Source organism: Nomascus leucogenys, chromosome 22a (genome assembly GCF_006542625.1).
Source record: "Nomascus leucogenys isolate Asia chromosome 22a, Asia_NLE_v1, whole genome shotgun sequence".
NCBI lineage: Eukaryota > Metazoa > Chordata > Mammalia > Primates > Hylobatidae > Nomascus > Nomascus leucogenys.
This window is the reverse complement of record NC_044402.1, coordinates 104,100,912-104,162,489: the sequence shown is the minus strand read 5'-3', so window position 1 is coordinate 104,162,489 and position 61,578 is coordinate 104,100,912. Positions and strand designations below refer to the sequence as shown.

The 61,578-nt window shown below is 42.0% G+C and overlaps 1 protein-coding gene and 2 pseudogenes across 1 annotated transcript; 2 read left to right on the top strand and 1 right to left on the bottom strand.

Moving 5' to 3' along the window:
* Positions 1 to 9,389: 9,389 nt before the first annotated feature.
* LOC115832482 lies at positions 9,390 to 9,638 on the top strand (annotated as a pseudogene).
* A 7,289-nt stretch (positions 9,639 to 16,927) lies between these two features.
* Positions 16,928 to 27,719, bottom strand: LOC105738642 (putative uncharacterized protein encoded by LINC00269; the record flags this gene model as incomplete). Its single annotated transcript, XM_012501557.1, has 3 exons — positions 16,928 to 17,098; positions 17,985 to 18,024; positions 27,640 to 27,719. Coding segments are annotated over 3 exons (291 nt in total), but the record flags the coding sequence as incomplete, so codon positions are not given.
* Positions 27,720 to 44,765: 17,046 nt separating this feature from the next.
* LOC100588423 lies at positions 44,766 to 46,014 on the top strand (annotated as a pseudogene).
* Positions 46,015 to 61,578: the final 15,564 nt, after the last annotated feature.

The window sequence follows — 61,578 nt, the reverse complement described above, 5'->3', positions numbered from 1 at the left end:
ACCTAACCTGACCAATCACAAACATGGTATTTTGGCTTTCATCTGCCAGTCATTTGGATAATTCCCCAGTATGTTCTATTTCTTGGGCCCTTTCCAAAACACTAACAGTGGCTTAATAACAAGAAGTATTTTTCAAGATTTTTAATTTTTCAGAATTTTAATACAGGGCTGCTCCTGGGAGAAACTGAAAGTACCCAGATTTCTGGAGGACTTAACAGTCAAAAAAACAGGGTACTGGCATTAGCTGGGCGCAATGGCTCACGCCTGTAATCCTAGCACTTTGGGAGGCTGAGGCAGGTGGATCACAAGGTCAGGAGATCGAGACCATCCTGGCCAACATGGTGAAACCCCGTCTCTACTAAAAATACAAAAATTAGCTGGGTGTGGTGGTGTGCACCTGTAATCCCAGCTACACGGGAGGCTGAGGTAGGAGAATCGCTTGAACCCAGGAGGCAGAGGTTGCAGGGAGCCGAGATTGCACCACTGAACTCCAGCCTGGTGAACAGAGCAAGATGCCGTCTCAAAAAAAAAAAAAAAAAATAGGGTGCTGGTTGTTCTCTTTTTGCCTGTCCAGATCTATTTTTAGCTCTTCTCTTCTTTGCTGCCTCTCAGGAGTTGACCACCTTGGACCGCATCATCTAGGCTTTCTTGCCTTCTGGCTTCCAGCTGGGCTCCACCAATTGCAGGAGATTCAAGGGTGAAAAGAGAGATAGACCAGAGTATTTGCTCTGTCCACTCTTTCCCTAAGTGGTTGCATTCCTCTACTTATGTCCACAGCTCCTCTTAGATGCCCCTGTCCCAGGGCTACTGTTCTTTCTGGGTCTCTAACACCACTCACTCTCCTTGTCCCTGCAGGCCTAGGAGCAGAAGTAACAGCTTCCCAACATTGCTAGTCCCCTAGGTGCTTCATCATCTTTGTTAGTCCCCTTAATCCTGCCTGCAGCCCTACAAGGAGTCCCTTTGTTGAAGTCTCTTTCTCTTCAAGGAAACTTTTGACTGTGCCTTCTCTTTCCCACTTGGACCATGATTGAAATAACAGATGAAGAATGATAGGCAGACCCTTTTGGGGATGGACACATAGGTCATGCAAAGCCCATTGTCAATTCACATTTGTCTCATCCAGAAAAATCCTTATTTTGATTACACCTCATCTAGTAGCCTTCTGATAGTTTGACCTTCCATGTTGTTCTAGCTAAAGACATAGAAGACTTTGGTCAAATCATCCCTATACACAGAGTCTTGTGAGAGTTCAGTATCTCTTCTCAAATCAATAGATACTAAATGGAAAGTCAAAAGGAAGTGGTTGTGACAGAATTAACTCCATTTACTTTTAGTTCTCCAGAAAAAAAAAAAAAAAAAAAAATCAGCTGGGCGCAGTGGCTCATGCCTGTAACCCCAGCACTTTGGGAGGCCAAGGCGGGCGGATCACGAGGTCAGGAGATCGAGACCATCCTGGCTAACACGGTGAAATCCCATCTCTACTAAAAATACCAAAAATTAGCCAGGCGCAGTGGCTGGCGCCTGTAGTCCCAGCTACTCGGGAGGCTGAGGCAGGAGAATGGCGTGAACCCAGGAGGCAGAGCTTGCAGGGAGCCGAGATAGCGCCACTGCACTCTGGTCTGGGCGAAAGAGCGAGACTCCGTCTCAAAAAAAAAAAAAGAAAATTAGCCGGGCGTGGTGGTGCATGCCTGTAATCCCAGCTACTCGGGAGGCTGAGGCAGGAGAATCGCTTGAACCCGGGAGGCAGAGGTTGCAGTGAGCTGAGATCGTGCCATTGCACTCCAGCCTGGGCAAGAAGAGCAAAACTCCATCTCAGAGAAAAAAAAAAATCACAAATTTGAAGGGGTGGCATTGTAAGATGAAGAGCTCTAAGATCTGGGTTCAAAGATAAAGAAGCTGAAGTTTAACAGGCACAAGCTTCTGAGAATACAGTCACTAAGTGAGCTTGGATACAGACTCAATTTTCACAGTCTAACTTTCTGATCTATTTCCATCTGCCCCTTTATATTTTAATATGCATGAAAATTGACCTGTGTTTACAAATGAAGGCAATTTCTCACAACCTAAAATTTTAATAAAAGAATAAATTCTCACTCAAAGGATAACATCAGTAAAGATTAGTTCATTGAGGCTGGGTATGATGGCTCATGCCTGTAATGCCAGCACTTTGGGAGTCTGAGGCAGGAAGATCACTTGAGGCCAGGAGTTCAAGAACAGCTTGGGCAACAGAGCAAGGCCCTGACTCTAAAAAATAATTTTTCTTTAATTAGCCAAGCATGGTGGTGCACACCTGTAGTCCTAGCTACTTGGGAGGTTGGGGTGAGAGGATCACTTGAGCCCAGGTTACAGTAAGCTATGATGGAGCCACTGCACTCAGCCTGGGTGACAGTGCAAGACCCTGTCTCTCTAAGGCACAAACAAACAAAAAAGATTACCCCATTGAGAGAATTCTAAAAGGCAGCAGCCAAACAATAATTACTCTTCTATAGAAAAAGTGGAAAAAAAAAAAAACCCAACCACCTTGGTCTAGCATTCCAAACCTTTTACAATCCAAAGCCATCATACCTCCTAAACTCACTGACATCAAAAACACACCATGCTCCTTCCTGCCATTTGGCCTTTGCTCACTCTGTGACTCACAACCTGAAACACCTTCCCCGTCCTCTCCATCTATCCCGCCTGATTGTTCAGCCGTCAGCCCTCACACGCAATCCCCATTCCTCCACGATGCTTTTCCAACCATGGCAACACATGATGTTTTCTGCCCTCTGAGTATCTCTGGCACTTACCAACATCATTTACTGAATTACATGACACTCTATTATTTGACCATTTCATTGTCTCCCTCCAATTATATTCCTGGGGTAATTCTTGGTGATTTCAGTATCCTTCCAATAACCTGGCCTCTGCTGTCTTTTTATTGACACCTATTTAGTTGTCTTTTACAGCACTTCACCACCTAATCCCTTCTTGTCATTACCATTATTACCTTTAACTGAACCCCCTTCATAATCTTAATTTCAAGCATTTCATCCTCTAATCACAACCTGCAATAGTTCAGATGACTCTGACTATAACCCAATGCCCTCCAGTTGACAAAGCCTACCATCTTATCATCACCTCTCAAGACCTTCATGTTCTTGTTTTTCTCCTTAACCAGCTTAAAGTCCAATATTTATCATGATATTCATTAACCTATTAGATACACCTTTAATTCCCTGTACCTTCTCTACCTCCTTCATGCTCTGCCTATTCTGTACCTGTATTTGAACATGGCTGGGAACAAGCATAGAATCACTTTGTTCTTAATTTAAATTGTGACTTTTCTTGTTGACTCTTTCTTAAAGCATTCAATTTGGGTTTTGTAGAAACAATAATCCTCTTTCCTTTTGCATTCATATGCTTACCTCTTATTTCATTAAATAATAACTAAGTATAGTAACAAATGCAACTGGCATAAACAAGTTTGGGAATAAACCAAGTTTAAGTAAGCATAAAACTGAAGAGAACAGAAGTGTAGGGTATAACAGTGAGTAGCCTACTAACATAGAGTGTGCAGAGTACCATGGACCTCAGCGGGATGTATTACAGAGGATGTGGAGAACCTCTTAATCTGGCAAGTCAATTAAGTGACAGTCAGTTATGAAAAATATCTACTGTACATGTATCCCTGAAACTATAGATTCTGTAAATTAAAATCTGCAGGCCAGGCGCGGTGGCTAATGGCCTGTAATCCCAGCCCTTTGAGAGGCCGAGGTGGGCAGATCACGAGGTCAGGAGGTCAAGACCAGCCTGGCCAACATGGTGAAACCCTGTGTCTACCAAAAATACAAAAAAAAAAAAAAAAAAAAAAATTAGCCGGGCATGGTGGTGTGCACCTGTAATCCCAGCTACTCAGGAGGCTGAGCCCAGAGAATTGCTTAAACCTGGGAGGCAGAGGTTGCAGTGAGCCAAGACTGTGCCACTGCACTCCAGCCTGGGCAACAGTGCAAGACTGTCTCAGGGAAAAAAAAATCTGCAAATAAGCAAAAAATGATTTACCTCTTACCATTTATTTATTTCCAATACAAATAGTCAATCTGGGGCTATATTTGTTGGGTTTATAGTAAGGCTATTGAGAAGCCTATCAATTTGCCTCAAGCTTCTCCACCATTTGGTAGTCACGGTACCATTTTGGCTTCATTCAATAATGATCATTTCCTAGTTGGTGTTGCAGTATAAATATCAAGCTCTTTAAGATAAAGTAGCTTCACCCAGAAGTAAATTACCTCCTCTACAAAGCATGAAGATACAATTAAGGCCAGTGTCTCTCAATCATTTGTTTTCATTATTGTTGTCCCCCTAAAAAACATTTTCAGACATTTTTTAATTGCCCCCCACAAAATTTTAATATCATATAAACTATGTATCTATGTGTTTTTTATATATATTATATATATATGTATCTTTAGACATTAAAAAAGATTACATATACTCACAACCAATTTTCACTTCCTTGGGGGTGACGTAGCCCCTGTTGAGGATGCGTGACTCATGGCATATGAAGTGCAACCTGTGTAAGGTTATTTGGCTGTCCTCCATGGTTGACAAGGTAAACACAAATGTGAGGCTCATTTGGGGAGATGGAGGTAGTCTACTTTAATGGTGAAGCTGTGAGTAGTGACCCATACTTCTATTTTTTTCTTCATTTCTTTTGTTTTTTTGAGATGGAGTCTCGCTCTGTCGCCCAGGCTGGAGTACAGGGGTGCGATCTTGGCTCACTGCAACCTCCGCCTCCTGGGTTCAAGCAATTCTCCTGCCTCAGCCTCCCATGTAGCCGGGATTAGAGGCATCCGCCACCATGCCCAGCTAATTTTTATATTTTTAGTAAAGACAGGGTTTCTCCATGTTGGCCAGGCTGGTCTCGAACTCCTGACCTCAGGTGATCCACCCACCTCAGCCTCCCAGAGTGCTGGGGATTACCAGTGTGAGCCACTGTGTCCAGCTCACTTCTTTTATTCTATCTTTCTTTCTATCTCTCTTGCTGTCTTTATTCTTACCAACTCAGCTCTCATATTTTTATTAAAATGGTAAACAATTCAACACCAGATTAGGAATAAAGAAGACAGTATTTTCAAACATTTTATAATATTAAACAACAGTAGCAAATATGCCTTTCCTTTTCAAATTATTAGCAGTTTCTTTTACCTGAGAAGTAAAATATCTGTGAATACTATTATCCAGTGTCATCACACTATTTCATGTGCCCTCTCACCTTCATACTTGTTTATTGTCGGTAGCATATATATCATGTGTGTTAGCAGCACAGTTCAGAGACCCACATGATAGCATGCAGAAAAAGAAAAGAAAAAACAATCAAAAATGAGAAAAATATGGAAAGAAAGGGAAAGAACATTGGGTGGGGAAGAGGAATCCTGATTTATATCCAAAAATGTCAAAGGGAACTATGAAATATCAACTTAATAGTAGTTTATTGTCCTACTATATTAAGGAGGTCAGTTTGTTCCTTCAATGTTCATCTTCTAATACTGAAGAGTTATTTTCTTAGATCTGGAGCCAAAAAAAAATGTGTATCCTGTTCTGTGCATAGTTATTTCATAAGCTTCTAAGAGTAGTCTTTCTGACATTTGGAGAGCAGTGCAAATTTTTGTTACTCTTATTTTCTATCTCTATTGTCATCTCATTTGCTTTTTTGGTTTGTTTGTTTGTTTGTTTTCATTCTTCCATTTCCCTTTCCTGGTATATCCTCTCATACTCTTAATGTGCAGGAATAACACCCCTGATTATAGACGATGGTAATTTTTTAGAGCTCTAAAACTTCCATGCAAAATTGGATTCTGACTTGCGTGATAGTTATCAGGATGACAAGAAAACAACTTTGGGGAAAATCAAAGTACCACTAATGATTAGCTGGTGTTTGCCCAAAAAATGGGTTTTGCTATTAACGGCTGGGCCAACCTAGGCAGCTAAAATACCTAGAATGAATGCAATTTATTTGCTTTTCCCTGTAGAAATTATACGTCTTCATTTTACAAATTCAATTACTGCAAGAGGCTAGAAGGGAAAAGAGGAAGCAAATATAAGACACATTTCTAACAGGCATCCAAAAACTTGGCAAAACTTTAAATTTTCCTGCCATTTTCAACTCAAATTTTTTATTTCAATATTTTTACCTACATTGTTTCTTTTGATAGAATTAGGAATTAAGTATTTGAGTGATTATTTATATGAAGTTTGTCTTCCTCCACCAGACTGTACACTCCACAAGAGCCAATGCCTTGTCTATTTTGCTCACCATTACATCCCCGTGACAAACATGTGGCCTGTACATGGTAGACGCTCAATGCATTAGTGTTATTGAATAGACTGGATGGGAGATTCGGTTAGTTGTGCAATTAAATAGATTGAATGGGAAGAATAGTTTGATATGACACTTTTCTCGATGCAAAATGATGCTGAGAAAACAACTGTTATTTTTATTCATTCATCTTGATTCCTTTATTTATTCATCCTAGAGCTATGTGGTGCCAGAACAAAGATTATTAAGACAGTCCTTGGCTTTTAGTGACTCATAGTCTATAGAGAGAGACAGACACAAACCAATAAATCATAACACAGTGAGAGATGAGAAATAATAAATATCAAGTCAAAGGAGAGAGAAAAATAGTAATCCAATTGTCTGTTGTTGAAATCAGAGTTGTATCTCAGGCAGGCAACCGTCTAAAGTAGAAAAAAATAAAGGATTTAGAACTGAATTTTTGTTTTGTTTTGCTTTGTAGGGATCATTGAAAATGAAGCCAAACTAAACTGGGGGCTTTGTCCATCTAACCCTATTCAGGTCTTGGTTTAAATATCACTCCTTCAGACAAATCTCCTCTGATTCCTTGCTGCACACACCCACTGGGTTAGGTCGCCTCCATGCCCTTTCATTTGACTGAGAAGTCCATAAGGCCAAAGAACATGTTTGTCTAGTCCACTAACTATTATATCTCCAGAGACTAGAACTATCTCTGGCATTTAGTAGGTGCTCAATAAATGTTTAATGAATAAAGTTTCCCTTGCAATGTATTTACTTTTCTCTTTTCAAACCAATTTATCTCACTTTTCCACTCTACAAACAGAAAAAAACTCCTCCTCTCCAAATAATTTTCTTTGCCTTTTCCTTCAAGATGACTATTTTTCTAATGTTTCAAGACATTATCATTCAATAACTGGAAGTAAATTACATTTTGTATATCTACATCCAGTAGGGAATTGGACCTGAAGAGATACCTGAGGCTTCTTCCTCCACCCCTGCCGAGCATCCTCAAAGACTAAGCCTGTTTGTAGACTCCCAGTTTTCCCATGGGGTTTCTCCACACCTCGTATGCACAGTTTCCACAAGATTTGGGCTGAAGAAGGGAGACTTTCTTTTGGAGAGTGAAGTGTTCTCAAGGGAACAATGAAAAGTCAGCATTTACTATCTGTGCCCGAAATTAATTCTTACCCTTTGCTTTCAGTAAAGCGAGGAGAAGCAGCACAAAATCCCAGTTTAAGGCTTGATGTGCTTCAGACATTTAGAAACAGAAGCTTAAGAAAGACTCTGAAAGAGCTTCCAGTCCTAAAGCAACAAGTTCTGAGGTCAATAGATCCTGTGTTTGGTGCTTCCCCAGGCCATCTGGCAGCCAGAGAGAGATATTTTAAGTCATGGCAAGGCATGTGGCAACCTCAAAAACCACACCCTTTGAATGTCAGCCTCCTCCACCAACATGGGCAAGTCTGACATGAGGCAAGAAATAAAGGCCAGGCCATGAGGATATCAGCCCCACTGAAATGCTGTTAACTTTTTTAAAAAAATATGATTAGTACAAGTTTCTTATTCTTTTATTTACTAAATGTTCTGCTGAAAACTGGAAAAGTCAGTCAAATTTGGATGTTTCCAGATGTCCAGATGTGTCCTAGATACAGCCTAGATGTCAAGAAGAAACTTGAATTGATTTAAATATGGGGTATTTTTTTTCACTGTAGAAATATCTCTTCTGAATTATACACAGTCTTTCACATGACCTGGGAGGAAACAATAAAATATAATTACTGAGGAGGGATATGGTTGATGCTCACAAATATTGGCTAAAAGTAGACATACGACTAGAAAAGTTTAAAAGTTTCTTTTAATAGTGTCCTTTTCTCACACACACACATTAAAATGATTACTAAAAGAAAATATGGGGACTTTTCAGCTGGGATGTCCTGTTTAGAGTGGGGATTGAGAGGTGAAGCCAGCAGGACTTCCTTGCTCGAGTGGGGACTTGGAGAAATTTTCTGTCTTACAAGAGGATTGTAAAACTCACCAATCAGCAATCTGTAGCTAGGATTGTAAAACGTACCAATCGGCACTCTGTAGCTAGCAAGAGGATTGTAAAATGCACCAATCAGCACTCTGCAAAACGCACCAATCAGCGGTCTGTAAAATGCATCAATCAGCAGGATCCTAAAAGTAGCCAATCGCAGGGAGGATTGGAAAAAGGGCATTCTGATAGGACAAAAACAGAACATGGGAGGGGCAATAAGGGAATGAAAGCTGGCCACTCCAGCCAGCAGCTGTAACCCACTTGGGTACCATTCCACGCTGTGGAAGCTTTGTTCTTTCGCTCTTCACAATAAACCTTGCTACCCTCAAAAAAGGAAAAGAAAAAAGAAAAGAAGGGGACTTTGTAAAAGTGTATTAAATACATACTTGCTGCTTTCATTGTAACAGATGTTATCATTATATACCAACTGTAACAACTGATGTAACTGAAATCTCCTGGAATTTCCTGTTGATTCTTATTTCATCTAGAAATAAGGATTTCTCTTTTTTTAGTTAAAATAATTCACCTTTAGGGGAAGAGTACCACTTTCTGAGGTCCTGAGTTGATGGCAGCAGACAGAACATCTCTGGATGACCTGGTTCTGGTACCAGTCCTGCTACATATTATTCACCAGAAAAATAGACCAAAGTTCTCACCATAAAAAAAAAAAAAAAGATAAGTGTGTGAGGTAATTTGTATGTCAATTATCCTGCTTTTGCCATTCCACAATGTATACATATATCAAAACATCATGTTGTACACCATCAATGTATACAATTTTTGTCAATTAACTGATTAATTAATTGAACTAGATCAAAGAATAGCTCTAAGATTCTTCTTCTTGCCAGTGTCCCACAATTCTTCAGTGCCCCCACAATTATTTTGAAGACAAATCAGGGAAGGACTGGGTCAAGGGTCTGCCTAAATACACTGTGCAGCTAACTGTTCACTGGAGTTTTAGAGCTTGCTCTCAAAACTTATGAGCCAGATACTACTTAGCCCAGGGCCTGGTGGCTAGGCTGGTTCCCTCATTTCCAATCGAGGGCCTCTGCCGCAAATATGCTCTGCTAGATCCTCAATTATACCAAGAAGCAGCCAAGCTTGATGCCCCTCTTTGTATTTATTGGAGCTGGAGGTCCTGGAGCAGCAGTGTATCTCTTGTGTCTGGCATTGCTCAATCCAGATGTTAGTTGGGACAGAAAGAATAACCCAGGGCCCTGGAACAAACTGGGTCCCAAGGATCAATACAAGTTCTACTCAGTGCATGTGGATTACAGCAAACTGAAGAAAGAAGGTCCAGATTTCTAAGTGAAATGTTTCACTGTAAAGCTGCTTTAGAATGAAGGTTTTCCAGAAGCCATCCACATAGTTTTCCACTTAACCAGGAAGCATTTCTCCTCTAAATATATGAAATCATGTTGATATAATGTGTCGAAGATTACATTGATTAATAAATAACTGAAACTTGAAAAAAACTCATGAGCCTAGAAAAACCTGCTGCTTTGTATTTTTTGTTTCTACTTTTGTTTTGCAGGGATGACAACAGTTAATGCTTCAAAAATGACAACAAACTTGGGAGTCATCAGCTCATAAAATATACCTGAAGCCATAAATTGGAATGAAATCACCCTGGGAAGATATATAGAGTGAGAAAAGAAATAAAACTGAGATCTGGGCCGGGCGCGGTGGCTCATGCCTGTAATCCCAGCACTTTGGGGGGCCGAGGCAGGCAGATCACAAGGTCAGGAGTTCAAGGTCAGCCTGACCAACATGGTGAAACCACATCTCTACTAAAAATGCAAAAATTAGCTGGGCATGGTGGCGCACACCTGTAATCCCAGCTACTCAGGAGGCTCAGGCAGGAGAATCACTTGAACCCAGAAGGCAGAGGCTGTAGTGAACCAAGATGGCACCATTGCACTCCAGCCTGGGGCAACAGAGCAAGACTGTCTCACAAAAAAAAAAAAAAAAGAAAACAAAAACTGAGATCTGATTCCCCATTGATAATGGGGGTAGAGGGGGTGTGAGCATAATAAGTCCTAGAAGAAGCCTGGAAAGGAGAATCAATATAAGTAGAAAGAAAACTGGTACTATGAAAGAAGCCAAGGGAAAGACTGCTTTAAGGAAGTAATGGTCAACAAAGCCAAAGCTTTCTACAAGTCATGTAGGATAGGATTAAGAAGGAGCCATTAAATACAGTGCTGTGGAGCTGCTATTAGCAATGGAAGTCTCCATGGGCAATAGTAGCAGAAGAACAATGGCAAGTGGCTTGAGAAGCACACAAGAGCTGGAGCTGTGGATTGAGCTGATATTTATCCTTCCTCTCCAGTATGAATACTCAAGCACAATGTTGCAAAATATGCACTACATAGCTGAGCTTAGTCACAGAAGGAAAGTAAAGCCAACTCCAGTTGACTATATGGTGGCTTGAGGGTATAGAGCCTAGACAGATGCTGGTGCTAGGGTCAAGAGTATTAGGACAAGAGACATGGCATAGACCCTGCACAAAGAAAGGAAGTAGAACTAAGTCTACCATGTATATCCAAGATCCTCAATGGGCTGCCCAGTCTATTAAAATTGATCTAGAACTGTGCTATACAGCATGGTAGCTACTACCCATATATGACTATTGAAATTTAAATTAATTAACATTCATGCTGGGTGCAGTGGCTCGTGCCTGTAATCCCAGCACTTTGGAAGGCTGGTGAATCACTTGAGGTCAAGAGTTCAAGACCAGCCTGATCAATATGGTGAAACCCCGTCTCTACTAAAATTACAAAAAATTAGCCAGGCGCAGTGGTGAGCACCTGTAGTCCCAGCTACTCAGGAGACTGAGGCAGGAGAATTGCTTGAACCCGGGAGATGGAGGTTGCAGTGAGCCAAGATCGCACCACTGCACTCCTGCCTGGGCAACAGAGCGAGACTCTGTCCCAAAAAATAAAATAAAATAAAATAAAATTCAACAAAATGTAAAATTCAATTCTTCAGTCACACATTTCAAGTATTCAATAACCACATGTGGGTTGCTGAGTACCAGTGGCTACCATGTTGGACAGCATACATACAGCTATGTATATCAGCACAGAAAGTTCTACTGGACAGTACTAATCTAGAAAATCTCTGGCCACCATCACAAAGAAGCAGCAAGAAGATGTGCTATCTGCCTCAATCTTTGGATGAAGGTGGAAAACTCTCCCAGTGAGAAATTGATACATTAAGCATGTGTCCCTTCCAGGTGTGAGGTACAAATTTGTACCACCCTTATGTGCTAGAATCCCAAGCCAAAAATTTTACATTTAGAGTCCCAGCAGAAGTAAGTGCAGAACTCAATACACACCCACAAAACACTCCAGAGTATATATTCACAACCCCAGACACATAGGATTCCACAGTAAAAAGTAATCTTATCTAAAAATGAGCTAATGATAAACAAGTACAACCCACAGAAAGAATTTGAACAGGCACTTCACAAAACTCTCGTACACTATTGGTGAGAATGTAAATTGTGTGTCTAATGACTCAGCAATTCCATTCCTAGATATACACAACAGAAATGGGTACATAGAAAATATACCTAAGAGCATGTGCCCAGAAACAGTACAAAAGACAAGAAAGTCATAGTAGACTATTCATAACAGACAAACTAAAACCAACTTAACTGTCCATCAATAGAAGAATGAATAAATAAATTATATATTCATACAATGGAATATTTTATAGCAATGGGAATAGACAAATGACTGCTACATCTAAGGGCATAGATGTATCTCTCAAAAACAATGTTAAGGGAAAGAAGCCAGACAAAAGAGTCCATATAAAGTTCAAAACAGGCAAAACTAATCAATGATCACAGACATTAGGATCAAGATTATTTTTGAGAGGGGTGGTGACTGAGAACCTCTTTGTGGGGCTTCTGGGGTGCTAGTAATATTCTCTTTCTTGATCTGGGTGGTTGTTACCTGGGTTATATTTCCTTTTTGAAAATGTTTCAAATGAGTAGTTATGATTTGTGTACTTTTCTATATGTATATATAAAATTAAATTTTTGTTCAAATAGTAATTGGAGGGATAAAAACAAGATGAAACTAAAATTCTAGAGAGCAACAACATGGAATACCGGATAGGGATGTCAGAGCTCAACTATTCCATAGTGCTTATATTGTTCTGAGAGAGAATAGAAATATTTATTAATGTTAGTTAAATAGGCATTTTAAATAGGTATGTTTAAAAAAAAATTTTTTTTTTTTTTGAGACGGAGTTTCGCTCTTGTTGCCCAGGCTGGATTGCAATGGCACTATCTCAGCTGACTGCAACCTCCACTTCCCCAGTTCAAGCGATTCTGCTGTCTCAGCCTCCTGAGTAGCTGGGATTACAGGAGCATGACACCACGCTCAGTTAATTTTTATATTTTTAATAGAGACAGGGTTTCATCATATTGATTAGGCTCATCTCGATCTCCTGACCTCAGATGATCTGCCCACCTCGGCCTCCCAAAGCGCTGGGATTATAGGCGTGAGCCACTGCACCCGGCCAGCATGTCAAAATTTTTAAGGTAACAAATAAAGAATAAGAAAAAAATGTAAATTTTTAAAACAAAGAAAAGAAATATTTCTTTTTTAAAAGTGATGCTAAAAAAGTAAAGGAAAAGCATAAAGAAAAAACATAAAATTTCTTTCAAATGGTGATATAAATATACCCAAATCAATCAGTAATCACAATAAATATAAACAAGTTAAACTCACCAAGAAACCGTTATTCTCAGATTTGAATAAAAACCAAAACAAAATGCAGCTATAAATGTCTTACAAGGAACACACCTAAACATGGAAACACGTGTATAAAGTAAAGGGATAAAGCTGTTGTATTAGTCAGAGTTCTCTAGAGGGACAGAACTAATGGAACAGATACATATCTAAGAAGGAGTTTATTAAGTAACTCACACAATCACAAGGTTCCACAATAGGCCGTCTGCAGGCTGAGGAGCCAGGAGAGCCAATCTGAGTTCCAAAACTGAAGAACTTGGAGTCTGATGTTGGTGGGCAGGAAGCATCCAGCACGGGAGAAAGGTGTAGGCCGAGAGGCTAGGCCAGTCTCTCTTTTCACATTTTTCTGCCTGTTTATATTCTAGTCGCCGAGCTGGCAGCTAATTAGATTGTGCCCACCCACATTAAGGGTGGGTCTGCCTTTCCCAGCCCACTGACTCACATGTTAACCTCTTTTGGCAACACCCTCACAGACACACTCAGGATCAATACCTTGTATCCTTCAATCCAATCAAGTTGACACTTGGTATTAGCCATCACAGCTGTCTAGTCAGGAGTTGGATTGATCTAGGGTTAAGGACTTGGTGGGTGAGTGCAATGGATGGAAAACAAAATAAAATGGTGAGAGAGTGGTCAAAGGGATAGGTTACAAGTCTAGGTTGGCTTGTAAGGAAATGACACGAGAAAACTGCTGATAGTGGGGAAACAGAACAGTTGAGGAAATGGGACAGTCAAGTAAATGACAATCTAGTGGGTCCCAAAGCAGATAACACAGAGCAAAGGAGCAAGTTTGGGTTCCGTCAAATTTAAATTTAGATCTAAAAAGGCAATTCAGTCTTTTCTGTATCTTATCCAACTTTCTTATTGTAAATAATCTATAGGGCTCTACAGGATGTAAAGAAGATAATTCACAGCAATGTCCTCTAAAGTTGAAGTAATCAGTCTTTAAACTATAGATAGCCTTGAATTCCATTTTAGAATTGTGCAGACAGGGCCAACAGAAAAACCAGGCATCTGGTCAACAACCAAAATCTCACTGGATCTTGAGGCAATCAGGGCACAGAAATTTTTAAAAATATCTGAGCAAACATTGACCTTTCATGTAACAAAATCTAACACACATTTCCTTTGGTAAAGTTCATTTCTATTTTTCTGCATTACACACCACTTACTTGAGGGGAAATAACCCTTACAATGTATGTGAGGTCCACCACATGGAAACTTTAGTTCTAGGTTCAATATAGTAAGTACATTACATCGCTATAAACTCCTTAACAGGCTTCCATCTACTGAAACCCCTTTTTTTTTTTTTTTATGAGACGGAGTCTTGCTCTGTCGCCCAGGCTGGAGTGCAGTGGCGCAATCTCTGCTCACTACAAGCTCCGCCTCCTGGGTTCACGCCATTCTCCTGCTTCAGCCTCCCGAGTAGCTGGGACTATAGGCGCCTGCCACCATGCCCAGCTAATTTTTTTGTACTTTTTTAGTAGAGACGGGGTTTCACTGTGTTAGCCAAGATGGTCTCTATCTCCTGACCTCGTGATCTGCCCACCTCGGCCTCCCAAAGTGCTGGGATTACAGGCGTGAGCCACTGCACCCGGCCTTTTTTTTTTTTTTTTTTTTTTTTTTTTTTTTTAAGAGATGAGGTCTCACTCTATTGCCCAAGCTGCAGTACAGTGGTGTGATCATAACTCACTGCAGCCTCGAATTCCAGGGCTCAAGCAATCCTTCCGCCTCAGCCTCCCAGGTAGCTAAGACTACAGGTGCACACCATTATGCCTGGCTAATTTTTTTTTAATTTTTTTAGAGTCGTGGGGGTAGGAGGGGGAGTCTTGTGACGCTCCCTAGGCTGGTCTTGAATTCCTGCTGTCAGGCAATGCCCTCACTTCAGCCTCCTGAGTAACTGAGATTACAGGTGTGGGCCACCATGCCCAGCTCTGAAATCTTCTTAATTTTAAAGTCTCAGCCCACATGCCACAGCCTCCTTAAGCCATCTCCAACTTCCTCAAGAAGAATGTATTATTGTTTCCTCTGCATGTCTTCTTCACATTGGTAGTGTGGTTGATATATCAATTCTTCTATTCTGCCTTTTGTATAATTATTTACATAAATCCTCATCTCTCTTAAAATGATAAATATCCTGAGGACAAGAACCACTCTTGAACTTACTCCAGAATATAGCACACCACCCTATAGTGAAGAAGGGGCCATAAACTGGACATAGACAGTTGATCCACTTCCCAGATAGGGAAGTAGGATTTTGTTTCATGGTATTTTCCTTTTCGCCTTTAAACTGAAGAGTCTGCTTGGACTAAGAGTACCAGGCTGACACAGGAGAGCAACTGATCTTCCAGAAAGTGCTGCCAACATCTCTCCACTCCAAAGAGCTAGAATACCAATAAACCTAGGAAGATCTAGTTCTAAATATATATCTATTTAGACGGAGTCTCGCTCTGTTGCCCAGGCTAGAGAGAAATGTCATGATCTCAGCTCACTGCAACCTCTGCCTCCCGGGTTCAAGCAATTCTCCTGCCTCAGCCTCCCAAGTAGCTGGGATTACAGGTGCCCACCACCACGCCCGGCTGATTTTTTTGTATTTTTATTAGAGACGGGGTTTCACTATGTTGGCCAGGCTGGTCTTGAACTCCTGACCTCGTGATCTGCCTGCTTCAGCCCCTCAAAGTGCTGGGATTACAGACGTAAGCCACCGTGCCTGGCCCAGTTCAGTATATCTTGATATTGCATCTTCCTAATGTTTGTTTCAATTAGGGACAACTTTGAACCACACACACACTTTTTTTTAATGATTTTCTGTGAGTAAACCCTTGAGGAGTCATATAACCCAGGCCTGTCTTTCAAGTGTGTCTGTACCAACCTTCCCGTTAAGTCTATGAAGAGAATCCATTATGTTAATATATCATTTCTTATGGCAAAGGCTATCAATACATGGGCCACTGTTCACTATGCCTGATGAGAACCTTACTAAAATATTTTCCTCTCTTTTCTACCTTCATCTTAAGGGAGAAGGGAGATGTCTAGTCAAGAAATAAAATCTCATTGGCTCAGCCAAGTGCAGTGGCTCACGTCTGTTATCCCAGCACTTTGGGAGGCCAAGGCAGGTGGATTACCTGAGGTCAGGAGTTCAAGACCAGCCTGGCCAATATGGTGAAACCTCGTCTCTACTAAAAATACAAAAATTAGCCAGGCATGGTGGTACATGCCTGTAATCCCAGCTACTAGGGAGGATGAGGCAGGAGAACTGCTTAAACCCAGGAAATGGAGGTTGCAGTGAGCCAAGATTGTGCCACTGCACTCCAGCCTGGCCGACAGAGCAAGACTCTGTCTCAAAAATAAACAAACAATAAATAAATTAAATCTCATTGGTTCTCAGAGTAATCTTTATAGGGGTCCCAGGATAGGGTTAAATTGTTACTACAGTTGTGGCAGACCTCGACAATGCAAAGCCCATAGAAACACATTAGTGCCCATCATTGTTAAAAAACAGTATTAAATGTGCTTAGGCACCAGAACTATAATCTAAGAGGCAGAATCCAAGTCTTAAGTCCCAATTACTGTTTTCTGAAGCATAGCAAAGTAATTTACTCTCCGAGTAAAACAATCTTTCTAGATCTGTGGTTCTCAAAGGATGAGATTTCTAGATCAGCAGCATTAGCATCACATGAGAGCTTGTTAGAAATGCAGATTCTCAACTGTGCAGCCATAAAAAGGAAGGAGATCATGTCCTTTGCAGGGACATGGATGAAGCTGGAAGCCATCATCCTTGGCAAACTAACACAGGAACAGAAAACCATGAGGCTGGGTGTGGTGGCTCACACCTGTAATCCCAGCACTTTGGGAGGCAGAGGCAGGCAGATCACTTGAGGTCAGGAGTCTGAGACCAGCCTGGCCAACATGGCGAAACCCCATCTCTACTAAAAATACAAAAATTAGCTGGGTGTAGTGGCAGGCGCCTGTAGTCCCAGCTACTTGGGAGGCTGAGGCAGACGAATCACTTGAACCTGGGAGGCAGAGGTTGCAGTCAGCCAAGATCATACCACTGCACTCCAGCCTGGGCGACAGAGCGAGACTCTGTCTAAAAAACAAAACAAAACAAAACCAACACTGCATATTCTCACTCATAAGCGGGAGCTGAACATTGAGAACACATGGACACAGAGAGGGAAACAACACACACCAGGGCCTGCTCGGGGATGGGGGATGAGGGGAGGGAACTTCGAGGATGGGTCAATAGGTGCAGGAAACCACCATGGCACAGTATACCTTTGTAACAACCTGCACGTTCTGCACATGTATTATGGTTTTTTTTTTTAGAAGAAGTAAAGAAAAAAAGGGTAAAGAAAAAGAGGAAAAAGAAAAAAGAAATGCAAATTCTCAGCCTCATCCTCCACCTGCTGAAGCAGAAACTTCAGGTGAGAGGCCCAGCAATCATGTTTAAACAAGCTCTCCAGGAGAAGCTGATGCACAGTATGATTTGAAAACCATGACTCTAGGCCAGACCAAATAGTGCCCTGTGGAGCACAGCATTAGCATTTCCTGGGAGCTCATTAGAAATGCAGAATCTCAGGCCCCACCTCAGACCTACTAAATCAAAAACTGCAGCTAAACCAGATCCTCAGGTGATTTGTATATACATTAAAGTTTGAGGAGCAGGATCAAGGATCAAACTGAGAAAGTTAAAAACCTAAATAAACAGGCAGAGCACAGTGGCTCACGCTGTAATCCCAGCACTTTGGGAGGCTGAAGGGGGCAGATGACCTGAGGTCAGGAGCTCAAGACCAGCCTGGTCAACATGGTGAAACCCCGTCTTTACTAAAAATATGAAAATTAGCTGAGTTTGGTGGCACATGCCTGTAGTCCCAGCTACTCGGGAGGCTGAGGCAGGAGAATCACTTGAACCCAGGAGGTGGAGGTTGCAATGAGCAGAGATCACGCCACTGCATTCCAGCCTGGGCAACAGAGCGAGACTCTGTCTCAAAAAAGAAAACCAAAAAACCCTGATTTTATAAATATGTCACTGCAAAATTTACAACACACTCTCTTCCTCATATAATTCTCTTAATAACCTTGTAGATTAGGTATTGTCATGACCTCCATCTTACGTATGAGACAGAAGGAGAGTGGATAATTTGCTGGATGACACAAAGCCAGCAAACAGAAGAGCCAGGATTTCAATCTAGGTATTTTGACTGTGAAAGGTAGGCGCTTAGCCAGCACCTATAACAAGTTATTTTGATTGTAACTCCAATAAGGTCTTTTTTTCTCTCTCTTTCACATTACACTGCCTCTCTAACAGCAACTACATTCATCGCAACCAATTAAGCCTTTCCCCTAAAACTAAAAATAATATATATCTATTTTAGTTGAACAAATATTTATGGAGGTCTATTTTTTAGCAGAGAAGCCTGACCTGGTGGAGCTTATAGTGCTAGGTTAATAAGTGTAGGTGCTCAATAAATATTTGCTGAACCAATGAATCAGTGAATAATTTTATTATAATATGATTCAGGAGGAGAGATGAGAGCCCCGTATACGTTCTGGGGCCTCAGACATTTGCTGTAAATGATGAATGCTGGGCTGAACCCATAAAGAGAGGAAGTGTCAGCCAGACAAAGAATAAGGGAAAGAGGATTCCAGGCATGCTAAAGTGCTGGGGCTTTATCTGAAGATGACAATCACTAGGTACTTAAGGAACCATATGGTCACTCAAATAGGTATGTGTGAACACATATACATAAACAGTTATACCAAAAAAAAAAATCAAAATACTAAGAATCCACTCCCCAAAGCCATTAGAACTTCCAGTGTGAAATAAACCACTAGGATTTAGATTATTAGCAACCATACTCTGTGAGAATATATGAATGTGTGGTTTGTAATTAAGGTCTTACTTCCCTGTACACGGGAATGGAGAGAAAGGGCTTAGTGGTCTGAGTTGCCTGCAGGATTCAGAGGGCCAAAAAGAGATAGAGGAAACAGAGCCCAGGCCTTGGAATCTTCAGAAAATAATGGGAAGCCCTCTGCTCCTGACTTAGTTTCAGTATCAACTCTTATAGAAAATAGGAATAAGAGGGACAAATTTGAGTGACACCATTTTTCTTTTTGACACATAAATGACACACCACTAAGATGTCTGCTCTTGAGAATTCCTCAGAAAGTGAAATTCTCCTCCTCCTTAGCTTCATGGTTTTTTTGTTTTGTTTTGTTGGTTTTTTGTTTGTTTGTTTGTTTTGAGACGAGTCTCACTCCGTCACCCAGGCTGGAGTGTAGTGCCGCGATCTCGGCTCACTACAACCTCCACCTCCTGGATTCAAGCGATTTTCCTGCCTCAGCCTCCCCAGTAGCTGGTATTACAGGCATGCACCACCATGCCTGGCTAATTTTTTTGTATTTTTAATACAGACAAAGTTTCACAATGTTGACCAGGCTGGTCTCGAACTCCTGACTTCAGGCGATCCACCCACCTTGGCCTCCCAAAGTGCTGGGATTACAGGCATGAGCCACCACGCGCAGTCATATATGCTATTTTTTTTACATAGATTTCCTGGAATTTTTATTAATAATTATAGATGCCCAAGCAACAATTTCCATATCTTACTGTCTGTAAACCATAAAGCAAATATATGTATTTTTTCTCTCTCCTACTTTTGCTTACATTTTGCTTTATCTCCAAATAATTCAAAATTATTAAATAAATAACAATATTTAGGGAGGGAGGGTTACTTGTATCCTCTGTTTTAGACATCAAGGTATTTCCTCATCAAAAAAATCAAATTTTCTTAAGTTTATTAGGGCTCCAATATTAAAAGTATTTTTCTTGAGGTGTTTTGTAAAAAGGGCAAATGTTTCACAAAAAAAAAAAAAAAAAATCTTTGATTCTTAGTTGCCTAAACCAAAGTTCAGACTTGTAAGGCTTCCTCTTCAGTAGGGCGTGTTGGAATCTTGATGGATTGGGCCATGCAGCCAAGGCCCCCACAGTTAGGAGTGCAGGGACAGCATTTCTTCCTTGTCCAAACACCAATATGAACTGGAGATCCTCAAAGAGAGACATGACCCAAGAGATCAGGGTCACTTGTCCGTCCAGCAGAGATCAAAGCAGCCTTCCTTCTGAGAAGCACCCTCAACTCCCCAGCCTGTCCTTAGAGAACATCATCAACAGTCTGCACAGGGGCAGAAGGAAAAGAGGCAAAGGATGTGTGGGGAATGGCGGTTCACTTCCTGCCAAGACATGAAAGCAACTCAAGAATATGCAACCACCTGCCACAGCCTTGTTTGCCCTTAGACTTTTTTCATCCACATCTTGGCATCCTCAGTCAAAAATATAATAGGTCACCCAAACGTTTTAATAAAACATTTTCTAGGGCAGACTCAAGAGTATTAAAACTACCTTAAACCAAGCAAGCATAGCAATGAGAAACCTAATTTCAACTGCTCCTTATATAAAGACTTGGTTCAAAGATCAATTCTTGAGATTCTTTTTTTGTCATAAAAGCATGAACTGCATTTAGCAGAATTTTGATGAATAATTTTTTTAATTATTTATAAATTTCTACCAATTTAATACAAATATTTTCATGGGCATGTATTTGCTGCAGCCTTAATTATATGAGCAAGTACATATTTATATACACAGTTATGGGTCTATTTTTGAAACTGCTTGTGAAATGTTCTTCTATTTTACAAAGTCCTTATTCCAAATAAAAAGGACATATAGAAGCCAGGCATGGTGGCCCATACCTGTGATCCCAGCACGGTGGCTCATACCTGTGATCCCAGCACTTTGGGAAGCCATGGTGGGAGAATCGCAGGAAGACAGGAGTTCAAGACCAGCCTGAGCAACCTAACAAGACCCCATCTCTACAAAAAATTTAAAAATTAACTGGGCATAGTGGCATGCACCTGTAGCCGCAGCTACTCTGGAGGCTGAGGCAGGAGGATTGCTTGAGCCCAGAAGGTAAAGACTGTAGTGAGCCATGATTATACCACTGCACTCCAGCCTAGGTGACAGAGTGAAACCATCATCTAAAATAAAATAAAGGGCATATACAGGTTGTGCCTACATTGTAGTGAAATTACTGTTCATTTCCATTACCCCCAATGTTTGCAGACATTAAAAAACTGGTTGTTAATAGATAAGCAAGCATTTGATAAATATCATCTGCTTGATTTCCCACTCTTTAGAAAACCATGAACAAACATTTTATTTTTACCACTTAGCAGTTTAAGATTTCTTGGTCATATAGACAAGTAGGTTATTGAAGAGACTAATATACTCTCATTTCCTCTTTTAAATATGACCTCTAAAACAGGCAGTTTGAAAATTATAATTGCCATACTATGTCAAGTGGCTGATCATCTAGTGTGATATTTTGTCTCTGAGTACAGCCCAAACATAGCCTGTGTGAAGCTATCGTTGTTCCCCATAATGGCAAAAGATAAATATCCCTCCTCTATTTCCCTTCTCAGAAAAAAGAAGTGCAGTTCCCCCTACTAAAGGCAAACCCCTCCTTATATGCTCTCAACCCTACCTTCTCCCATCTCCTCTGAGAGCTTTTGAGTCATCCCTTATCTCAACCCCATTCCCACCCCACTCCCACCCATTTATCTACACAAATCCCAAATCATATAAATGTCTTATCTCAACTCTCGGCTACTATTTCATCTCTCTTCTCCGCCCACCTCTGCCTCCCAAAGTGCTGGGATTACAGGCATGAGCCACCACACCCAGCTTCTATATGTTCTTTTTACACGCTCTCACTTTCACTATTGCCTTCTGTCTGGATTGTTCCAAAAGTCAAGAGATGGTTCTACATATCCGGTCTCCTTCTTTCCTGACCCCCAATATACCCTATACACTGCTTCCAAAGTAACCCTTGAAAATATGGTTCTTTATGGTGTCACTGCCCTGCAGAATGAAGACCCAATACCTTAAGATGCTATTCAAGCCCCTACAAAATGGCCTGCCTCTGACTGCACCTGCTCATGAATCCTTCACTGCAATAATACTGGATGCTTCAACTACCAGAATACCACATTGCCACTGTCTATGGGTGTTACTTCTACCCAAAATGTTCTTCTCCACCTCTGAAACCCTTTCCACCCATTAAAACTAAGGAACATTTCAAATTCTGCCTCTTCTGTGAAAACTTCCCTGTTCTCTTAGAAATTTCTCCCTTCTCTATGAGACTTAGAACTCAGTGACATTAAGGTAAAGAAATGTCTTTGCAAACTTGCAAACGTGTGTGGAGAGTCTATGTTGTGCCAAACCTTGTATTCAGGATGTAGAGAATACACAGTCCCTGTTTTTCGGGAACTTCTCCTTCTTGGGGATACGGAATGCTTAGCATACTAAGTTATAACCGTGGCTAGGTGCAGTGGCTCATGCCTGCAATCCCAGCACTTTGGAGGCTGAGGCGGGCGGATCACCTGAGGTCAGGAGTTCAAGACCAGCCTGGCCAACATGGCAAAACCCTGCCTCTACTAAAAATACAAAAATTAGTCGGGCATGGTGGCAGGCACCTGTAATCCCAGCTACTTGGTAGGCTGCAGCAGGAGAATCACTTGAACCTGGGAGGCAGAGGTTGCAGTAAGCCAAGACATGCCACTGCACTCCAGCCTGGGTGACAGAGCAAGACTCCGTCTCAAAAAAAAAAAAAAAAATTGTAACCATGTGTGCATTCTGTGCTACAGATGCTCACAGAAGCACAGGGAAGGGGCACTGAACTCAGCCTGGGGTGTCAGGATGACTTTCCAGAGGAGCAGCACTGGAATTGAAGAAAGGACAGTTGTCCAGACAGAGATAGGCGTGAAGAACATTTCAGAAGTAAAACATCACATATGGAAAGGCATGAGAAACCATGTTCCATTTCAGGAATTCAGGTAACTCAGTTGCCTGAAGTATAAAGTACATGGGGGGCCAGGCGCTGTGGCTCATGCCTATAATCCCAACACTTTGGGAGGCTGAGATGGGTGCATCACCTGAGGTCTGGAGTTCGAGACCAGCCTGGACAACATGGTGAAACCCCATCTCTACTAAAAATACAAAAAAATTAGCCAGCCATGGTGGTGGGTGCTTGTAATCCCAGCTACTCAGGAGGCTGAGGCAAGAGAATCACTTGAACCCGGGAGGCAGAGGTTACAGTGAGCCAAGATCGTGCTGCTGCACTCCAGCCTGGGCAACAGAGGAGAACCCTGTCTCAATAAAATAAAATAAAAGGCATAGGGGAGGTGGGACAAGAAGCTGGAAAGGCAGGGACAAGTTGCAAAGAGGCTCGAGTGCCTGTATCAGTTATCTACTGCAATGATCCTGCATAAAAATCATCCCAAAACTGTGGCTTCAAACAATAGCCATGCCTAGTGTGGTGGCACGCACCTATAATCCCAGCTACTCCAGAGGCTGAGGCAGGAGGATCACTTGAGACCAGGAGATCAAGGCTACGGTGAGCCATGATTGCACCACTGCACTCCAGCATGGGTGACAGAGCAAGACCCTATCTCGAAAGGCCATTTATTCTTGCTTATAAATCTGTGGGTCAGCAGAGTGATTCCTCTGGCTTGAACTGGGGTCATGTAGGCATATGCAGTCAGAATGTACATTGAGAAACACTCCTGCTAATCTTGGCAGAGCTGTCTCACGTGTTTGTGAGTCAGGGGCTACGAGGGGTTTAGGATGGCCTTGAGTCTTCGCCACATGTGTCTCACATTGGCAGTACGTTAGCCTAGGCATGTCATGTCCTCATGACAAGGAAGAAGTGAAAAGAGAACACACCCAATCATGCAAGAGGGCAAGAGGAAACGCATATGCTTTTCAAGCCTCTGCTTGCATCATGTTTGCTAACATTCCAGTGCCAAAGCAAGTCACATCAATGAGCCCAGAGTCAGAATGGGAGGGAACACAAAGGTTCAGGGCAAAGGCTGTGAAAACTGGGAGGGGCCATTAATGCAATCAATCTACCATAGTGTAGAGGAGTCTGAATTTTTATACTTAGAGGCATGTTGTCATTCCTATTGATTAGAAACTCTTGAGCACCAGGACTGTGTTTTATTCATTACTATATCTGCCATAGCAGTTAGCATAATAATATACCCAAAATACACATTCAATAAATTTTGGTAGAGTATAACTGAATCCCTAGTTTACATAATAATTTATTATATATACTAGCGGCAAGTTTTCTTAACACTTATCAAGTACATTTATATTTTCAATCTTTATCATCCTTAGAGTACAGGGTTCTATCTATTTATTACCTGCTGTGTAAAACAGTAATGCCTGTTCGCTGCCTAAACACCACCTCCTTTAAGCTTAGCTGGGCTAATTCTAATGTTGAAAGGGAAGGCGAACAAATATGTGGGTTTTTTTCCCCAGTCTTTCCTAATTTTGCAAATTACAAACTGGCCCTTCCTCTTCCATAAAAAAGACTTCAAGCTTCTCGGCCCACCCTCCAATTGTTGAAACAAAGATTTTTCTTCTCTCTACTGGAGCAATTAAAACGGCCCCCATGATGGCAGAGGAAATGCTTTGGTTTGGTTTGAGGCTTCCCAAACATCATTACAGACTAAGGGCACCAAATATGTAGCTGACAGCAAAACAGTGTATAATTATGCTCCAAGAAACAACCCACCAAAATCCCCATTCTATGCATAGCCTGTCTCCCTGTGCCCTCATTCCTATCTCCACAATCCCACCCACAGTTCTCATCTAGAAAGGCCCAGGGAAATGGCCTTTCTCTGGCCACCAAGTGGTAAATACATTGGAGTCATCTTTGACTCCTCTTTTTTTTTTTTTTTGAGACAGAGTCTCGCTCTGTCACCCAGGCTGGAGTGCAGCGGTGCAATCTTGGCTCACTACAACCTCCACCTCCCCAGTTCAAGCAATTCTCATGCCTCGGCCTCCAGAGAAGCTGGGACTACAGGCACGCACCACCACGCCTGGCTAATTTTTGTATTTTTAGTAGAGACAGGGTTTCACCATGTTACCCAGGCTGATCTCGAGCTCCTGACCTCAAGTGATCCACCTGCCTTGGTCTCCCAAAGTGCTGGGATTACAGGTGTGAGCCACTGCCTCGGCCTGACTCCTCTCTTTCTTTCACGCTCCACATTCAGTCCAGCAGCAAAGCAAGTCAACTCTGTCTTCAAAATACATCCAGAGTCTGACCACCTCTCATCACTGTCACTGCTATTATCCTGGTGCAGACCACCACAAGCTCTCACTTGAATGATCAAAATAGCCTCCTACCCACTTTCCCACCCACCATGTCTTCCACACGGTAGCCAAAAACATAAGCCTGATCATGTTATTCCTCTGCTCAAAATCCTCCAGTAGATTCATTCCTCTTACTCAGAATAAGAGCCAAATTCCCACCTCAGTCTGTAAGGACCCACATGATTTCCCTGCACCCTCATCTTATCACCTTCCAGTGCTTTCTTGGCTCACTTTAATCTAGCCAGGAAGACAATGGTCTTCCTGCTGCTCTTGAATGTGCCCACTGTGCTGCCTCCTCAGGGTCTTTGCCTGTGATGTTCTTCAGCCTGCAGTACAGTTGCCACATACACCCACATGGCTCACCAGTTCCCTGTTCAAATGTTGCCTTGTCAGAAATCTTTCCCTACCTACCAGTTATGAATTAGCACTTGTGGCTCCCTCCCCACTTCATCACTCTCGATTCCCTCCTTATTTGACATGTTATATATTCATTTGTATATTGTTTATCATTTGCCCTTCCCACTAAAATTTAAGATCAGCGACAGCAGAAACTGATCTGTCTTGTTCACTGTTATATCCCCAATTCACTGTTTTATCCCCTAGAATATAGATTAGGTAGATGGTAGACCTTCAACAAATAATTTGAATAAGGTAGCTATGCCCTACCCACACTGCACATAAGCATTAGGCACAGGCTTATTCTGAATGAAATTTGTTGGGTTTTATTTATTCCTTCTTTTTGATCATTTCTCCAAACTACCCAGGATTTACATTTGCCTATGATACTAAGAAACTTGAGGAAAATGAATGCGATAGTATTTTAAAAGGATCAACTTTAGATATTTGCTTTAAGAAAAAGGGAAATAAAGTTTCCAGCCAACTTCCTAAATTAATGTGCATGATAATAAAATAAACTTGCCTAATCTTCCTGGAATCACTTGGGTAATTCCGAACACGGAGTGATAATACCACAAGCTTCTCTAAATGCAAGGCAGACACTTGCAAACCTGAGCTTTTAATACCAAACAAGTGCTAACTTTTTTTTTTTTTTTTTGATATGGAGTCTCACTGTGTTGCCCAGGCTGGAGTGCAGTGGCGTAATCTCGGCTCACTGAGTGCTCTGCCTCCCGGGTTCACGCCATTCTCCCACCTCAGCCTCCTGAGCAGCTGGGACCACAGGCGCCTGCCATCACGTCCGGCTAATTTTTTGCATTTTTAGTAGAGACAGGATTTCACCGCGCTAGGAAGGATGGTCTTGACCTCCTGACCTCGTGATCCGCCCGCCTTGGCCTCCCAAAGTGCTGGGATTACAGGCATGAGCCACTGCACCCTGCCCTACAAGTGCTAACTTTTAAGTATATATATAATGTTATTCTCCACATATCCACACCTCTACATCATCAAACTGTAAGAACCCACTGACATTCTGGGACATTATCCAGGCTTCACCAAGCAACCTCATGTCCATATGTCTCCCAGAGCAGCCAACTCTAAGTGGCACTAACTGGAAAAGCAGCCTCGCATTGTCATCCCACAAGGAGAAGGGCAAAGCTCTGCTTTCAGATACCAGTGTAGGGCCATTGGGCAAGGACTCTCCAATGCTGTTCCAATTTTTTCATTCTGTTCTTTTTTTTTTTTTAGACAATGTCTCACTCTGTTGCTCAGGCTGGAATGCAGTGGTGTGATCTCAGCTAGCTGCAACCTCTGCCTCCCCAGTTCAAGAGATTCTCCTGCCTCAGCCTCCTGAGTAGCTGGGACTACAGGCCAATGCCCTGCTAATTTTTGTAATTTTAGTAGAGATGAGGTTTCACCGTATTGGTCAGGCTAGTCTCGAACTCCTGACCTCAAGTGATCCACCCGCCTCGGTCTCCCAAAGTGCTGGGATTACAGGCATGAGCCACTGCGCCCAGCCTCATTCTGCTCTTCCTTTTATTATGATTTACTCTTCAGGTATATAAGGCAGTGGTTTTCCAGCAGTATGCTATGGCACCCCATTTGTTTGGTAAAATAAATTTTGTAAATTCTGTTTTTGCTGCAACTCAGTATACATATGGTTACACTGAGGTCTATCAAGATGCATTCTGCAAAAAGTAAAGGTTGTGGCGTAATGACAGATTGCAACAAAGAACAATTACATGTTCCAAAACATGGAAACGCTGTTCCCCAAACATATAAGAAGACATCTTGGGAGGCCGAGGCAAACACATCACAAGGTCAGGAGATCGAGACCATCCTGGCTAACATGGTGAAACTCTCTCTACTAAAAATACAAAAAATTAGCCAGGCGTGGTGGTGGGCACCTGTAGTCCCAGCTACTTGGGAGGCTGAGGCAGGAGAATGGCGTGAACCTGGGAGGCAGAGCTTGCAGTGAGTTGAGATCACACCACTGCACTCCAGCCTGGGCAACAGCGAGACTCTGTCTAAAAAAAAAAAAAAAAAAAAGAAGACATCAAGGTAAGGGCAGTAAACTGAGCAGTCCTCAAACCTAGATGTGGCATGGAAAGGGAAGCATAAGAGCTGTGCCTTTGCTGTATGTACTTGTATGGATAGCATAAGATACTGTTTAATCATATATCATACTGAACATGGTGGTGTAGTTTCAATTCCTTTAAGCCCTTATTTGTGTTGCCAATACTTACAGCACTTGAAAGTGTGCTACAAACACAGGAGATTGAGAGCCTCCAGTATAGCAGAAAGCTTTATACTTGTATGGAAGACCAGAGGAATATATACAGATTTATTCTGATTTAGGTTACCTAAGGATACTCCCTCACACAGAATATGGAATTAGGGGAAGGCTTAATTTTTTTTTTTTTTTTTGAAACAGACTCTTGCTCTATCACCCTAGGCTGGAGTGCAGTGCACAATCTTGGCTTACTGAAACCTCTGCCTCCCAGGTTCAAGCCACCACACCCAGCTAATTTTTTTGTATTTTTAGTGGAGATGGGGTTTCACCATATTGGCCAGGCTGGTTTCGAACTCCTGACCTCAAGTGATACACCCGCCTTGGCCTCCCAAAGTGCTAGGACTACAGGTGCGAGCCACCATGCCCAGCCAGGGAAAGCTTAATTTAAGGATGGACTCTGTATCCCACAGGCAATTTTCAGAAATAAGTAGTCAAAGAAAATTAGACCAACCTGAAATCTGATGTCTCTATCAGAGGACATTCAATAATCTTGGGAATTATCTTTAGTTTGTGCTTTGAGATGTAACTATCCCTCAGGATTCCAAAAATAAAAGGCAATGGCTATCACAGTGCTTGAAACTCCTAAAAGTGTTCCTCCTCCTTCTGCCTCTCTGTCTTTCAACTATGTTTCACTGGAGCATTTATTTTCCTCTGAAGGTTTGTGTCTGAACCAAAGGAAAATGCTGGGACCTCTTTTGGAGAAGTTTTGGCTTCAGTAAATTTTATAAGAGAAATAAAAGTGAGACCTTCCCATCTCTGTCAATCATATTCATTCAAAATAATAGCACTCTCCAGGACCGGGGGTTGTGGGGAGGGAAGGGGCTGGGGAGAAGGTAATGTCATGAATTGTTCCCCTGCAGCTGGTATTTCTCAGTAATAACTGTACATACAAAACAAAAGATCTCTTCAGAAAGCCAGGGACAGACACAGAGGCCAACAAGAAGAGATCATTATAATCATATTTTAGAGATCAAACAGCTTGAATTACATTTGCTTGAGCCCAGTTAGGTTTCCTGATTGTTTCAAAAAGAACATAGCAATTTAGTGTACCCTACCATAAGAATATAATATAATGGCAAACATACATAATATTATCTCCAGGCATCTACCATGTAGCAGGTTTGTTATCTTCGACTTCTTCTCTTCCACAGTGCTGGGGATAAAAGATAAAAGATATTCTAACACAGGGAGGCAGTATAGCACAGTGGTTAAGAGCATAGGCTTGGCATCGCATCAGGATAGAGTCCCAGCTTTGCCTCTTACTACTATGTTACCTTGGGCAAGTTTCTTAACCTCCCCAAAGGCTCAGTTTCCTCAACTGCTAAACAGAAGTTGGGATTTATCTACTTGGTGGTTATGGTAAGAATTGAGAGAGAGAACACACGTGAAACATTGAGCACAGTACCTGGCCTGCAGAGAGGACTTAGTAAATGTTTGCATTTAGAGTCAATAAATGTCTGAATAAACAAATACTTTGTTTTTCCCTAGACCTCTCATTTTCTATCCTCATTCTACCCCCAATCTAAGCCAAAAGGAGGGAAGTATTTGGAAGTCATTGCAGCATGTTCGTCATGTGATATTGCTAAAAAGGAATGAGATAACTAACTTGCTAGGCTTGGTTTTGCTGTTGGATCAAAGGCCTGCACACAGCTGCGCTCCTGCAAAGGACTCTTCCCCTCTCTCTTTCTAGCGTGTCCCCTTTACAGCTGCAGGACTCCAGTACACAGCAGCCACCATGACTGTTCACGGGGAGATGAGTATCACATGTAAGCAATCAGTCAGCTCCCATCCAGGAAGTAAGGCTTACAAAACGTTTATCCAGACACTAGTCTTCTGGGACAAAAGTCCACAGTGCTATCCACAGGCAGGTATTGGGAGTCGGACCAGGAGGCTTCCGGGAAAACAGTCTTGTCTTTTTTTATTAAATAGACAAAAATGTGAAATGTGCCTAGCTTTAGAGCTTGGCCAGTTCTCTAAGATGTTTCCTTAACTGTCTATAACTTCTTCAAAACAACATTAAGAATGACCACACACTGGGGCTGGGCGTGGTGGCTCACGCCTGTAATCCCAGCACTTTGGGAGGCCGAGGTGGGCAGATCATGAGGTCAGGAGTTGGAGACCATCCTGGCCAACATGGTGAAACTCCGCCTCTACTAAAAATACAAAAATTAGCTGGGTTTGGTGGCACACACCTGTAATCCCAACTACTTGGGAGGCTGAGTCAGGAGAATAGATTGAAGCCAGGAGGCAGAGACTGCAGTGAGCCGAGATCATGCCACTGCACTCCAGCCTGGCAACAGAGCAAGACTCGGTCTCAAAAAAAAAAAAAAAAAAAAAAAGGATGACCACACACCACATAACCAGAAAAAAAAAGGGAGTGGGGGGACTCTATTTCAGTCCACACGAACGATGAAATCAAGGAGGAATTTTACAATTACAGGTTTCCCTTGACAAAGGGGTTTTACGACTGCTTTGGCCTCAGAAGCGGGTGGTGCTTTCACTTGCAATGCCTTAAAAACTAAATGTTCACACCGGGGATAAGAAATCTGGTCACATGGAAAATCCAACTGCTGCTTCTAATGAGATGCTGTTAAAACCACATTTTAAAAATGCTTCCTAAAAGCATACAGAATGCATAAACATGAAGGTATTTGCCTGAGTCCGAAATTACAGAAGGGCTAAACAACACTGAGTTTCACTGGCCCAAAGCCAAATGAAGCACTTCACCCTGACAGAAATTATAGTGCCGTCATTGTGTTGTAATAAGCCCCTATAAAATGGAGCATTGTGTTTCTGCTGAGTCTTGAACAGAAAATGAATCAGGATCTGGCATCCTTAGAGGAATGGGGAGAAGTGTATTTTTGCTTACAGAGAAGAGGATATTCACTAAGTTCCACGAAGTAAATGTTTTGCTCGTCTTTTTAAAAATTCTGCCTTTCAAAAGGAGCTATCTTTGACCCATATTTGAAAATGCTTATTATGTTCAGAAGGTGTTGCCATCTTTTGCTCTATAAACTTTTAGAAAAGCACTAGCTGTTTGGTTTTGGAGTTGTGCTTGTTGTGCTTGTTGTTGTTTTTGAGATGGAGTCTCACTCTGTCACCCAGCCTGGAGCGCAATGGCACAATTTCAGCTCACTGCAACCTCCGCCTCCCAGGTTCAAGCAATTCTCCTGCCTCAGCCTCCCGAGTAGCTGGCACTGTAGGCACACGCCACCACACCCAGCTAATTTTTTTGTATTTTTGGCAAAGATGAGGTTTCTCCATATTGCCCAGGTTGGTCTGGAATTCCTGAGCTCAAGCAATTCTCCCACCTCAGTGTCTCAAAGTGTTGGGATTACAGGTGTGAGCCACTGCACCTGGCTGTTCCCACGTTTTTAAGACTCAACTGTTACATGGAAAATAAGCTCAGGTACATATGCTCAAGTGCAGAAAGGTAAGCCTGGTAAAAACTAATAATAGCCCTAGTGCAAAAAGACTCAGGTAGGCTGTCATTATGAAAAGTTGGTTGCTAGTTGGAAAAGAACAAAGGTCACTGTAGTTCAACTTTTACATTTTTATTTTTGTTTTTTGATTCCCTGGAATTGTATAATGTGGTGCTTTAGGCTAGATAGGGCCTACAGTTATTCTTTTTTTACCCTGATAAAATACTGTTATGGTTACTACTACCTAGCCCAATCCTACTCTTCCCCTATTTCAATACTCCAAGCATTTGTTTTGAAAACTTCATAAAAATCTAATTTTTATCAACTGACATGCTCCAAATTGATTTTACTGAGAGCCTAAGCCTCTAATCTCTATTAACTTTTAGGTTCTTTTTGCCTTCAACCCAGAAGTTGATGCGTCCACTAGAATGGAAGGCAAGAAATAGCCAATGACATATATACATACATACATATATATATATATATATATATATATATATATATATATATATATGGATAGCTGTACCTTTGAGGAAACAGCAATAATTATAGCTATCCTTCATCAAGTATTATAGTAGGCACCTTGCTAAAGGCTTTAAAACGTGATCTCCTTTAATCCATGCAACACTTTTTGAAGTAGAATCTATTATCTTCATTTTACAGAAGAGAAAATTAGGACTTAAGCAACTTGCCCAGGGTCATAGATCTAACAAATCAGAGAGCCAAGAGTGAAATCAGGCCAAATTAACATCCATTACACAATGCTGTCTCCCAAGCTCCAAGTCTGTTTACCCTGGGCAAATATTACACTTAGATTTCAAAAGCAAAGGGAAAAGAGGGAAGTGGATGCTTCTAAATGGGAGAGAAGCAAATGGAAAATTTTGTGGCTATTTATTCAACTACAAAGTTTATTAAGAGACAAACACACTGTATGAGATCGTTGCAGGATTGCAGTGCAGTTCCTGTCTTCACAGAGCTAACATTAACTGGAAAGACACCTAAGAATATAAGTCAAAATTTTAAAAGTGCTCCAATAGAGGTATACCCAAAGTATTGTGTGTAGGGGCATAAAGAAAAAAGAGATTTTTTCTGACTACTTGACAAACAGTTGGATAGACTTGTTTTGCCTTCTGATCATTACTATCACATTCATTTAATCTACTCATTAAGAACATTTGACACCTGTTTGCCAAAATTAATGCATAGTAATTCTGAATATTTGAAGACTTTCAAGTCAGTGAACTGAAAAATCTGCTTCTATGCTCTCAGATGTTATTAGTAGCAATGAAAGCTGGTAAAATATATATATTACATATATACATGTATATAAATATTTATATATAAAATAAGGTTTTAGAAAGCAAGCCAGTTTTGGAAAAGCAAATCAGTAACATGAATCAGACTTCTAGGAATTTATCTACTTTACTGATAAGCTCTTTGGGTAAAGTGTTAATTCAGCCCTTGCTTATTATAATAATAAACTGGAAACAACCTAATGTCCATCAGTTGGGGATTAATTAAATTCTGGCACATCCATACAATGGGTTGCTCTGCAGTTGCCAAAAAAAATTTAACACTCATTAAAGGAAAGAAAATCTCCATGGCAGATTGTTGAATAAAAGCAAACTACAAAAGAATATGATATCATTTACATTAAAAATATATATGTATACATATATACACACATACACACACACGCACACATATCGTGGATAAAATAAATGCATAGAAAGATATCAGGAAGGATGTTTTTGAACATGTCAACATTGGGAATTAGGATAACTTTATTTCTTAATACTTTTCTGCTTCTTGAATTTTATGCATCAATTTATTATTTTGGTAATCAGAAAAGAAAAACAGGAAAACCATTATTTTGGGAAGAGGAGGAAATGTAGCTCCTTTCAGAGTTAAATATTACAAAATTATATGTTCCAGAAATAATATTTCAAAATATATTTCTATTGAAGTAGTAGTAACTCACTTCGAACAAAACCTTTTATTCATCAGATAATAGATTTGAATCTACTTTGTGGATTTGTCATAATCAGAAAATCATAACCATGTTGATAGAGGCAGGAGGCAGAAAAATACCTAGGCAGAGGGGGCGAGCCCCTGGTGAAAACTCACCTTCAAGCCAAAAACAGCCTGAAGCCTGAAAGACCAGGCTGCTGGTTCCAGGTGAAACTCATGACCCAGAGTGAGAATTTCTATTCCTGTTTGCCAACACTTTCCCAATTCATTCTTTCCAAATAATGCCTTCTAATCAATTGAATGTTATCTTTTCCAATACTGCCTATGGGCCACCCCTCCCCCATCCTGTGCCAATAAAAACCCTAGACTGAGCCACACTAAGAGAGACCACCGACTTTGGGTGGTAGAACCACCCTTGCAGCTCCCCTCCCTGAGAGCGATTTCGTCACTTAATAAAACTCTTCTCCACCCTTCTCACCAGTTGATTGTCAGTCTGATCTCATTCTTCTTGGACACGGGACAAGAACTTGGGACCCCAGTGAACACCAGTACGAAGAAGGCAGTAACAGTGTAGCCCCCCACACCCCCACCAGCACCCTGTGGCCACCCCCACATGACAGGAAGCAGTGGCAGAGCAGGCCAGGCCTGGAACCGTGGACCCAGTTCATCCAGCTGCAGACTGCAGGACTACAAGAGCTGTTAGCATGCCATAACACCCTTTCTGGGGCTTTGGGATTGTGGCCTTCCTTGTTTGGGCACCACTATGTTCCCCTCATCAGGACACTGGACTCCACCACAGGAGTTTGCTTGCAAAACACCTGGTCCAGCCGCAAGCCCTACACAGAGCCTACTCCTGTGCCGGTACTTCGAGCGGCTGGCCAGGCCTGCACTCGCTTGCTCACACACCCTCCTCCCACCAGGGGCTGAGTGCACAGTTGCAGTGACCACGGGATCCATGCTGGAGTGTAAGCCAGGTACAGCCCAGTTGGTTGAGTGGGCAGGGCACCTGTTGTTGCCAGCCCAGGCCTAGCAAGGTCCAGGCAGGGGCATGGCTGGCTAGAGGTCTCCGGGTGGCAAAGTGGCTGAGAAAAATTTTGCATCAATGTCAAAATCTTATGAACATGAAGTTGGACTTGACTATCTTGCTCAATGTAGAGAAACAGTCAAAAAGAGCCAAAAGTTCCATGTAGCATAAGAAGCATATTCCAGCAGAGAAAATCATAGGTCTATTCTTTTTGAGTCTACTCTAGAGGCAACAAGGAATATCACTAACTTTAGGGGCCTGTCTAAGATGATTCTGCTAATTTGTAACCTGGCTTCAGCCAAAGAGCCCAAGTAGCTGGAAGAAAAATGCTATACTTTTGTTCTCCCTTTCTTCTTTCTTTATCAGTGATTCTATGTTTACAAATTAAATAACAAGAGAATCCAAAAAGCATTCCCAACTTTGCATGCATTATAATACACATCTCCAAAACCACTTCCACTAAGGAAGTAGGAATTATGGACTCATTTAATCAATAATATAAAGAAACATCTTTTTTTTATTTGTTTATATTTTTTTCTGAGACAGAGTCTCGCTCTGTTGCCCAGGCTGGAGTGCAGTAGCGCAATCTCGGCTCACTGCAAGCTCCGCCTCCTGGGTTCACGCCATTCTCCTACCTCAGCCTCCTCAGTAGCTGGGACTACAGGTGCACACCACCACGCCCGGCTAATTTTTTCTAATTTTTAGTAGAGATGGGGTTTCACCGTGTTAGACAGGATGGCCTCAATCTCCTGACCTCGTGGTCTGCCCACTTTGGCCTCCCAAAGTGCTGGGATTACAGGCATGAGCCACTGCGCCCGGCCAAGAAACATCATTTTCTTTAGGTTATATGAGTCAGATTGCTGACTGATGAAAGAAACCAATTTGCACAAAGATCCCTAGACTTTTTTTCCTCTGTGCAAAATTAGGCCTCTTCCATGGCTAACATTCTAAGATTCTATTATTTACAGTTCTAGAAAATGTGCAATTGAGGGCATGGTTCTCAATAGATGATATTTCAGAATAGAACTTATTCCAATTACTGGGATACGCTGATTATATTAGGAGTATGTGTTTTTGTTGCATTCTTGTCATTATTAAAAAAGAATAATTATCAATTTCTAAAAAATAATCAAGTGGATTTGATGTAAACAATCTCATGCCAAGTGCTGAGATTTAATGAAAACATATGTAACTCAGTAGTGAGAAGTATAGAAAAAAAAATTTATGGCAGAGAAGAATGAAGGAAAAAAATGTTTTTAAAAATGAAAAGTGTAGAAAGAGGAACTTAACTTTTTTTTTTTTTTTGAGACGAGGTTCACACCGTCGCTGAGGCTGGAGTCCAGTGGCACAATTCGGAGCAACCTCTGCCTCCCGGGTTCAAGCGATTCTCCTGCCTCAGCCTCCCAAATAGCTGAGATTACAAGCATCCGCCACCACACCTGGCTAATTTTGTATTTTTAGAAGAGACGGAGTTTCACTATGTTGGTCAGGCTGGTCTCGAACTCCTGACCTTGTGATCCGCCCTTCTCAGCCTCCCAAAGGGCTGGAAGGCACTACAGGTGTGAGCCAACACACTCGGCCCTTAATTATTATTATTTTTTTTTTATGAATTAAACTGAGAAGTAACCAGAAAAGGGAAAAACAGTCTCTATAACCAAAATGATATAGAGGTTTGTGCAATTCACACTTTAGTATTAAGTTCCTAAATTGCCCCCAGATACTCCTTGGTCAGTTTGAACAATTCTTACCCCCTTTCAAATAAGTGATATATCATCCACAACTTCCAAAATAAGTAAAGTCCTTAACTCTCATACACATATGTGAGGCTAAAAAACAAATCATTTTCCATGAGAGCATATAATTTTCACGTTGCCCTAGGGCCAGAATGATAAGAATGTTCTCAGGCTCTCAAATAGTTTAAGGTCTCCCTTTTACGAAGGTTAAATGTTTGATTCTTTTTTTTTTTTTTTTGAGACAGAGTCTCGCTTTTGTTGCCCAGGCTGGAGTGCAATGGCACGATCTCGGCTCAGTGCAACCTCCGCCTCCCAGGTTCAAGCAATTCTTCTGCCTCATCCTCCCAAGTAGCTGGTATTACAGGCATGCACCACCACGCCTGGTGAATTTTTTATATTTTTAGTAGAGACAGGGTTTCTCCATGTTGGTCAGGCTGGTCTCAAACTCCCTATATCAGGTGATCCACCCGTCTTGGCCTCCCAAAGTGCTGGGATTACAGGCGTGAGCCACTGTGCCCGGCCCAAATGTTTGATTCTTTGACAGTAGGAAATTTCTAGAAGTTTCTCCAACAGTAAATCCTCACTGTATTTTCATCCAGGATCTAAAAAAGAATAACATTATTGGACATTCTGAAAATTAAATGGAGAGGAAGCCGGTTGTTGCACAGAAGTGCAGTGGGGAGCTGGGCATGGTGGCACGCCTTGTAGTCCCAGATATTCAGGAGGCTCACGCAGAAGGATCACTTGAGCCCAGGAGTTCAAGACCAGCCTGGGCAACATAGTGGGACCCCATCTTTTTCAAAAACCACATTTTAACAAAGTGTGGTGGGCTAGGAGACCAGTGGATTTGACATGATCTTGGGCAATTCACTCAGCCTCTGAGCTCTACTATCTTAAACTTCAATAGCCCCTTTTCAGAATTACGTTCAGAATAGAGTTGGAATGATCTTATTTCAACACCTGGCCCTGTTATTTACCAAGCGTGTATGAATTTCAGCAAACTTACCCTTTTTTTTGAGACGGAGTCTCGCTGTGTCGCCCAGCCTGGAATGCAGTGGCGCCATCTCGGCTCACCGCAAGCTCTGCCTCCCAGGTTCACAAGATTCTCCTGCCTCAGCCTCCCGAGTAGCTGGGACTACAGGCGCCCGCCACCACGCCCAGATAATTTTTTGTATTTTCAGTAGAGACAGGATTTCACCATGTTAGCCAGGATGGTCTCGATCTTCTTGAGAAGTGACAGCATGCTGGCAGTCCTCACAGCCCTCGCTTGCTCTCGGTGCCTCCTCTGCCTGGGCTCCCACTTTGGCGACACTTGAGGAGCCCTTCAGCCTGCCGCTGCACTGTGGGAGTCCCTTTGTGGGCTGGCCAAGGCTGGAGCCGGCTCCCTCAGCTTGAGGGGAGGTGTGGAGGGAGAGGCACGGGCGGGAACCAGGGCTGCGTGCGGTGCTTGTGGGCTGGCACGAGTTCCGGGTGGGCGTGGGCTCGGTGGGCCCTGCACTTGGAGCGGTCGGCCAGCCCCGCAGGTCCCCGGCAGTGAGTGGCTTAGCACCTGGGCCAGCAGCTGCTGTGCTCAGTTTCTCGCCGGGCCTTAGCTGCCTTCTCGCTGGGCCTTAGCTGCCTTCCTGCAGGGCAGGGCTCGGGACATGCAGCCCGCCATGCCTGAGCCTCCCCCCCAGACTCCGTGGGCTCCTGTGCGGCCCCAGCCTCCCCAACCAGCGCTGCCCCCTGCTCCATGGTGCCCAGTCCCATCACCACCCAAGGGCTGAGGAGTGCGGGCACATGGCAGCGGGGGACTGGCAGGCAGCTCCACCTGCGGCCCCAGTGCAGGATCCACTGGGTGAAGGCAGCTGGGCTCCTGAGTCTGGTGGGGACTTGGAGAACCTTTATGTCTAGCTAAGGGATTGTAAATACACCAATCAGCGCTCTGTATCTAGCTCAAGGTTTGTAAACGCACCAATCAGCACCCTGTGTCTAGCTCAGGGTTTGTGAATGCACCAATCCACACTGTGTATCTAGCTACTGTGGTGGGGACTTGGAGAACCTTTGTGTCTAGCTCAGGGATTGTAAATGCACCAATCAGCGCCCTGTCAAAACAGACCACTCGGATCTCTGTAAAATGGACCAATCAGCAGGATGTGGGTGGGGCCAGATAAGAGAATAAAAGCAGGCTGCCCAAGCCCCAGTGGCAACCTGCTTGGGTTCCCTTCCACACTGTGGAAGCTTTGTTGTTTTGCTCTTTGCAATAAATCCTGCTGCTGCTCACTCTTTGGGTCCACACTGCTTTTATGAGCTGTAACACTCCCCACAAAGGTCTGCAGCTTCACTCCTGAAGCCAGCGAGACCACAAGCTCACCGGGAAGAACGAACAACTCCAGACGCCCTGCCTTAAGAGCTTTAACACTCACCGCCAAGGTCTGCAGCTTCACTCCTGAGCCAGCGAGACCACGAACCCACCAGAAGGAAGAAACACCGAACATCAGAAGGAACAAACTCCGGACATGCCGCCTTTAAGAACTGTAACACTCACCGCGAGGGTCCCCGGCTTCATTTTTGAAGTCAGTGAGACCAAGAACCCACAAATTCTGGACACATCTTGACCTCCTGATCCGCCCACGTCAGCCTCCCAAAGTGCTGGGATTACAGGCGTGAGCCACCGAGCCTGGCCACCCTTTTTAAGTCTATCTTCTCGTCTACAAAAATGGAATACGAATATCCACTCCTTCAAACTATGAAACTACTACAAGAAAAAATTAGAAAAAGCTCCAGGACATTGGTCTGGGCAAAAATTCCTTGAGCAAAATCCCACAAAAGCACAGGCAACCAAAGCAAAAAATTGTCAAACGGGATCACATCAAGTTAAAAAGCTTGTGCACAGCAAAGGAAACAATCAACAAAGTGAAGAGACAACCCACAGAATGGGAGAAAATATTTGCAAACTACCCATCTGACAAGGGATTAATAACCCTTATATATAAGAAGCTGAAACAACTCTATAGGAAAAAATCCAATAATCCAATCAAAAATAGGCAAAATATTTGAACAGACATTTTTCAAAAGAAGACATATAAATGGCAAACAGAAACAGGAAAAGGTGCAACAACACTGATCATCAGAGAAATGCAAATCAAAACTACAAGGAGATATCATCTCACCCCAGTTAAAATGGCTTATATACAAAAGACAGGCAATAACAAATGCTGGTGAAGACGTGGAGAAAACAGAGCCCTCATACACTGTGTACAACCACTATGGAGAACAGTTTGGAGGTTCCTCAAAAAACTAAAAATGAGCTACCATATGATCCAGCAATCCCACTGCTGAATATATACCCAAAAGAAAGGAAATCGGGGCCAAGCGCAGTGGCTCATGCCTGTAATCCCAGCACTTTGGGAGGCCGAGGCAGGCAGATCATGAGGTGAGGAAATCGAGACCATCCTGGCTAACATGGTGAAACCCAATCTCTACTAAAAATAAAAAAAATTAGCCAGGCGTGGTGGCAGGTGCTGGGACTCCCAAGTAGTCCCAGCTACTTGGGAGGCTGACGCAGGAGAATGGCATGAACCCGGGAGGTGGAGCTTGCAGTAAGCCGAGATCGAGTCACTGTACTCCAGCCTGGGCAACACAGCAAGACTCCTCTCAAAAAAAAAAAAAAAGGAAATCAGTGTATCAAACAGATATCTGTTTGTTGCAGCACTGTTCACAATAGCCAAGATTTAGAAATAACCTAAGTGTCCATTAACAGATGAATGGATAAAGAAAATGTGGTACTCATACACAATGGAATACTATTCAGCCATAAAAAAAAATGAGAGCCATTCATTTGCAACAACAAGGGTGGAACCAGAGATCATTATGTTAAGTGAAATAAGCCAGACAAAGAAAGACAAACATTGCATGTTCTCACTCATTTGTGGGATCGAAAAATCAAAACAATTGAACTCATGAACATACAGAGTAGAAGGATGGTTACCAGAGGCTGGGGTTGAGGGGGGAGTGGGGAGCTGAGGGGAGGTGAGGATGGTTAACGGATACCAAAAAATAGAAAGAATGAATGTGTCCTACTATTTGATAGCACAACACGGCTACTATAGTCAATAATAACTTAATTGTACATTTTAAAATAAAGAGTATAACTGGATTGCTTGTAACTCAAAGGATAAATGCTTGAGGGGATGGATACCCAATTTACTCTGATGTGCTTATTTCACATTCCATGCCTATATCAAAACATCTCAGGTACTCCACAAATACATACACCTACTATGTACCCACAAAAATTAAAAGAAAAAAAAGAAAATGGTTGGGCACAGTGGCTCACACTTGTAATTCCAGCGCTTTGGGAGGCCGAGGTGGGCAGATAACTTTAGCTCAGGTGTTCAAGACCAGCCTGGGCAACATGGTGAAACCCTATCTCTACAAAAAATGTAAAAATTAACTGGGTGTGGTCAAGCACTCCTGTAGTTCCAGCTACTCAGGAGGCTAGGGTGGGAGGATCGCTTGAGCCCAGGAGGTTGAGGCTGCAGTGAGCCATGATCCCACCACTGCACTCCAGCCTAGGCGACAGAGTGAGATCCTGTCGCAAAAAAAAAAAAATACCCACTCCACAGAGTTGTTGATAATTATATAAGAAATTATATAATACACAGATAGAAGGTGCTTAATAAATGTTAGCTCTCTTCCTCCCCACCTCTCCTTTTCTGCATCCCTGTCCTATTTCTTTAGAAATTAGATTTAACACTTTATAATATCTTTAAAATATGATGATTTTAGTTCACTTTAAAAACTTTTGTATTGAGGTATAATTTACACACAATAAAGTATGTAAAGTATAAAAATGAGAATTTTATATATGTGTATACACCCATGTAATCACCACTCAGAGCCAAATATAGAATATTTATTTATAGCATCCTCCCAGATATTCCTGCACGCCACATCCAACCAACACCCCTCCAAAGGTAACCATTATTCTGCCTTCAACATTATTACTAAAGTATTTTTAAATTATGTCAAAAATAAATAACAGTATATCCATACCAAGGAATAAAAAAGCAGTAGTTAAAGGAAGCAGAGCTATACATGCAAACATGGAAATATCCCAAGATATATTGTTCTGTATTACTAAGGCAATTGAAAATTAATAACAGAAATGCTAATGGAAAGAGGTAGATGGAAAGGAGGTAGATGGAAAGGAGAACAGAAATATGATGGGTAAAGCTCTTTTAGTCTTTTTGAAATCTTCATTAAGGCTGGGCGAGGTGGCTCACACCTGTAATCCCAGCACTTTGGGAGGCCTAGGCTAGTGGATCACTTGAGGTCAGGAGCTGGGGACCACCCTGGCCAACATGGTGAAACCTTGTCTCTACAAAAAACAAAACAAAACAAAACAAAACAAAATAGCTGGGTGTGGTGGTGCATGCCTGTAGTCCCACCTACTTGGGAGGCTGGGGCGGGAGAATTGCTTGAACCCAGGAGGCGGAGGTTGAGTGAGCCAAGATCACACCACTGCACTCCAGCCTGGGGGACAGAGTAAGACTCTGTCTCGGCCAGGCGGGATGGCTCACGCCTGTAATCCCAGCACTTTGGAAGGCTGAGGCGGGCAGATCACAAGGTCAGGAGTTCAAGACCAGCCTGACCAACATAGTGAAACCCCATCTCTACTAAAAATACAAAAATTAGCCGGGTGTGGTGGCACATGCCTGTAGTCCCAGCTACTTGGGAGGCTGAGGCAGGAGAATCACTTGAACCTGGGAGACGGAGGTTGCAGTGAGCCAAGACCATGTCACTGCACTCCAGCCTGGGTGACAGAGTAAGACTTCATCTCAAAAAAAAAAAAAAAAAAAAATTCCTTACTAAGCATGCCCTCACTTTGTGGCAGAAGTATCCAAACTGAATTCAGTCACCTAAATTGGAAGCATAGCAGGAATCATTGAGAGACCACATATTTACAGAAACAAATGTACTCCTCTCTCTCTAACTTGGACACCACCACATCCTGAGCTGAAACTCTTCATAATTCTTGTGGGGCTCCACCTTTTCTATCGCCAGCCAAAGGGCCAAAATGAAAGAGAGGCCTGCGGGTTCAGATCATTGCAGCCTTGCTGTACAATAATATAGATGCCAGCGCTGGAGTTTATCCAACTCTTCCCAAAAGTCACAACCAAATATAGTTTCTCCTGAGATGTAGTGAATAAGCCTGGCCTAAAAGATTGTGGTGGTCAAAACCAACCTAATAGGGCAAGGCCTTACCTAGAAAGTTCTGAACCGATCTAATTTGCATCTAAACCTTCAAACTAACTTTTTGTTAATGTCTGGATTTAAATAGTAAACAACTAAATGAGTTCAAATGAAGAGGAAACAACAGGTTTATTTTCAAACTTACACAAAGGGTATCTGAAACACCTTCACACTCCCTTTGCAAATCAATGTGAATGAATGGGTGGGCACACAGCAGTTGCACTTTAATCCATTTTCTTTTTCAATTGCCAGCACAGGCTTGAGAGCCTCCTTGTTAACAATTCTCACAGCCCAAACCCTTCTCCAGTGCAATGTAAGCTTCTTTCCTCTTGTCCTGTTGTTGGTGGAGATGAGAAACAACCGATGTTTTTCTGTTAATGACCCTTCAAATCAGTTGGACCTTTCCTCTCTAAGCTAACTAACCCTACAGCTTTCTGGCCTTTCCTCATAGCCTTTATTTTCCAAGCCTTAATTACATTTTTGCTCTTCTCTGGAGCTCTGCCAGTTCCCCACATCCTCCTTAAAGGGGAGACACAGAGTAGCCACAGTTGAGGTCAGACCAGTGCTGGGAAAAGCTGACAAGCCACTTCCTGCCCTTTGACTTTTATGCGTCCCACTATCTTACTGACTTTATAAATAAACAGCACTCATTGAACTAATTCTAGCACGGCTGTCATTCAAGCTGAAGCCCACCTTTCCCATCTTGCATCTCAGCATTTTGATTTTGTCCCGTAAATTTTTTGTGCTTACCACTTTTGAGCTTTTCTAATTCAAAATGTCTCACCCAACGAATTGTCTGAGCCACTTTACATGTGATCCCTCCTTTCTCTACTTCCTCACAAAAACTTTTGTAAATTCAGGAAGTGCCTTTCCAGAAGCCAAGCCAGTGATCAAAATCTACTGAGATTTCCTCTCTCCCCAACAACATCCCCAAGGCAAGTATTGCTGACACTGTGGTAATAAAAACTACCGTTTATTATGCCAGGAAGTGTGGCATACATTATTTCATTCATTCCTCACAACAACCAATCTTATTACCCCTATTTTATTGAACAATTTGAGGTTAGCTAGATTAAGTAATTTGCTGTAGCCACAGAGCAAGCAAGTGCTGGATTCAAATATGAGCCTCTCTGCCCCTGAACTCACTGTGCCACAATGTCACAAAATCAGTGCTCACTGGCATTTGGATGTAATCCACTAGGCAAATGTGACTCCACTTGTGAAGTCTATGCTCTCTCCTTTGGAGGTGGAACATCTTTCTCCTGCCCTTGAGTGTCAAAACTCCAGGTTCTCTGGGCTTTTGGACTCTAGGACTTGCACCAGCCACCTCCTAGGCACTTGGGCCTTCAACCTCAGAATGAGTTATATATAATCCAAGGCCTTCAGACTTGGATTAAGTCATTCTATTGGCTTCCCTGGTTCTTCAGCTTGCAAATGGTCTATCATTGGAATTGTAATGGAGCCAAGTTCCCCTAATAAATCCCTTATCCTATCTCTCTTTCTCTTTTTCTTTCTCTTTCTCTCTCTCTTTCTCTCTCTCTGTTTCTCTCTCTCTCTTTCTCTTTCTCTTTCTGTCTATATATATACAAATTATATATACTATACAACTGATTATATATAATATATAAAAATCATATATATTTATAACATAATTTTTATAGAAATTATATTTTAATATATAATTATATAATTTTTATATTTATATATAATCAGTTATATATAAAATGTATAATATATAAATATAGGCCAGATGCAGTGGCTCACAACTGTAATCCCAAAACTTTAGGAGGCTGAGGCGGGTGGATCACGAGGTCAGAAGTTCGAGACCAGCCTGGCCGACATGGTGAATCCATGTCTCTACTAAAAATACAAAAATTAGCTGAGCGTGGTGGCATGCGTCTGTGGTTCCAGCTACTCGGAAAGCTGAGGCAGGAGAAGTGCTGAACCTAGGAGACGGAGGTTGCAGTGAGCTGAGATCAGGCCACTGCACTCCAGCCTGTGCAACAGAGCAAGACTCCAACTCAAATAAATAAATAAATAAATAAAGTATATTTATAATATACTTACAAACACAAATATGCTTATAAGTATATATTTATAATATAATATAGCATTTTGTGTCTGCTTCCTGTGGGATGCAGTGGTAACCATTTGGTTGCGAACGTGAGTGACTTTTTGCCTTGTTTCTCCTGCTGCTTTTCTCCTCCCTTTTACTTTGTTGGTAGAGCGCAGTTATGGGGCAAGAAGAAGCAGCAGCTGAAGCCGTGGTGCTGGTATTGTAATAGAGATTTTGGTGATGAGAAGATCCTTATACAGCACCAAGAAGCAAAGCATTTTAAATGTCATATATGTCACAAGACATTGTATCCAGGACCTGGCTTAGCTATTCATTGCATGCAGGTGCATAAAGAAATAATAGATGCTGTACTAAATGCAACACCTGGGATAACAGACATAGAATTGGAAATATATGGTATGGAAGGTATTCCAGAAAAAGACATGGATGAAGGACGACGACTTCTTGAACAGACACAAGAAAGTCAAAAAAAGAAAGAACAAGATGATTCTGATGAATATGATGACAACGACTCTGCAGGCTCAACTTCATTTTAACCACAACCTATTCAATTTCAACAAGGTTATATTCCTCCAGTGGCACAGCCAGAACTGCCGCCAGTACCAGGAGCACCAGGAATGCCTCTAGGCATAACTCCATTAATGCCAGGTGTTCCTCCTCTGATGACAGGAATGCCACCAATTATGCCAGCCATGCCACCTGGATTGCATCATCAAAGAAAATGCACACAGTCATTTTGCAGTGAAAGCATAATGATGCCAATGGGTGGAATATACCACCTGGACCAGGAATACCACTTCTAATGCCTGGAATGTCACCAGGTATCCCCTCCACTCCCCTACCCCCATTCCACATCCTAGAATTCCTCCAGTGACCCAAACGCAGGCTGTTTCAGCGCCAGGTATTCTTAACAGACCACCTGCACCAACAGCAACTATACCTGCTCCACAGCCTCCAGTTACGAAGCCTCTTTTCTCCAGTGCTGGACAGGCTCAGGCAGCTGTCCAAGAACCTGTTGGTACAGATTTCAAACCCTTAAATAGTACCCCTGAAACAACTACAGCACCCCCAAAGCCTATATTCTCTGCTTATACACAGTCTACAGATTCAACCACTAGTACAACAAATAGTACTGCAGCTAAACCAGCAGCTTCAATAACAAGTAAGCCTGCTACACTTGTAACAACCAATGCAACCAGTAAGTTGATCCATCCAGATGAGGGTATATATCTGGAAGAGAGAAGGGCACAATTACCTAGAGATCAACATAATCTTCTTCTGCAAGGAGAGGCCCCCATCAGTAATCCACCAGTTGGACCAATTGGAGGTATGATGCCACCATAGCCAGGCATCCCACAGCAACAAGGAGTGAGATCCCCAGTACCGCGTCATGGTCAGTATGGTGGTCATCATCAAGGCATGCCAGGATACCTTCCTGGTGCTATCCCCCCATATGGGCAGGGACCGCCAACAGTGCCCCCTTACCAGGGTGGGCCTCCTCGACCTCCAATGGGAATGAGACCTGTAACGCTGCAAGGTGGCCGATACTGATCTTACCTCATCCAGTCTAATAGGTTTGGAGATTAAACCTTTTCTCAACTTGTGCTGTTTATTTATTTATTATTATTATTTTTTTTTTTTTTTTTTTTTTGAGATGGAGTCTTGCTCTGTCGCCCAGGCTAGAGAGCAGTGGCGCGATCTCGGCTCACTGCAAGCTCCGCCTCCCGGGTTCACGTCGTTCTCCTGCCTCAGCCTCCGGAATAGCTGGGACTACAGGCGCCCACCACCACGCCCAGCTAATTTTTTGTATATTTAGTAGAGATGGGGTTTCACCGTGTTAGCCAGGATGGTCTTGATCTCCTGACCTCGTGATCCGCCCGCCTCGGCCTCCCAAAGTGCTAGGATTACAGGCGTGAGCCACCGCACCCGGCCTAACTTGTGCTGTTTATATAGCCAAGCTTCCATCAATAAGGCTTCATTGTGACTTTAACAAATGTTATCTTCCCACATACCGGGAACTATTGGACATTGATTTTACATGGGAAAAATTATGTGGAATAATAAAGCAGGAACTTTTCCTGAAGTTGCAATTTATACTGTATGGCTTCGTTTTCATGTTTCATCTAGGTTTGTAGAAGTGAAGTATAGTAAGTTTGGTTCATTAAATTGTGAAGGTGCTGGAATAACATAAACATATCACTTTAATAAAGGCAAGTTCTGTAAGCTTACATTGCTCTTTTGTAAAGTTATGCCTTCACAGCATTTCAGATGCTGTTGGACTTCAAGTCCCCAATCTAGCTTGGTGAGGGGCATAACTGTTTCCAAGTACTTGTACTTTGGAAGTCTGAATGTGTAACAATATTTACTGTATTTAGAGTTCCTCATGTTGCAGGTTTTAGGAAATCTGACCCACCAATGTCATGTGACTTTTCTGTACCGGTAAACTTCATTGCAATAAAATGAGAGAAAAATGTATGCCTTTTTATTCATAGCCCAGCTGTGGACCACGGCCTGAAAGGTTTGTACAGACGCATGCCACAGTGGATGTCCACATAATAAAATTCATAGTTACCAATGCAAAATATATATATATATAAAAAATACAAATACGTTATATATAATGATATATAGAGGCATTATATGTAATTAAAAACATTTTATAATCATATATATATATATACACACACACATATAATTGATTCTGTCTCTCTGGAGAACCCTGACTAAAACAGATTCTGGTTTACCCCTAAAATCAACAACAATCGTGCGTTCCTAACAAACACAGGAAAAAGAAAGAGAAAAGAAAAGAGTGAAAGTAAAAGAGAAGGAGAAGAGAGGGCAAGACAGACAGGAAAGGAATGGTTGAAAGTCATCAAAATCTGTTTCAGATGACCCTCTCTGTAAGGCTCTCCAGAACCCTGCTCTTCTTGATCATAGAAGTAATAATATGGGACAGAAATAAATTGTTTATGGTCCTGACAGAGTGTAGACAGAATGCATCTCTAGATTCTCCTGGACACAAACAAAGAATTACCTGACAGTGGACAAGAGTAGTACGGCCAAATAAAAGATTCCCTAATGAGACATATTTGTTTAATCAGTTGCTTCAACAGTTTTTTTGCTTTTGTTTTTGTTTTTTTGAGACCGAGTCTTGCTCTGTCACCCAGGCTGGAGTGCAGTGGCGTGATCTCGGCTTACTGCAACCTCCGCCTCCCCGGTTCAAATGATTCTGCTACCTCAGCCTTTTGAGTAGCTGGGATTACAAGCACCTGCCACCAAACCCAGCTAATTTTTGTATTTTTTTTAATAGAGATGGGGTTTCACCCTATTGACCAGGCTGGTATCGAACTCCTGACCTCAGGTGATCCACCTGCCTTGCCCTTCCAAAGTTCTGGGATTACAGGCATGAGCCAACACGCCCAGCTGTTTCAACCAGTATTTATCATATAAAGTCTGTTACAGGTTTATCAAAAAATGAATGTTATGAAAATGAAATAGAAATGTGGGGGAGGAGGGAACTGGAAAGTAATTTGTCCACATGTTAATAGAGCTGTGTGTTTGTAAGCCCCTCAGGATGAGAGCTGAGCACAGCACTGCAGCTGGAGGTATCATGGGGATGCGAAGGTAGTGAGGGGCTCTTTCATACATTGTCATTGACTCTTTTATTACAAGATGTTTGTATACAACATAGGTCTAAAATTTTTAAGAAACAGATTGTTTTTAAGATTTCATCAGTCCAAAAACCATTTTAATGAATTTTATTGTTTAAATGGAAAAAAAACCCCTCAATTCTGTGGGTAAAAAATTAAGGAAAATACAGTAAAATAGCATAAAGTAAAATTTAATAAGAAATGTGGATTTGGGGAAGGTTGACTTTTAAAAATTGATTCTCTGAAATCAATTTTTAAAGCTCCTAAGAAGAAACAGAATTCTTAGTTCTCGATCAATATCAGTTCTACAAACTCAATATTATTAGAAAGAGTGACCTAAATGTTAAACTTTTCCTCAAGGATTTGATGAACTTTCTCTACTGTTTAAAAAAAAAAAAGTCCTACTTTTTAATACCAATTCTGACTAAAATGAGACCCATACTAAATCAAATAGGGATTACTTAAGATTTTTTAAACTAGTTTCATGAGTTTAATATCCTTGAAGTTGGCCAGGCACCTGTAATCCCAGCACTTTAGGAGGCTGAGGCAGGTGGATCACTCGAGGTCAGGATTTAGAGACCAGCCTGGCCAATGTGGTGAAACCCCATCTCTACTAAAAATAAAAAAATCAGCCCGCCATTGTGGCACACGCCTGTAATCCCAGCTGCTGAGAAGGCTGAGGCAGGAGAATCACTTGAACCCTGAAGGTGGAGGTTGTAGTGAGCTGAGATTGCACCATTGCACTCCAGCCTGGGCATTGCAGCGAGACTCCGTCTAAAAAAAAAATCATCCTTGACGTTACAGATCTCAGTAACATACTTTTATAGAAAATTGACAAGTCTACCAATGCGTATTTAAATGTTGACAACTAGAGAACTGCATGTGCACCCACTCTGATTTAGATGTTTATCTTATGAAATAAAGACATTTGTTTAACTTTCCAAACAAAATTATTTCATGATTTCTCAATAGTCCTTCTAAGGCTGCTTGCCTCTGTAATCTGCTTACTTGCAAAAATAAATCCATTTCAATCACTGCCTGGCCAAAGTTTAAACTTAAAAAAAGACTCAACAATTAATCAATAGGTTGATGTGCTGATGCAGTAGAATGTAGCTAGGCCTGACCTCTGACTAGTGCAGAGGTCATCCTACTAAAACAGTAAACAAATTATTGTTGATATAACTCAGCACAGAGAATGCAACCTAGCAATAAAACCTCACCACATGGATTTAGTTATGTGCACAACCTCAATAAATGTTTTGCTGAAATTGGTGTCAAATCAAATACGTGTGTGTTAAGCTCCTCCATTGTAGGAGATGACGACAATAATTTATAAATAGTTTAGGTCTACAATTAAAGTATTCTCTGTTTTTCTGCAATAGAATTCCTCTAACACTGCAGCATTATTAGGAAATATAAAAAGAGTAAACATAATTTAGAGTCCTAGCCAAAATTAATGTTCTCTAAGTTCATAGCTGTCTTTATACAGGAAAATTTCATAATTATAAAAATAAATAAATTATTCCATGCAACCTGTATGGAATTACCTTAATTTTTTTTTTTTTTTTTTTGAGACGGAGTCTCGCTCTGTCGCCCAGGCTGGAGTGCAGTGGCGCAATCTCGGCTCACTGCAAGCTCCACCTCCGGGGTTCACGCCATTCTCTTGCCTCAGCCTCTCCGAGTAGCTGGGACTACAGGCGCCCGCCACCACGCCCAGCTAATTTTTTGTATTTTTAGTAGAGACGGGGTTTCACTGTGGTCTCGATCTCCTGACCTTGTGATCCGCCCGCCTCGGCCTCCCAAAGTGCTGGGATTACAAGCGTGAGCCACCGCGCCCGGCCGGAATTACCTTAATTTAAACATAATCTAATTAGGTCACCTTCTGGTTGACTCTGCATCAGGCTTTTAATTTGTGAGAACAAATGTTTTTTAAAAAATTTCAATGTCAGGCCGGGTATGATGGCTCACACCTGTAATCCCAGCACTTTGGGAGGCCAAGGTGGGTAGATCACTTGAGGTCAGGGGTTTGGGACCGGCCTGGCCAACATGGTGAAACCTCATCTTTACTCAAAAATACAAAAATTAGCCGGGTGTGGTGGCACATGCCTATAGTCACAGCTACTTGGGAGGCTGAGTCACGAGAATCGCTTGAAGCTGGGGGGCAGAGGTTGCAGTGAGCCAAGATCACACCACTGCACTCCAGCCTGGGTGACAGAGCAAGACTTTGTCTCAAAATAAATAAAATAAAATAAAATAAATAAATCAATGGTAAACATCTTGGTTTTATTCTTATACGATTGTATTTGCCTGGATGATCTACGGCTCAAAATGTTTGGGATCTTTCACAGTAGCTTTGGCAAAATACATGTAGTCAGTTTGAGTTCACAATAAATCTTCTCCATCCGATGGTGACAAAAGGATGCCAGTAAAACACTGAACAATTTAAAATTACATGAGCTCCAACTGTCCCGTCTGGGAAGTAAATGCATCCTAAAACCACTGAACCAAGGCCAATGAGGCCAGGCAGGTAACATCATTAATGTCCAATGGCAAGCAACAGCGCAGAAAGACCTGAATTTCCTTCCTTCTTCTACTAGAATGTGGTGAGCAGTCATGAGGGATATTTGTACAATATTTATGTCACATCTTTTCCGCTTCTTTGCTCACAAGTTTCCTTTGAAATAGATGCAAGCCTTGGCAAGTGTTTTGAGTTTCTTGAAGTTGACACCCGGGCAAGGATGCTATCTGAGGAAGAGGTCTGTCAATGAACAAAATAGACAATGAGGCAGGGTGATAACAGTCCCAGGCTGGGTCCCAGCCTTACCGCAGTGGCAGAGGAGGGCCAGGGTCTGGGACCCTTGGCTACAAGTAGCTGAAAGGCATTGTAGAGCTTGATTGAAGGCAAAGGCCCTAAAGGCAGACTACCTGGGTTTGAATTCCAGCTCTGATACTTCTTAGCCAGTTAACAGTGAGCAAGTGTTTTCACAGCTCTAAGCCTCAGTTTCCTTATATGAAAAAGAGTGATTTTACTATCATCCACCTCTACATGTTGTTGAAAATATTAACTAGTGCATATAAAGCACTCACAACACATATGGACAGCACGCAGTTAATGTTAGCTATTCCTCACTGTAACTCAGTATCCTATTGTCACTGTAAGTCTTTAGATGATTTTATGCTTGAATTTATTATTATTATTGATTTCTAAGCCTCTAGTCTGTCCCCCTTCTGAACCATCTTGCAGATGTCTGCCTGGTTAAGCTTTCCAAAAGCCTCTTCCATCATTTCACTTCCCTGCTCAAAAACTTTCAATGGCTCCCTACCTCCAGGAAAATGTCTGAGCTCCTCAGTCTAGCTTGCAAAACTCCCTATAGTCTATCTCCAGCCCACTTTTCTAACTATTTACTCCAGCTAGTCTGATAGCCCTCTTCTTTGTATCATCCAGCTGATACATATTTCTATTTCACTTTTTATATACACAGTACTAGATATACCATAAGTGGTTGGTAACTGTTTGCTGGTGTCATTTTTGCTGTGGCAGCCTGGAGCATGGATATTTATGTCTAACTGTAGCAGAAGATCCTGAAGGCTGTGGTCCAGCCAGAGGAAAGGTTTGCACAGATGTGTGCTTAGGAATATATACTATGTATTAAAGCTATTTTTTAGTAATATCCTTATTGAGGAGTTTAGAGAGAAATTCTCAGAAATTCTCGGGTAAGGGGTCTAAAAATAAGGCTCTGGAGCCTCAGAGGATTTTAAAAGCCATAGTTCTATCCTTGTCTAAATATTACTATCCCTACTGTAAGTCATACCCATTCAAACTTCTCCCCATAGGAGCACCCACCGTAAGAGGAATTTATTTTTATTTATTTATACAAAGCAACACAGTAATCTCTCTTTCTCATCAACAAAAACTTCCGGCCTTATTCACAAAACTGACTTAAAAGTCACAGTAACGATGGCTTGCTTCCTTTATGGTGCCACTGGGATTTCGGAAGTACATAGCAGAGCTCAGTACGCCTGGGATTAAGGAGCAGTCCAGAGTGGTGTGCTGATAACCCCTGAGATTGGAGTGGGGGTGATGGAGGGGGACCCTGAGTATTTACTGATAGCTATTCATTGAGAAAGTGAAGGGCAACCCTCACCTAGCAATTTCCAAGATGAACATCTTCCTTCCAAGGACACTTCATTTAATGGCACTAGAAAAGGTATAGGAAAAATGTTTTTACCTAATTTTAGAACATGCAGAAGGTTTGGACAATCGCTTCCTCTCCTATAAAGGAATTTTGCAAGCCACTTTTAACAAATTAAGTGGAGCCCAAAAATTCAGACCTTCAATTTTGAGCTGTCACTAGATAGCAGGCACAAATTGGTAGCCCTTAAAGCAAAATACAGCTCATGGATATGTTTTGTCTGGTCAGCACAGTGTTTTTACTTTTCAAAAATTTATTTAATTAAAATGTCTTTACACTGAAGAGATCCTCCCACCACGGCCTCCCAAGCAGCTGGGACTACAGGTGCACATCACCACACATGGCTCATTTGCCTCATTTTTGTATTTTTTGTACAGATGGGGTTTCACCATATTGCCTAGGCTAATCTCCTACTCCTGGGCCCAGGGGATCTGCCCACCTCAGCCTCCCAAAGTGCTGGAATTACAAGTGTGAGCCACTTTGCCCAGCCTTCACAATATCTTAATTAAGGATAAGAAATTGTCTTCACTAAAAGGAGGTGAGCCTTGCACTTCGGGAGGCTAGGGCAGGAGGATCATTTGAGGCCAGGATTTCGAGGCTGCAGTGAGCTAGGAGCACAACCCAGCACTCCAGCCTAGGTGACAGAGCAAGATCTTGTCTCTAAATAAATAAATAAAAGGAGGTGGGGAGGGTGGTAAGCTGGAATCTTAGTTGTTCATAACTTTAAGCCTGTCCAGAGACTTCTCCACAACCTTCAAGTACCACCTGCCTTGTCCAGCTCACCAAGAAAGTAAAGTGGCCTTTGTTGCTTTGGGTTTCACCAGAACATTTCATATTAAGTAAAATGCATGGGATTCCATTTCTTGACCATGATAAGGGATAAAGGACAGAGTTAGACTTTGACATAAACAGGACTCATCCAGTAAGCAGCCAGTAGGAATGTTGGCAAAGTGTAATTAGCCAGCTGGTCTGTTTAAATCCACCCTCTTCTCTAAATGCCAAGTGTTGAAGAATTAAATATTTTAGCATGCCAGGCATAGTTCAAAATCAGATTTTTAAAATCCATTTTCATGTTGCCTCCTTTCTCCTTAGCCAGTTTTATGTACAAACTAGGGGTCAAGTAAGTTAATACTTCCAACAAAAGCGTGCTGAAACTTTTGGTCGGAGCCAGTTGTGAAGTCAGTATAAACTTTTCCTGAACTCTTGCTCAAGAAGAAAACTTCTTGAGTCTTAATTATCTTTGAGGCTGGAATGCTCAGAGCCCATCTCACAATCTAGTCCAGCCCCTTCAGTAGGACACATATTTTTCCTTCTTGCCTGGGTTACAAAAGATGTGCTGGTTATCAAAACAGACCCAAGGCATGCATGAAGCAACTGAAAACTATGGTTGCTTGATAAGGCCCAGTTCTCACCTTTTTTGCCTTTGTAAATTCCAGTCTCCTGTTCTGGACTCTGGAAGGTAAACAGTCTTCCCTGGAATTTTCGTATATCTACATCCTGGGTCTCCTGCTTTGATTGTTTCAGCCTTCTCACATGTTGTCTCCTCCTTATCTTTCTCCTTGGCTTGTTAATATGTTTACTTCAACTAAACTAAACTCAAATGTCACGGTCCTAATCAAAGCAAGAGCATTTCAACTCATTAATTTTTCCTTTCGCCTTCTGTTATTCAGTCTAAAATTTGCATAAGCTTAGATATTCTCGGACAAGTAACTTACAGTAAGGGATTGCAAGTATAAGGGCTTAAGTGTCTTACTACAGAAACGTTAAGGTTCTGTCCTGCCTCCCTCTCAGATTAAGCAGTAGCCAGTTCCTTTGAGATTTTAGGAAAAGTTGCTCTCACAAAGAAATAGCTTATAGGAACTATTCCACCTTGCGGCATTTATTTACTGAGATATTTCCCATTTTGATATTATTAATTACTCTTTCCAATGAGTAATAAATATTTTTTTAAATTCTGTTTTCAAAGAAAAACAACAGCATGCCTTTTGCTCTTCAAATCTCAGAGTAGTATGTTGAATATGAATATAAAATTTACCATATGGCCATATATTAGAACTTAATCTCGTTGTTGTTGTTGTTGTTTTGAGACAGTCTTGCCTGTCTGGAGTGCGGTGGCACGGTCTCAGCTCACTGCAACCGCCACCTTCTGGGTTCAAGCAATTCTTGTGCCTCAGCCTCCTGAGTAGCTGGGACTACAGGCATGCACTACCACGTCTGGGTAATTTTTTGTATTTTTAGTAGAGACAGGGTTTTGCCATGTTGGCCAGGCTGGTCTTGAACTCCTTGCCTCAAGTGATCTGCCCACCTTGGCCCCTCAAAGTGCTGGGACTACAGGTGTGAGCCACAGCACCCAACCTAGAGTTTAATCTCTGCCAAATATGCTACCAATTCTTAGAGGCTCTATTTGTCAGAAAGTGAAATGCACAATTAGAACAACTGTAGAATATAGAGTTCAATGTGTTTCCCTCAGATCCTGTTATAGTACATACAGCCAACACATTTGTTCTTCTTTTCTGGTTCCTAGGAGAAAAATCCTCTGCTTTTTCCTTTCATGCCTCATTTGGTGCCAAATCCCTGATGTATATGTATCTAGGGTCAGATGCTAAGCAAATACCATGGGCCAAAGACCAACACACATGTGCAGTGGTTAAACAGCCTAGGAAAAGTCTTTGGGTGGACTTCAGCAAACTGTTCTTTTCCTCCATTAAACCCAAATTCCGATCTCCCCACTCTTGGCAACATTGCCTAATTTCTGAAATTTCGTTTCTTCCTTCCTTTAGTATCCACTTGCTTGGCTCTCCAAATTCCTGCTCAGCTGCGCCTTATGGACTTCATAATGAACCAGTCTTCTGCTCCTGGTTACCCAGGACCGTGTCTCAGGTGCCCAGTCTGCCCAGTATGTGACAATGCTCTGTGAGAAAGGCAGTTTATGAGATTGTTTATAGAGTACAAACAAACAAACAAAAGTAAAACTATGCATGAAAAATAACCTAGTAGAAAATCCATCAAAATATTAATATAGTGATAGCCTCTGGAGGGTGAGACTAAGAGTATCTGTTTAGTCATCTTTCTACTTTTCCATTTTTCAAAATTATCTGTGCATCACTTTTTCTTTTTCTTTCTTTTTTTTTTTTTTTTTTTGAGACAGAGTCTCACTCTGTCACCCAGGCTGGAATGCTGGAGTGCAATGGTGCAATCTTGGCTCACTGCAACCTCCGCCTCCCAAGTTCAAGTGATTCTCCTGCTTCAGCCTCCCTAGTAGCTGGAACTACAGGCACGTGCCACCACACCCAGCGAATTTTTATATTTTTAGTAAAGACAGGGTTTCACCATGTTGGTCAGGCTGGTATCAAACTCCTGACCTCAGGTCATCCACCCACCTCGGCCTCCCAAAGTGCTAGGATTACAGGCATGAGCCACCGTGCCCGGCCCACTTTTTCTTTTAGTTGTTTTCCCATTTTATATATATTACTCTTTTCGTATGAAGGACTAAAGAAACTCTCCTTTCTGAAAAAGCTCACACCCTACTTTCTCGAAATTAATCTGATTCAAAGCACTTTGTGTTTCAAAGAGCAATGATATCTACAAAGAAAAATGTTATTGCATTAACATTTCCAAATATATGAACTCTAGATACAAAGGGCGAAAAGATAAACAGATTCTCCCCCCAAAAAAATCAAGCCTCTGGAGAAATGATCTTATACTCGCTGCAGAGTCCATATATTATACTGGGTACATCAGCTGGTTATTACGACTTCATTGAGCATCTCTACTCTACTATATACTATCTAGCTAGCTATAGCTATAGTTTCTGTTGTGAGTTAAATAAAAATACATTCAAGTCCTAATCCCAGTATCTGTAAATGTGACATTTTTGGAAATAGGGTCTTTGTGGATGTAACTGAGTTAAGGCCAAACTGGATTAGGGTGGGCCCTAAACCCAGTGTAACTGATGTCCTTATAAAAAGGGGAACAGGCCAGGCGCAGTGGCTCACGCCTATAATCCCAGCATTTTGGGAGGCTGAGGCGGGCAGATCATGAGGTCAGGAGTTTGAGACCAGCCTGACCAACATGGTGAAACCCCATCTCTACTAAAAATATAAAAGTTAGCCGGGCATGGTGGCACACGCCTGTAATCCCAGCTACTCGGGAGGCTGAGGCACAAGAATCACTTGAACCCCGGAGGTGGAGGTTGCAGTGAGCCAAGATCATGCCACTGTACTCCAGCCTGGGCAACAGAGCGAGACTGTCTCAAAAAAAAAAAAAAAAGGAACAATTGGACACACGGACCCAGAGACACAGAGGAGACACCGTGTGAACATGCAAGAAGAGGTTGGATGATACCGCTGAAAGTCAAGGAGAATGTGGGATTACACCCAGAAGCTGAGAGAAGCATGGAACAGCCCTGCCCCCGTCAAAGCCCTCCAGCAGGAACCAACCTTGCCAACACCTTGATTTAAGACTCCTAGCTTCCATAATTGTGAGAGAATACATTTTTCTTAAGTCACCCAGTTTGCAGTACTTTGTTATGGCAGCCTTAGGAAATGAATACAATTTCTCTCACACTTTGGGAGAATTACTCAGTTCATTTAACAAACATTTATTCAGCACCCACAATCTGCCAGTTCTGCTAGGTGCTGTGAAGAGCACTGTAAATAAAACACTGTTGCTGCCACTCTGAGACTCTTACAGCCTCGTGGTGAGATTATGTCATATGATAAGGCCAGGGAAGGAGGCCTGCACTGGGTACTGAGGAAACAAGGACATTTATTCCAGCTCAGGGTAAAGGAAAGGCATCATAGAAGAGATAATACCTGAGAAGAGTCTTTTTTTTTTTTTTTTTTTTTTTTTTTGAGATGGAGTTTCGCTCTTGTTGCCCAGGCTAGAGTGCAGTGGCGTGATCTCAGCTCACTGCAACCTCTGCCTCCCGGGTTCAAGCAATTCTCCTGCCTCAGCCTCCTGAGTAGCTGGGATTACAGGCATGCACCACCACACCCGGCTAATTTTGTATTTTTAGTAGAGACGGGGTTTCTCCTGGTTGGTCAGGCTGGTCTCGAAGGCCCACCTTGGCCTCCCAAAGTGCTAGGATTACAGGCATAAGCCACTGCGCCCAGCTCTTGGGAAGAATCTTAAGGGATTCACTCCATAAAGGAAATCCGCAGGCTAGTATGAGACAGCTTCTCCTCTGCCACACTCATTGCTAAAGCAGCCTCTTCCTGCAGTGAAAGGGTTTAAATGACATTATTAAAGCCATGTTGCACCATATTATGACTGTCTAATGCTTTTCCACAGCCTAAAGTTTCTTGCCAGTTGGATATTATGGGAAAAGAAAAAAAAAATAAGATCATTTCTCCTGAGGCTTGATTTTTGGAGGGATAATCTGTTTATTTTTTGCCTTTTGTATCTAGAGTTCATATAATCAGAAATGTTAATGCAATACCCTTTTTTTGTAGATATCATTGCCCTTTGAAACACAAAATGCTTTGAATTCAGATTATTTGTAAAAAGTAAGGTGTGAGCTTTTACAGAAAGGAGAATTTCTTGGGTCCTTCCCATGACAAAACTAATGTATATAAAACAGGAAAACAACTACAAGAAAAAGTGACGCACAGATAATTTGAAAAATAGAAAAATAGAAAGATGATTTAAAAATACTCTTAGTTAGCCGGGCTTGGTGGCTCACGCCTGTAATCCCAGCACTTTGGGAGGCCGAGGCGGGCGGGTCACGAGGTCAGGAGATCAAGACCACGGTGAAACCCTGTCTCTACTAAAAATACAAAAATAAGCCGAGCATGGTGGCGGGCGCCTGTAGTCCCAGCTACTCGGGAGGCTGAGGCAGGAGAATGGCATGAACCCGGGAGATGGAGCTTGCAGTGAGCCGAGATTGTGCCACTGCACTCCAGCTTGGGTGACAGAGCAAGACTCTGTCCCAAAAAAAAAAAAGAAAATACTCTTAGTCTCACCCTCTAGAGGCTATCACTATATTAATATTTTGGTGGCTATTCATGTTTTTCATGAATAGTTTTTATTTGGTCTCTTGGTAGTCTATAAACAATCTTGTATCCTGCCTTTTTAACACAGCATTATAGCATAAACATTTTCCCAGGCCTTTAGAAACTCTCTATAAACATAATTGTAATGGCTATAAAACATTTGGTCGCATAGATGCCCATAGTTTATTTAACCAAGTCTTGTGTTGGCCATTTAGATTAGATCATAACTTTTAAAATAGCCTTCAGATAAACGTAATGAGTTTTTAATTGGAGATTTTAAGTAATTTCATCATAGACTGACAGTTGCCTCATGATATGAGGACCATTTTATCATCAGGAAGTTGACTTTCAAACAAACTAAAAAGACAAAGACAATGTCAGCAGGTCTTCTCTCCCCCCACCGCCAATGCCCCCAAAGATTTTCCCTCCATTGGCCTGCGGCTCTCTATTGCTGGACCCACTTATCTTCCCACCTCATACCCTACTTACCCCAGTTTCTTGGTCAAGCTGAGCGTGAAGCAACAGGCTCTGGAGCTTCAGCATCCCCTCCTCAGGCTGAGAATTGGCCATGGCTCCTTCTTGTCCTGGCCCATGGCAAGCCCTTCAGAACTGGTCCAGGCTCCTGCTTTGCTCCCCAAGTCACTCCCCTGTGGGGTTCATTTGAGTTTTTCCTGCTGCTAGTGTAGTTCAAGATCCTGAAGAGCCCACATTCTACCTAAGTCATCATTCCCACCCCAAGATATTCTCTAATAAAGAACCTTTGTCATCCAACTCTCCTGGCTTATACAAACACACACACACACACACATTCATCCAACTGGGCTTCTGTATCAGTTCCTATTTTTTCCATTTATATTATAGTAGCTGTCTTAGTCCATTTGTGCTGCTATAACAAAATACCTTAGATGAGTGATTTATAAACAACAGAAATTTATTTCTCACAGTTCTGCTGGCTGGGAAGTCCAAAATCAAGGTGCTGGCAGATTCAGTGTCTGCTGAGGGCTCAGTCTCTGCTTCCAAGATGGTACCTTACTGCTATGTCCTTATATGGTAGAAAGGGACAAAAAGGGATGAACACTGTATCCTCACATGGCAGAAGAGATTAAAGGACCAGGCAACTCTGGAGTCTTCTTTTATAAGGATATTAATCCCATCCATGAGGGTGGAGCCCTTATGGCCTAACTACCTCTTAAAGGCCCTACCTCTTAATACTATTACTTTGGGGTTTAAGTTCTAACATAAGAACTTAAACATAAGAATTTTGGAGAGACACATATATTCATACTGTTCCAATAACCTGTCTGTTACCATGATCCCCAATATCCTAGCCCTTGCCCTGAACCTCACCTGATACCTGATACCCAGACACCCTTACCTGTGCTTATTTATCTAGGCTCTTGAGAGTCACCTACCTGTGGGGATGCCCAGCTACTGCTTGAATCAGTAAGGCTAGATTGCCCTTAGGTAAAACATTCTGCTCTCCCAGCTCAAAATTCTGTATTGGATAGGCCCATCTGCCCTTATATCTTCAACATGCCTCAACGCCCATCTCACCGCCACAGTGAGCAAGGCTCACTCCAGGCCCATGTCTGCCATTCTGAAGGGCTATAAATGAACCAGATATCACAACAACCGCTTTTAAAAGTACTTGGATATCAGTCCTAAATATAAGTGTATGAAATCTGAAAACTCACCTTTTTTTTTTCATTGCCCATTTGGCAGCAAAACCTGACTATATTTGTTTCCTGTGGCTGCCATAACAAATCACCACTAACTTCACAGCTTAAAATGATAGAAGTACGTTCTCTTATAGTTCTAGAGACCAGAAGTCCAAAATCAATTTCACTGAGTCAAAATCAAGGAGTTGGCAGGGCCATACCCACACCTGAGGCTCACGGGGGGAGGGAATCTGGTCCTTACCACTTCCAGCTTCAGGTAGCTGCCAGCATTCCTTGACTTGTGGCCATGTCGCTCCAATCTGTCTGCCTCCAAAGTAACATCATTTTTTCTCTTCCATGTGTGTCAAATCTCCCTCTGCCTTTCTCTTATAAGGTTATGTGTGAGGATGTTTAGGGCCTACTCAGACAATCTGGGATAATCTCACACGTCAAACTCCTTAGCTCAATCACATATGCAAAGACTATTTTTCCTAACTAGGTAACATTTACAGGTTCCAGGGATTAAGACTTGAGATCTATAGGTGCCCATTATTTAGCCTATATGAATAAGGCTATTTATGATCTTTATAAAACCCTCTTAATGTGAATAATCATGTCTTGCTAAAGAAATACCCATGTGGGATTATAGGGTGCTGCTCCAGACTTTAACGGGAGTGTTGAGTAATATGCAACATGAGCACTCTTCTTTCTTTCTTTTTTTTCTGAGATAGAGTCTCGCTCTGTCACCTGGGCTGGAGTGCAGTGGTGTGATATTGGCTCACTACAACATCCGCCTCCTAGGTTCAAGCGATTCTCCTGCCTCAGCCTCCCAAGTAGCAGGGATTATGTGCACCTGCCACCACACCCAGCTAATTTTTGGTATTTTTAGTGGAGACAGGGGTTTCACCATGTTGGCCAGGCTGGTATCGAACTCCTGACCTCAAGTGATCTGCCTGTCTCGGCCTCCCAAAGTGCTGGGATTACAGGCGTGAGCCACTGCACCTGTCCTCTCTTCTTCCTTTCTAAAGTCAGAAAAAAATCTGGGACACTCTAAAACCCACTTGTCCCCAAAGGTTTTCGATAAAGGTTTTGTGGTTCTGAAATCTCTGCCTCAAGAACACCAATCCTTGCCATCTGCATAGCATTTTACAGCCGTTTCACCTACACATCAATCCTACAACAATGCAGATGTAATGATCCCTGTTTTAGAGATAGGAAACTTGTGGAGTTGAGTGCCTTGCCAGTTTCAAATAATTAATCAAAGATCAGAACCAGAATCCGTGGCTCTGATCCTCAATCCAGTACTTCCACTGTATCAGAGCTGTCTCCCTAGAGAGGCAATCTGAAGCGAATATGACTTGAATACTCTTTAAAGCATATGATTTGAATATTTTTACTGGAGAAGATTAGAAATAGCACTTTGAATCCTGTCAAATGATAAAACAGATAGGCCCTGAGCCAAGATTAAACAAAGGAGACATGAAAGGTACAAGAAAATATTATCTGAAAACTAAAGGCAGTTATGAAGGCTATATGCTTATTGACTTGCCTTTTTTTATTACTCTTTTTTTATTTTCCATTTATGAATTGTCTACTTTCAGCATTTGGGAAGAAAAATCTG